Genomic DNA, 72,089 nt, shown 5'->3' with positions numbered 1-72,089 from the left:
GGATGCGTATTGATCATATCTTTAAATTTTGACATTTTCCATGTTTCTTCCAAGTAAAATTAGAAGTTAGAAGTGTTTGAAGTTTACATTGTCCTTATGGGTAAAACTCATGTCCATCTGACGACAGCTGGCCCTTATATAATAGCCTGGATTATGGAATCTCTGGAGTCAATTTACACTCTATACGTTCAAAACCTGGATTTTCTTACAATCGATAAGGATTTTTTCCCAAGTAGCAAGTATAATTGATTGTCAGCCACACTAGTTTTGGTGGAGTAAAAAAAGGGTATGGACGGGGTTACACATATGAAACGATAATTTGCCTTATATTATATTTTTTCTATCTCGATAAACTTGACACAGACCGTCATGCACATAAATAATAATTACTGTATATCACCATCAGACACCTGCATACACACAGACTGAAAGTCGCCACGTTAAGTCTGTATATGGTAAGCTGACAGTGATTTAAAACTTATTTATGCGTATGATGGTTTGTTTTATGTGTGTTTAAACTAAGAAAAATAGGAACTGAGAACAATTTCTCATTTCATATTTTTATCCTTTTTGATACTCTTACATTTTGACCTCCACACAAACTAGCGCGGCTATCGATTGACTTCTATCTTGAGGGAAATCGATTTTTAAAAACTAGGTTGTGTACTTATAAAATGCAAATTTGTGTAATGATTTATTATTATTTTACTATACAAGATAAATAATAACATTCTAGGAAGAAACTATTGAAATTTATTATTGTATAAATGTAATTGATTTAATCATGATGGCATTACCATCAAAAGTCTGTCAAAGAAGGAGCAGCATACTCATTGTTTGACACAGCAAATAGCTTGTGCTCCGACAAAGATGGGTTAAAAGAAGAAATACAAAATGTTACAATTGGATCTTTAAAAAAACTGGATACCCTCAGTCTGTCATAAATAAGTGCAAAAGAAACAATAGAAAAATCCAAGAGTCGAAGAATAAAATAAAGACAAATTTACGTACATGTCGATCCTTATGTACCGGGGTTATCGGAGAAAATTAGAAGAGTAGCAGAAAGTATAATATTAGAGCCGCTTTTTAGAACACAATACACTCTTACACAAAGTCTTGTAAAACCCAAACCAAAAAATTGCACACATGACTAAAAAACTGTATTTAAAGTATAATATGTTCTTGTAATTGGAAATACATAAGCGAGACAAAAAGACCACAAAATGTAAGAATTAAAGAACATAAAGAAAATACGAAAAAAACACAAGTGGAAAGTCTAAAACCGCTCATCATTGCTGGTCTGAAAATCATCAAATGAAATTGAGATGAAGCCAACTTAATACAACGCGAGAAGATTTTTTTAACGACAACTTATTGAGACACAATATAAATAAAATTAGCAGACCAACCGTTAAGTCAAACTTCCGTTGAGTTTAGTCCGCTTTGGGTACCAATACCGTTGTTTCAGATGACACGACGTGGTGCCAAAGAAAGAGCCGACATCGATTCTCATGTTAGTATCCCACTTTTATCTGCGCTGGTGTGATTTGTGACTGTGCTTCCCTTACTCGTGGCTTGTGCTCGGGACTTACATTCTCTGCAGTGATAACGCCTGGACTAGACTCCAAGCAGCTTTTGGATATGTCTGAACCCTTTTCTATCCCTTCATTTTTACTATATGTTCTTTATTTTTGTATGTACCTCTCCCCCTTGACCAACAGGATAGATTTCCAATCTTCGAAACATCGTGTTGTACATTTTGTAACATATAACAATGGCAAATGTCCGAAATCCTGATAGCCTGTCAATAAATCGTAGTTCAAATAAATCTTGACATGGTGATCAAGCCGTAACGTCAATGGTTAGTTCCTCTAATTATGGTTATAATACGATATAGGAATAAAATATCTGATTGAAATTCATGTAATATCAGTTTTTATAAAGTGTGGCGCAAATCAGTAAATTGGTAATGAAATAAGGGATAGCAAAGTACACTTAAAGATTAACAATGTTTCTGGTGCTTTCCAATATACAAAAGGGGTAAAAAAGTTCTTTGATACAAATTTAATAAACTAATCGGGATCAAAAAGTTCTGTCTTGATCCTATGTACTCAATACTTTGAATAATTTTTGTCCGATAGGTTTTAATCATTAAATTAATGTAATTACTATAAATTGAAAGCATTATGATTCTGAGAGTGTGGATGTCAGTAATAGTACAAATAACAACTATCAATGTGATTTCATATATACATTATATATTGTATGTTTATAAATCTAGGGTACTAGTACAATTATTTACATTCTTAAATTTTTAATCCATAGCGTACATCGTATAAATTTAGATAAATCACTGTGTTGCTAAACACTAATCTTAAGAATGGATGGACAAGTTAGGCTAATTATATTCTTTAATATATGTTGAAATCCGATGAATTTTTTGAGGGAAAGATTAGAAAAGTATAACAATTTAAAACTCTTAAAATAATAATAATATTTTATGAAACACTAGCTGTTACCCAAGGCTTCGCACGCAAATCTTAAGAACCGAAGTCCTTATATTACTTAGTAAAATCAAATTATGCGCAATTGGCTGCGGGTAACAGCTAGTTCATCAATAAATTTGTATTATTTTATAACGAAAACTCTTCATTTTCAATAAAATATCAATTACAAACAAATACCCAGATACCCACGGCTTCGCACACGATCCTACAGAAAAATTGGGACATAGGAGGCATATTTCTTTTGAACGTCGTTATTACTCTGCTGAGATAAATGATAGTCACTGAAAGATACTCCAAGCTCATGATCTATTTAAGATTTAAATTTTAAAACAGTCTCAATATGCACCTGTGAAATAACTGGAATTTTTCTCCAATATTCTATGATTTGTGTATACAATTGAACTATATTAGACCATCGTGGACAGGAGTCAAAAAGTCGGAATTCATTAGCGCACATACAATGTAATAAATGAAGGCGCTCAATGTAATTTAGAAACGAAAATAGGCATATTTTAGGTACATATTATTACAGTCTAATGATTATGAGCTTCAGATGTTAAGCGAAATTGCCTATGGTTTTTATTTTAGGCTTTGCGCGTGTATCACTTCTGGATCAAATTAGTTATATCTCCGATGCCATGATTGAGCTTGCTTTGTTGTCTCAATTGAGAGAATATGTACACACGGAGTTTTGAGAACCATACTTCTGTAAAAAAAAAAAAAAAAAAAAACAACTAAGGTTGGTTTTATAACATTCTTTATATTTGTAGCCAACGTAAGATAGTAATTTTGATATCTGCATTGCTCTTCTGATCAAGCACGAGCATGGTTTATATTAGATAAATATTGCAGTTAAAGGTGAATTTTTACGTGAAATTTGAATTGTATTATCTTGATTAACAGTAAAGTCTATCTATGATTAACAGTGATTGCAGAAACAGTTGAAACAAAATTTGCTGTTTCTCTTAAGCTTACTCAATGCTTTCAAACTATAAGCGTAAAGAAATTTAAAATAATAATCAAATGATATAAACATGTATTTCTTTTGTCGCATTATATATGTTTACAAAGAACAGCTGATTAAATTTGAAAAGGCTCTTTCACTTAATAACATATGTTTGCTGCAATGCATTTCTTACGGATATTTCTGTAACTTTTAGAGACCAGTGGGGCGGAATCCTGAATCGGGAACGGGATAAAAAGTATCCTATGTTCTTCTCCCAGTTCTTAGCTACCTCCCTACCAATTTTCAGCCAAATCGGATCAGCCGTTCTTGACTTATAAATAGTGTAACTAACACGACTTTCTTTTATATATATATAGATAATCCAAATTTCACTAACATTAAACAGCTGTTGAACTAACAATCAGCTGTTAAAAATAAATAAAACAGTATTGAATTATTTTTAACAGTAGCTGAGTTGATATTTTAATTAAAGCTGTTATCACACAGAGACTGTCACTAAAGTTTCTTCCTGTCTGCTGTCTGTGGTCTGTACACATGTGTTTCTGCGATACACATGTGTTTCTGCGATACATTTGTGTTTTAATAGTTCGCGTTTCTTCTAACTTAGCCCTGTATGTCATGTATATGTTTTTTGTTTTTTAAATACAACTTTTTTCGTAATCTTTCATCTTTGATCTAGACTGGCCTAGAGGTATTCGTCCTCTATGGCGTTCATCAGCACATTGTGGTGATATTACTGCTTAATCTAACTTGCATAATAATATAATTTTAACTTTATTGCTTATAGTCTAGGAGATGTAATCCAAATAAAATTGATATATACATTTCGTACTATGATGTAGTATTATCCTCAATGCGACACATTATGAAAGTGAAATTAAGAACATAAACAAACCTGTTTGATCTAGAAATCATAACTTCTCGTAAGATTTCACTATATTCATAATAAAAATGTTATACACTAGCCAACGATCACCAAAACTACAATTAATACCCGTTAGATTCGTTTAAATCAACAAGGAAGTTACACAATAAATCTTAAATCCCTACATTATGTTTCATTTCAATTTTAAAATTAATAACTTATTTAATTACTCAATTCAATGGAAGACGCACAGATTAACTTACAGTTCAAATTATTTTAAACTTTTTCCTCGCAGATCGTGACGATTAAATTCAACTGTACTGTTAGTTGTATATAAATACAAAATACAATACAAAATCACGTGTAGGCCTATTCGAAACCTATTTCGGTGAAAAACGTATATTTCCGGCAAATGTAATATACTTGTGGTCTAATTATATCAGATGCTACAGTTGAGTTTGGCTATTTGGTTTAAAAATATATAAAAATATTATATATATATATATATATATATATATATATATATATATATATATATATATCTAATATATATACAACCGCATGTGTAACTGACTGACTCACTCACGTATACTAATTCTAACCTACTTCCAGATGAGTTAGAGACTTGAAATTTGGTACACAGATAGCTTTCCACGTGTAACCACCAGGAAAATCCCGAAAAGTGAGAATTTTTCATTTTCAACCCCTCAAAAAAATTCCCAAAAAATCGCGCATTCTTCACCCCTGCAGGCATTTTTTGTAAGCCCGATAGCGGGCGAACCGTTGGAGCTAGCTCGGATCTGACGGAAAATTCATGGTCAGGAATGAAGTGAACTACAAAAAAGGTCTAATGACTTTTTGCTCTATCTTCCATGGTTAAGCGACAAAACGCTCGAACATTTGAAATTCCAGAGATTTTTTCGATAAAAATAATGTTTCAAGCCCGATAGCGGCCGAACCGTTGGTCGTAGCTCAAATCTGATTGACCCATCAAATTAGCAAATTGCGCGATCTACAGAAAAGGTCCAGTAATCTTTTGCCCTATCTCGATTGGTTTGGCCGAAAAAACGTGATTATGTACAATTTTGTTGTAACTTTTACGCGAAACTTTTGTTTTTGGGGTCGATAGCGGCGAAACCATTGGTCGGAGGTCAAAATAAGACTAACGTTTTATTTAGGAAATAAGATGACCTACAAAAAAGGTCAATTTTTAAATCCCTTGTCATTTACTTAATGTCCGGACTTAACCAGTCACCGAATTCCGCTTATCCCCGAATTTGCAAGCGTTTACTTTGGGGGCCTGGGGGCGTAGCCCCCAGCGAGCCGAAGGCGAGTATATATATATATAAAGTGTGTGTTTATATATATTTTAATAAATGACAATAGCCAAACTTAATTTCAATAAACATTGAATCACAAAAAGTACATGCTCTACAGGGACTCGATCACGAAACTCTTACTTTCCGGATGAGTACTTGCCCTTGCTTATTATGATTCAATTAATTTGTAGTTGCCCATTCCTTTAGCAAATGTGTGTAAATAACCAAACTAACACATTATCGGAAGATGAAATACAAGTCAAATGACTTTTATACACATTCATTAAATTGTTATAAATAGCAAAACCTGAATTTAATTTCAATAAACATTTGAATCACAAAGCGCACTTTCTCCGCCGGGACCCGAACCCGGATCTCTTACTTACCGGGTCAGTGGGCTACTACACCACAGAGCCCTTACTTTTCATGATTCAATTATTTTGTATTTGCCCGTTTCTTTAACATATGTGTTTAAGTAACCAAACTAACACATGATTGAAAGACCAAATACGAGTCAAATGACTTTTGTTTACATTGATTAAAATCCAGCTACTCAGCTGAGCTTATAGCCATATTGCAAGCAACCTTCACACTCGCCACCATCAGACAAAAAGACATCATAATATTCTCCGATTCACAAGCAGCCATAACAGCACTGAGTACGTATACAACTACTCCAAAGGGGAAGGTATTCCGGTGAGTATCATCCATAATGTAATAGACAGTGGCAAGAACGTCACTTTTCACTGGGTTCCAGCACACGTAGGTATTTATCATAACGAATATATAGATAACCTAGCAAAACAAGCCATAGCAGACGGCACAAAATTGTTCAATATTTACATCCCAACATCTGACTTCAAAGCCTATCAACAAAGGCAGTATGCAGTAGCATATAAGCAGGTATGCCAACGTACACCAAAAGCAGCATGGTACAAAGAAATAGAAAGTACGACAGGCCATAGCCCTTGGTTCATCATGACAAACTTCAAAAGGTGGGAGATAGTCAATGTAATTAGAATGAGATTTGGACATGCTCGGGTCAATACAAAGTTGTTTGACATCAAACAATATTTCACACCACTTTGTTTAAGTTGTACCCTCGCTGAACGAGAATCCCTTGACCACGTTATTCTACGATGCCCAGCCTACGAGTTTGCGAGAGACCTGCGCTTTAAGATATTAAATAATCTACTTAGATCACATAATATGAATTTGATTGATATATTAAAACTTCATAACATAGAAATATACAAGGAACTCAACCAATTTTTAAAACAAATAAAAAAACACATATAGCTTCAAAGACTGTACACCAACATATATGTCTCCCTGGATATATGTCTCCCTGGAAAAATAAATATTCAATGAAAATCCATAGTAACACAAAATAACATATGTATGGCAGAAGTTTAACCCCCAGAGAACCACAAGGCGTCATGGGAATTCACCCGAGCCTGTTTAATTAAACGAAGAGAGAAAAAAAAGTTTTATAAATGGCACCAGCCTAAATTTCAATAAACATTGAATCACAAAAAGTTCTTGCTCTACAGAGACTTGAACCCGAAACTCTCACTTGCCGGGTGAGTGCGTATTATTCATGGACCAAAGGCAAACCAAAATATCATATTAAAACTTTCGAAACCTCAATAATTACCCAAAAAGAAGCAGTTTTATATTTTTTTTCACGTAACTATTTTAAATTTTAGAACGGTTTTAGATGTACCAGAGAAGACAAACCACTTCCAAGTGTTGTTCCGGATATATTACACAATACAAAAAGAATGTTCACATCCATTAATAGAGTCATTCCAAGATCAATATAGTTATAAATAATTCATTGGTAAAAAAGTCAACTATTTGACCGATCATTATGAAAATTTGTATGTATACATATTCTTTCACGGTGAAGGTTTGTATGCTATGTCCATCGATATAACTCGCCACGAAGCGGCGCTGCAAAAGATCTCAGTTTTAAAAGCGCCTGCACATTATAAACTGCAATTACGAGACAGTTATTACGTATAGCCAAACACAATTTGAAGACGCTAAGTTATGATGTATATTTGTATTTACAATACATTTCTGGTTGAACTTAAAGCTTGAGTGTTAGACCACTTTATAATAAAGTACGTGTACAATGGCTATAAACATACACTTTTGACAGATTTTCTTGATTGTGGCAATAACACAAACCCTACGTCTGCATTGAAAATATAATTCACTTGAACCAGAATACGGACAAAGCTTACGAAAAACGTGCGAACAGCTCTATCAGAAAAAGGGATAGACCGATAGAGTTGTTCTAAATAATATTTATTTTTCAAATGACCCTGCTGAAATTAAAACTGTTGTAGCAGCTTACAGACTGGGTTAGAAATGTAACTAACATACGAAGGTTCAAAGCCAACCATTATCCATATTTTTAATAGACGTAGAAAAATTATAATTAGGTGAATTATAAAAACTGCGCTGTGTATAGGGAAATAAAAATAAATCTTCACCAGTTAGACCATGCTCATTTGTTGTCCCATCTACTAATTATTATATTGAACCCGAACAAATCGGGCAAACAACTAGAATTATTATGTCTTCTGATTCAACATTAAACGACCCCTATTTTTATGGTGATGTTGCAGCTAAATAAGGTTTCCTCCAAGTGAAAATATCACTATGACAGAAATAATTGATGAGTGTTTCGTAAATTTGAGAAATATATACCGCAATAAGCTCAGTAAATAGGTACATTGATTAACCTATTAACAGCTGGCATATCCAAGTTGAATTGACTGATTTCTCTAGAATATTGATATTTGGAACGCCATTGGCTTGTCTAAACATAGAAGATACACAGTTCTTTTTAAATTAAAAATCATAAAATATACTTAATACTTGTATATATATATATATATATATATATATATATATATATATATATATATATATATATATATATATATATATATATATCAATTAATAATATCCAAGGAGAATTACCATTTTTGACAAGAAGACAAGCCATCTAACTACTTCTGCACATTATTGTCCGCTTATGCGTAATATTAGTTTCAAAAGTTTGATCAGTTCTTCAACAATTTAGGTCCTCTATTCTTATTAGTTAATGCCAAACATTTAACATTTAATGTGTGTTTATAGGTTAATTTAAACTAAATTTAATCAGGTGTTATTTTGGTAGCCCTCAAACAGAATAGTACAAAACATTTAGGGTTCAAGCTATACGTGTCACATGGCACACATACATCTGGTACAAAAAGGCTACAACTCAACTCAAATCGTCTACAATTTTGTTTGGCTATTTGAAATAAAATTCCACCTGACAATGGGAAATAAATTGTTTTTATACCAAATTATTTTTAAACCTGTTTGGACTGATGAAATCTGTTAGGCTAGTTGCGCACCGATTTTGAACGACCGATTTTTTACCGGCTGTCCAAATTCCAATAGTGAACGGAAAGAGGGAATGGAACCTGGCACACACGCCGACAGCTGATCGGGGCCGGTAAAATGCCGGTGAGCAGCCGGCCACTGCCACTGCGTACCGCCGTTGCCGGTGACAACAGTGGCGCACGTGACTAAACACATGCTGGCACACGCACCGATTGTTTACCGATCGTCCTCACAGCTCTCGCTCCGCCATCTTCACGAACAAATCCGTTTCGTTTGGTTAAAAATCACCAAATTTCAGCTTAATGTTCCAGGTTAATGTCCAAATGCACCGGTATATTATTTTTTTGTTTTAAAAATATTCATAAATCACCATACTACTACTAAACTATTTTTTCAGGTATCTAGCGAGCGGGTGTACATTTACCGACCTGCATTATTCCTTCAGAGTTGGGATTTCCACTGCAAGGAAAATAATAAAAGAAGTATGCTAAGCCATCTGGTTAGTTATGAAGAAAGCGTGTATACCCGAATTTACTAAACATTATCTTGAAACCATCGCTTCGAGTTTTTACCGACCGTCAAAAATCGGTATGTGTGCAACTATCCTCATTCAGTTCATTATTGGAATTTGGACGGCCGGTAGAAAAATCGGTCGTCCAAAATCGGTGTGTGTGCAACTAGCCTTATGGAGAACTGCTCCAAATCAAACCTTGACATCATCCATTGCTTAGAATCCAAAGTCCTAATAATTAATATATTACAAGCTTCTTGGTATATTATAAAGGAAATGATTCATATATACACTGAAATTCCTTTCATTAAGAACAAAATTTCCGGAATGAGTGAGAAATATTTGTCTTCAAATTCATGAGTCACTTAGCTGTGAATTTGCTGAATAATAATAGTACTTATACATACATATAGACTGATAAGAGCGGAATCCTACATTTATGTTACCGCTTTCAATAGGCTGTCTAGATTCGTTCACTTTTTTCGTCATCAATTAATTATAATATTTTCTTAAGTAATTTGAACAGTTTTAAGATGTACTTTAAGAACCTATAAGATTAGGTGCTATGAAGCCGCATATTTTCATAGTGTGTTTAATTTAAATTTACTTTTGATGAGTTTTTATGTTAGTTTTAACCACTGGGTTTTCTAACCATTATTTTACAATATATCGGTGCGGCTAGCGAAACACATTGTGTACTGTCTGATAACAGCAAAAGAAACTATAATAAATATATAACTATTAGCTCAACATCTTAATGAGATTATTAGATCATCTTGTAACTAGATTCTCAGAATACACATATTTAAAAATATGTGCTTGTATATACTGAATGCGTGTAGGCCTATGCCCTACTGTACGTGGTATTACTCGTATACATTAAGTAATATGTAAAACATATGTTTAATGCCTATGTAATACTATTATTGTTGTGAAAAGTTATTTATTATTGTGCAAAATATTCAGTAAAGACAAAACATTGTGTATCTTTGGCAAAGTAAAAGTATAATTTTAAAGGTAACAATATATATGCTATACTTTATTTAATTGTTTATCATTATATTCTTATTTCAGCTCTCATCATGTTTGTCATCAAAAAAGCTTAGTCATGGAGACTAAGACTTCATGCTAAAGCAGATATATGGTGCAGAGATGGTGGTCTCTTCTAGCGTTCGGCATTTCCTTATATAATATTTTACAGTGTAAATTCTATTTCCAGATCATAGAACATTCTGATTCCCGTATGGCTAAGTTAATGAGGTGACAAAATGGCGGAGTATAGGACGAACGAGGAACTTATACAGGATGACAAGTGACTGAGGAGATGATGTAATAATGAATCCTAGAAGAGAGGCTCTAGTAGGGGGTTTCAAAAGGGCTAAGAGATGATGGCATAATCACTCCAAAGTCCATTTCTATTAAAGTAATACCATTAATTTAGTTGTAAAAAATGACCAGAGAGGACCCACCCTTAAACTCAATCACTTGACCACAGCGACTGATATGATTCACGACTGATCAGCGACTGATAAATGAAGGGCCTGATCAGCCTATTAGAGATAATCATGACTGAGCTGATATTACTCTGAATTTTGATATCATCTTAAAATAGTCGGAATTAAAACATATTAAGCTTACAATGCTGTTTATACATAACAAAAAAACTAGAGAGCTCAATTGAGAATCCTGAGGGACTAGACAACACGTACATTTGAATTTAAAGTATAGATGGGAAGCAAGACGGTTATTTGATGCTTGGGGCTTATGAAAAATGAATTCATCTTACCTATATAAAAACAAAATAGGCTTAAGAACAAAGTCAACAGTTGGAAAAAGTAAGCAATGGGTAGGTGATCATGACTGCCATATTTTAGTGTTATGATTCTGACATTTTTTTATTTCAGTTGAGGGTGAAGGAGATCGTCTGCTGTGATTGTGATAGTGATGGTTAAGGTTATGTTGTGAAGTATCAATTTATTTCGTCTACATTTTTATCGTCTAAAATGTGGATTAGTTATCAAAGAAGTATAATTAAATAGCTTAGCTAGATGTAGAGTTGCCAAACATATTGTGACATTACTGTACTAGGATTTCAAGTGGTCAACCTCTTAACCTTGAGCCCCTATGTCTTATAACAGCATCTCAAAATTATGTTGTCAGATAGTCGATATTTTTACCTGTATCAATATTAAAAGTGGTGTGCATAAAATTTTAAATTAATCCTTGTAACAATGTTGAAACTCAGTAGTAACCTAAAAGTAGTTGTGTTCAGATATTTTCATACGCTTAAAAAAAATAAAGTGACAGTTACAAGACAATTACATGATTTTACCCATAAAAAGCTATTGGGCAAGTATTTGTTCTTAACAAATACAATCAGTAGTGGTATTTTGATGGCAGTGGGTGATGGTGTTCAACAACAAATCGAGTTCTACAGAAATGTCCATAAAAGTGAAAAATATGACTGGATAAGAACAAGTAAGGTTAACTTGTATTTTATTTTTAACTATTAATTATGGTAAATATGTGTAAACTATATGTAACTATGTGCCCTTATGTATATATTGTAATTTATGTAAATTAACCTACATAAATTACCCCCTTTATAATTCCCACCCTGTAATGTTCAATCTTGCCTATATGTTTATCATAGCTGTAACACACACACACACACACACACACACACACACACACACACACACACACACACACACACACACACACACACACACACACACACAAATACACTTGAATTTTATAAACTAATGGAAAGCTGCTTTTTATTTTGTATCATAATTTTGCTAAGGAAATATCCTGATTTTATAAACAAAACATGACTTGTTTTGTATATTCTATACGTAAATGTTCAAGCATCACCGTGAGTTAGCTGCATGTATTTAGTGGACAACAGCTGGTCAGCTGCAAAAGAATTATTGATTAGGTAAAACGTGTTATTGTTGTACAATTCATGTACGAAAAAACATAGATAGATAAAATAATTACTAGGGGCCTATAGTGCTATAAATACTACTTTGCTTTTTATCTTTCAACATCTCTTTCATTGAATACAGTAATCCCTCAATAATCCGACACAATTCAAACCAGACATGTGTCAGATTAGTAAAAAGCCAGATTACTGGAATGTACTGTTACTCAAAATGTCAATTCTTCCCATAAAAATGTACAATAGTCTTAAAATTAAAAAAGTTAGCACATGACATAAATGTCATTCTTTCTCTTGAAACTTATCGGCCTGGATGGAACACTAACTTCAGCCTAATGCACAAGTGTTTATTTTTTTGGTACTTTGGGATTATACCGACCACACTAGTATGAAGAACACAAAAATAGAAATTTATAGAAACAAACATGATAGAACGAAAAAACAACTCTTCAATTACAAAATTACAAACTTAAAAGCATTTCCAGGTATTGTGATCGGTATTGTTGTCGCTATTATCTTATCTTTCTCGAGAATCCTGATTACGGCAGGCCGCGCGGCATCACGTGATTTGCACGGTACATAATTGCCTTTCCATTACAATTCAATTTATATTTCTGATTAGCCCCTCTAGAATTTGATATTTTACTGATAGGTACTATCTCGAGGGATGTTTTTCTTTCGTCGACATCAGCGCGGGGCAAAGGTGCCCGCCCGCGCTGATGGCCGGAGGCACTCGCATTTTGGGTGGCGGAATGTGATCAAGAATAAAAACAAGTTTTTAGTGTTTTTTTAATAAAGAGTTTAGTTTGAGAAATGTTTGTTTTTGTTGAATTTTTGTGTTTGGAGAAATGTAGAGGTAAAACACGGAAGTACAACCACAGCGATGCACCAGCTGAACGGGCGGCGAGACTGCAATCACGTTATCTACTAGACGCTCGACTTTGACCTCTGTCTGAGGATGGGGAGGGGTTTGCGATAAGACAATTCCTGTTTTATATTGACGAAATATTGTTCTACGCTAATCTAGTAGCCTAATCAGTAGAAACGAAATGTGAAATAACGATTCATGTCTGGGTGTGGTCGGTATAATCCCAAAGTACCATTTTTTTTTTAGGCAAAAGCTTCCAAAAAATTCACTTTTGTCATCATTATACACCTGGTCTGGACCAAGTTTCAAATCACTAACAACTTTTGGAAAGTTTTGTTCATAAGGCTCATCTGCTGATTCATAAAAAAATAATAATAAAATGCTAATTCCAATATCAGATAGTTTTTCAAAGTTACAGTACAGTACAACCTCCAACAGATTATGAACGACACATTGAACAAAAAAATAAAATCCACAAAATATCTCACAATCTTCCTCTATTATATGTACACTGACAAACAGCGAGGAGGGTTTAGAAAAGCTGTTGTTAATGTCTTGCCACACAACGTTTATGTATTTTGTTGCAATCATATTCAGCAGGACGTAAAACATTGGTTTAAGAAACATGTTTCAGAAGTAGCTTCAGATATAAATATTTACATAAACAACGTATGAGACTTATTGGATTCTGATTTAATTGAAGAGTTATCAATTGAAATACAACAAAACTGCTGTTTATTGGTCTGACGTACTTCGACAATCACTTCTCAGACTGTGTTTGCAGATCGAGTAAATGGTAGCTGACAAAATTTAATTTGTACAAAGTTAGAAGTGCTGTTACTATTAATGCCCCCTATTATTTCCCTTGACAAATAACCATATGCCTTTTAAAATTGAGATTTAAGGAGGGTAGACCCCAGTCACAGAAATTCCATAAAAATAATGTGGTATTGCAAAAATGCTTGTTTTGAAAGATTGGGTAAGCCTCCTGACCAACAAGAGTTTACTGTATTAGGTGACAAAAAGTTTCTTCGTTCAAGTTTTATTAAGATATCTCAATGTTTAGTACCCGGTCTAACAAAATCAACAAAATAGTCAGACCCGTAATGATACTTCTCGCTTTACCTCTTAAAAATTCAATTTACATAATTTTTACTTCTTTCATTACATTTTTAATTTATAAATGTCCGTTATTAATTTTAGCAAGAACAACTCGAGTCTGCACACAGGCATTATAGCCCATGCCAGTCCCAAGGACAGTGCTTTTCTTTATAGTGCTTCTCCTTTTTTTTCAATTGTAAAAAGTTAAGTCCATGTTTTAGAGTTAGTGGAGTTGACACAAACATGGTTGTTGTGATTACTGTCATATGCATGTCACAGCGTTCTGGTGTGATTTGTTGATTTTAACCCAGGTTATAGTTATGTATTAATTTAGTTATTCACTTGAGGATAAAATTAGATTGCTGATCTTGATACATAATGTTACTGATTTCTGAATAGTGATCGTAGTGATCACTGAATGATGGCAAATGTCTGGAACAAATTCTGATATATGTAGCTATAGTATAATTGTATAGCTCAATGCAATAATAAAATATGCTATTTTGAATATTAAAGCTTATACATTTTAATATTTAAACTTGCCAACTGTGGACTGTATGATTCATTTTGTTGTAGTGAACATGGCGATCGTTGGTTTGGCATTGGGTTCAGCTCAACACTTTTTCTACAGATACATAGATCAAATTTTACCCAAACGCACATTTCAGTCAGTCTGCCGAAAGATATTTTTGGATCAAATAATTGCTTCTCCTTGTGCAATATTCATATTTTTCTACGGCCTTGGATTGCTAGAGGATGGTAACTTTGCAGGTGCACATTCAGAAATGAAGCACAAATTCTTTACAATTTACGTGGTAAGTTAGGTTCTTTAGTTGCCTTTATTTCATATAAGGTAGTTTACATCCTTCAGAGACTAGAATTAAATTTAAAGTTAAAATAAATGAGTAAAATATTAAAATCTTTATAACAATAATAATGGCAATACTATGGCTTAAAATCATGTACTATTTTTACAAAAGAATTGTATACATTTTATGTACTTTATTATTATCTGGAGGACTGTATATCGCTATCTACTATTTGTTATCAAGCGAAATAGTAGTTTTAGATTTTTGCAGAAGCTTCAGATTTGAAAGGTAAACAGAAGTAAAGGAGGCATAGAAGAGTTTTAAGTTTAAGTGCAGGGTATCTGACCCATCCTTTGGTAGAAAAGAATCTGCTTATGAGGATTCGATGAACCATTCTTTCATGTAGGTGCAAAGCATGCTTATTTCATAAGTCTGCAGCTGGAACCTTAATGTTATTTATTTATTACATGAACAATAAGAATAGTAATTTGTCAAGTTACAATAAGTAGAATTAAGGAGATGTGTTCATTAATTCCAGGAACTCTTCTTTCTTGTACACATGATTTTTCAACAGGAATTCTTTAAGCAAGCTCTTCAGTCTGTTGCCAGTCAGGTTCCGGAGGTGGTCTGGAAGGAGGTTTTTCAGTTTTTGGCCTACGTATAACGGTTTTTTCTCGAAGAGGGCTGTTCTATGTTGGGGTAGGACGAATCTAGAGGCATGGCGTGTGGGGTAGCTGTGAAGGTCCATGTGAGTCTGCAGGTTTAGTGTGTCTGCATATAAAATGGCTTCATAGATGTAGAGCGCAGGTACTGTTAGTATGCCTTGGGTCTGATAGGCTTGACGACAGCTATGCTGGGACTCCAGGTTCGCAATTGTCCTAATTGCTTTCTTTTGTAGTACAAGTACTCTCTTCAGATTTCCCGAGGAGCTTCCCCAGATTGTAAGACCATATCTAATATGAGATTCTACTATAGCGTAGTATGCAATTTTTGCTGCTTCATGAGTGGCAACCCATTTAATGTGTTTAACAACATAGACACCAGTGCTGATTTTATTGCAGATGTTATTTACATGGTTTGCCCATGTGAGTCCATTATCTAGAGTTATTCCTAGAAACTTAATCTTATCAGCCACTATTATATTGGGGATACTAATGGGTAGAATTTTTTTTCTGCTAAAATGTACTTGTGTTGTCTTGTCAGGGTTTATTGCTAAATCATTTTGTTTACTGTAGGCTATGGCTTTTTGAAGAGATGCAACAGAGTTGTCGCACAATTCTTGAGCTGTGTCATTTCTTAAAAGGAGGGTTGTATCGTCTGCATACATTATGCAGCTGGTACTGTAGTTGTGAATTAGAGCTGGGAAGTCGTTAGTCAACAAAATGAATAGAATGGGTCCCAGCACGGATCCCTGAGGAACTCCTCTTGTAATTGGTTTAGGATCTGATCTGAACATGGTAGTAGGGCCAGCTGTAGTATGTTGGATGTCTACAACTTGGGATCTCTCTTTAAGGTAGCTGGAAAACCATTTGTTTTCTAAGCCTCTTACTCCTAAAGTTATGTTTTTTAGAGATCAGCTCATGTCCCAAACAGTCGAAAGCCTTGCTGTAGTCTAAAAATAAGGCTGTTACAAATTGTCCTTCGTCTATGCTGTCGATTATAGACTCAACAAGGCTTATGATGGCAGAAATAGTTCATTTTCCTTTTTGGAATCCATGCTGACAGTCAGTAATTAAGGCTTGATTTTTGAGATGGGTCATTAACTTGTTTAGTACTATTTTTTCTACAATTTTTGAAAAAGTTGAAATTAATGATATGGGCCTGTAATTTTTTGGGTCGGTTTTTTGGTCCTTTTTTATGCTTTGGATATACCCTGGAGACTTTCAGTTTGGTTGGAAACTGCCCTAATGAGAAAGATTTATTTATTATGGATGTGAGAGGGGTAGTTAATTCTTCTGCACAGTGTTTTACGGTTTTTGATGAGAATTCGTCTATGCCACTGGATGGTTTGTTTTTTAAGTTATGTATGACTTGATTTACTTCTTTGCATGTTGTGGGAGTCAGATGAAATGATTGTGTTAAAGGAGTGTTTAAAGGGTTTTGATCCTCTTCCAGTCTGCAGCCTCCCAATTGTTGATTGTTCTGTTGAACTGTTACTTCTGCTATCTGAGTAAAGTAAGTGTTGAATTGGTCAGCTACCTGAATAGGATTGTCAACAACTGTATTGTTGATGTTGAGCTTAGGGCAGTTTTGACTAGGTTGTTTGGCATTTCTTTCTGTCTTTATAAGATCCCATACAGTTACTTAAGGTCAGTTTGATTGGATGTGTTATCACAGATCTATTCTACTCAGTCTATGAAATCACCTAAGTCTCGAATCTCCCTGTAGCTTCACCTTCAGTTCCTTCACCCTGTAGGAGCTACATAAGAGCTAATATATAGATATAATAAGCCAAATCAGTATCATTTAATAAAATAGTCTAGCTACAGTTTCTGTAATTTACGTGTAATTAATTGTGTGTGATTCCATTTTTGGTAGAATATATTTGCAACAAAAAAGTCTCATTTTGACTTCTGAAATGGTCCTAGAGGTCTGAGGTGTGCAGATGGTTCAGGTCAGTTGAGCAGTGTCAAGAAGGTTATGGTAACTACAAATCTACTCTCAAGATGTCTCATATGGTGATCCTAAAATATAATTAAAAAACAAATGTATTGAAGAAATGTAATTCACAATATTGACACTCAAAATAGTTTCCAATCACCTAAATTGTATTTGACAGAAATAACAATCATGGATTTTTTCTGGGATAATGTCTATATGTAACATTTCTAATACAACTCCCCTCTAAAAATACTGGATTTAACTAGTTCAGACAGGCTGTATTGGTTGGCAGTTTTTCTACTAAACTAACACTATTTATTACCTTTGTTTAGGAATAAAATAGGAAATACATTAAAACATGTTAAGTGTGTAACCTTTTATTAAATTTAGATTTTGTTTATTAGAATAATATGCATCCTATTTTGGCTACTTATTCAATTGTTCCCCAGATGGACTGGATGGTCTGGCCTCCCACGCAGTATCTCAACTTTGCCTACTTGTCTGCTAAGTACCGAGTTGTTTACATAAATTTTGTCACCATGCTGTACGATGTTTTCCTCTCTTACGTGAAATACACTGTAAGTCATGTTGTACTTCTAATGTCGATTGGACTAATGCAATTTTCTAATTTATTAACCTGCAATTGAGTTTGAATAATTTAATTTGTATTTTATGTAAATATTTATTTGTTTTGAACTACATGTTTAATACCAGATTTAAACAGTCCTTCCGGCTCAGTCGGAAGAAGTAGGTAGATTTTGTGACTGTAGTACAACATAATAAAAAGAAATGACATTTGTACCGTGTGAACTTGTTTTAGCATTTTTAACACCAGTTCTTAATATTAGAAAAGTTCTTATGAATTTACATGTAATCAGTATCTCAAAAACTCTTTGAGATTCCAAAAAGTTGTTTATTACAAAATTTGTAATAAATCTTATAAGCATTCCAGAACACTTCTGGTTTCTTCTCTAGGTCCATGAATAATGGAGTTGTAAATTTTTTAAAGTTTAAACTTATGAAACATATTGAAATGAAACAGCGTATCAAGCTGGTCAATGGACCTAGCCGAGATAATTATATGAATAAAGTTTTGGACCAAGTTTCAAATTGTTCAAGCTTTTTTGGGACAGTTATCGATTCCTCAAGCTGTGTTATATAGCACATATGTATATATACACACACACAAAACATTTGAACGGGAGGGTGGCTTGTGGCATGTTCTATGAAGTTATGTAAAAGTTTTTGTAAATACTACTGTGAGGACAGTTGCAATCGGCTGATTTTATATTTGGCCAAATTGATATACCTAATAAAAAAATTTAAAAGATTATTAAAACATTTGGGAGTATTGTTCTATTAATTTTTTATGACACTTAGCACTATAATTACTAAATGTGTATTGCATTTTATATAGGTAGTACAATATTAAACTTTATCAATACTATTATAGTGAAAAATTTCTAAATTTTCTAAGTAGTCCAGTAAATTGTAAAATTTAGAATACTAAAATTGTATGATTTTTATAATACATCAGTCAGTTTTTACTAACCATGTTTTAAAAACTACAGTAATAAAAAAACTAATAATAAATCATTATTTGTGATACTAAGTTAGGAAATTCTAGTATATTCAGCATAAATATTCATGTTTGCTCATTAATGTTTCAATACATCCACTTTACTGAGGAAAGTATAATTTTATTGCAATAACAGAACTTGAGTCAATTTAATATTATGTAAATAGAGGTAGTGATTGAGGTAACATGTGTGACGTGTAGAAGGAGTTCCACTTGTCACAGCTGGTCTCCTTCCCCGACTGGATGGTGAAATGTGCCACACGTCCTCTGGCGCTCACAGAAGCAGCGTTTCATGCCCACCATCCCTGAACCGTGGAGTGAGTCATTGTCACTTCCAACGCTTTTTGAACACAGTACTCTGCGTTTGGGTTATTTTATTCGTAGATTTTTCATTCGTTTACAGGACTATATTTGATTCAGCTTATAGTAAATGTTCAGTTTGAGAGACGTCGTCGGCTTCTTTGTAGTGAAATAGTCTTGCTTTTTAAGATTACTGGGGATTTTGTTGGTTATGTAGTAGTGTATGATTGTTGTAGGGGAACTAAGTGTTTTGGGTTAGTAATTTAGTTTTTTAGCCATTAGATGATACTTTTTGTTAATTGATTAATATTGTTGTAACACGTTCGCTACCAGAGATTACAGTTGTATTGTGTGGTGACATGCCCAATTTTAAACAATGTGCTGTCTGGTAGTTCAATATTTGATAGGTTTATAAAACAATCATTAAAAAAGTGATATACTGGTTTCAATATAATAAATCTCATGAGTTAAGAAGAAATTAATTATGTTGGAAACTTCCTGAAAACGAAATATATTATATTGGAGGAAAGTAATAGACTTCCTACAGCCAATATTCATTACAAAGAGGTTCTTAAAGCTGGACAGCAATTCTTATGTATATTTCGAGCTTAACGTCTATTTTAGAAATGATTGTACCTTTTCTGATTATCTTTATTTTTAGTAATTTTGTATAATGTGGAAGGAGTAATGACAAATTCCTCAGCAATGTCTTCATTTCTTCTCCTTAGAATTAATCGTCTTTAACAACTCGTAGTACCTCACATATAATTCCAGAATAAGAGATTCCTTTAAATCTTTGTTTATCATTGCCTGCTTGACTTTCACTTGTAACACCCCTTAATAACACTAACTCATGAGCGATCTCATGGCTTGAGGAGGAAGGCGAGCAGAAGCAACTGTCATTATTTTCATGTTGTGATTTGTCTCGGAGTGACTGTGGTCTAGTTTTCGAACAATTGAGTCATAACAAGGTTGGAAGCAGGGAAAATTTGTTACTTGAGGTTGCTTTTATATAATAGTTTAAACCAGAGAACCGAGCTTTGCTTGGTATTTTTTCTGGTAAATCGTGTTTTGGGATTCATTTTGTCGCCCACTTGTCCACCAACGATAAAACTATAAATGCCATGGCTATTTATTGTTCTATCATCTTCTGCATTAAAGGATACTAGAGCAAAAGATGCGTTTATGTTTCTTATTTTTTTTTCTGAAACTCTTCTGAATATGGGTGACAGTTTAAAAAAAGACGTACTAATTCATTGAAAATGTTGGTTGCTCCATTAAAATTCGTCCATGCAAACAACAGTCCCCAAAATAATTTATATTTATGCGATTAGAAATCCGTTCCTCAGGGAAATGCAATGCATCGCAATGGATACACATAATTTCAAATGGTCCTAAGGTGTGATATTGTACTGCTGCAGTAATGACATATTTATATGTAGGTAAATAATTATTAAGTTCTACAGTCCTACGACGTCTTCTGTCTCGACATCTTTGTTCTTCTAAGCAGTATTCTCATTGCTTGTCATTTTCGGTAGTTACTTGTTGTGCTGCCGCCAATCTTGTAGACAACACTCTTAGTTTTTCATTATTTTCAGTAGCTACACGTTGTGCTGCATGCTCTTGTGAAATATCTAAATCATGAGACCTTTCTGCTCGTATAGTGTTAGTTAAGGTTTGCAGGCATTTGACTTTAGCAGTACGTGTGGGACGAAGTATATGAGATAGATTGAATTTTTAAAGGTGTGAAATTATTCATCAACTTATATTACATTCAAAATTTCCTTTCGGTTTAAACCTTTGATAATTTTTATAACAATTATAATTTTTACTTTTTGACATTTCTGATGAAACATTAGCTGTGAGGTATTTGTCAATGTTTATTATTCAATTACAGTTATTTTTTCTTGTTCATATGTTCATTGTTTATTAGTGTCTTTTTTGAGATTTTTTAGGTATTTCTAAGTGAACACATGAGTTAAAAAGACACATATTTTATCAATTATTTAACGTCAAACCAAATAGCAATTGGCTTACTACTCTTGTTATTATATGCCAGATGTCATTTACTAGATGCAATTTACTATAGAATGTAAACCAAGAAATAAAAAAAAAATATTGACTTTGTAGCAGTTTTTCATTGCTTGAGAACACGGATAAAACAATGTTTTCTAAAAGTGAAACCTAGCTAGATCGGTTCAGATTTTATATACATATACATATATATATATATAAACACACACACACACACATATATCACATATAATCTGAATATGGGGCATCTGGTGCCCTTCTTGGTCTCTGTGTCACAAGTTTCCTGGTGACTCCATATAAGTACCGGATTATAATGTGGCTCATATATATATATATATATATATATATATATGTATACACATATAGAATATACCCAAGAACTGCTCGTTTAAAGGTATTAGATTTGTACACTGAATATTTATAATACATAGGTTTTGTATACAGTATATTGGGGAGTCTGTTATATCAGAATGCGTAATATGGGGACTCCACTATACAATCTTCCTAGTTATGATCAGTATAATGAGTATTAGAAGGAGGAAGTTTTTGGCTGTCAGTAGATGCCTTTTACATTTTTAGGCTTAGGCTCTTTGAATGACATTCTAGAGTGGCTGTAATGAAAGCCAATTTATATACCAATAATTAAGTCCTGATGTATTCTGTAAATACTAATTACATCTTAATAGCATCAGAATGAAGAGTATTAAAGAGTTTTACTCTCCTTGCTCGTAATGCCTCCAATTATGCTTAGTTGTTTAAGATGTTTCAGGCCTTGGCCAGTAGTCGATCCTACTGCCCACCTTAGGTACTTCCTGCTTATTAAAAAAAGGGATATAGATAGAACACTGGGGACATAGACTTGGGTTTTTCCAAAGCACTTGTCGGGATAAAGATACTATATTTTTGGTGCTCTGGTTGAATGTTTCATTGTCGTTTTTATCATAGAATGGCGTATACCATTAACGGTTCTGGTTCTGTTGGGCATCTGGTGCCCTTCTTGGTCTCTGTGTCACAAGTTTCCTGGTGACTCCATATAAGTACCGGATTATAATGTGGCTCAAGTTTAAGCTAGGGTTGAACACATTCCCAAATAAAAGCTTGTTCAACTAATTGTTTGAGAAAATGAAGATGTGTTTTCTAATGTAGTGTCTTTTAATTCTCATTTACCGTACAGATGAATTGTAGTTTCAGTCAGGTATATACATGTAAAGGTCGGGACACACATATCCGCACCGTGCCCGACACGTAAATCGGCCAAGTGTTGGTGCGGGCTCGGCTCGGTTACCGTGAGGCCACACCTGTCCGTACATAGTCCGAGCGCAACAATCTTACTGTTTAGACAAGAGCATGTTTCTATAGGATTTCTAAGTGACAGATACTTAAAAAATATTCAGAAGATTAAGTATTGCTTGAGATGAAGAATGTTAATTTTTTGTTGTAATTTTTATTAATCGCTGTGGTGAATGAAATATTGCAATGCTACCGTAAAGCTTAGTAAAATCAGCTAATGTGTAAAATTTGTAAATCAAATTATCTTGGTTATATTTTTTATCCCTATTATTTTTGTTCAATGTGTTTTCATTGTAGTTAATTTCGGTCAAATACACCATATACATTATATTTGGTATTTTTTGTATAAAACCCAAGAGCTTATAGTGTGAGGCAAGAGTTTATATAATAATTTGTAAAAAAATAGTATATATTTGTAAAATATATACTAGAGAACATGTTTCTTCTTGCATGAACATCTTATTGCAAATAAAATATTTTTATTTTAACTTTATTGTAGTGAACATGTCATAAAAACATTCTAAATATGATCCATACAAAATACCGGAATAAATTTATCTAGTAACTTCATACATCCAAGATAATTAGAATTTTGCGCAAATAACTACACCCTTGTTATTTCTTAATTAATGAAAACATTTTATAGATTTTACATAACTTGAATTTATTCGTTTAAAATCACTACAACAATAGTACTACCTACATAGTTTTTTAATTTGTTGTAATTTGAACATAATAATAAAATATGACTAGTTTACTCTAAATGTAAAAAATAATAATACTGTTATCAATAAATATGATTTTGTACGCTAACGCAGGGTGTATAGTTAGTAGGCTATACTAAATAATTCAATAAAATAGAATGTTTAGACTACTTAAATAGTTTTAAAAAGAAGAATGCAAAAATAACCAACATAGAATTATATTTCAAAACTATATTCAAATTTATGCTTTTTCAACTCTTCATTTTCCGTAATCTTCTTCCACACATTCTCAGTATACTCTGGATTCCGATATTTTTTACTTGATTGATCATAACTTTAAATAACAGGATAAATAACAGATAAATAAATAACAGGATAAATAATAGATAAATAACAGGAAACTTCCTTACTTCTTCGATAAGTGTTCTATATCCATGACTGATGCCGCTCGTAGACTGCACTGTGCCCGTCAAAATTAAAACTCCACATATCGGTGTCGGTGCGGACATGATTGTGTGGACTTGCAGGTTGAATACTGCGCTGCAATTCTTTCACCGTATGACGGCCAACAATTGGCCGCCTCACGTGTCGGGCACAGTGCGGGCATGTGTGTCCCGGCCTTAAATAAAAAACCAATTTTTTATTCCAGTTACAATAGCAGTAGTGATACTAGTAACTATTTTAAATGTAATGTATATGTGAATAATAGTTCATTCTGAATAATGCTTAATATTTGCTTAATTACACTTAAATTGTTTTCAAAAAAACATTCAATCAACAATCATACTGTAATCGGATTTGCAATACCTTGAAAATCCTTAAAAAGTGCAAGTAGCTTACTAGAAAAATGTTATGATATCATAATAGATAAAAAAGTTACTACCTATTAGTTTAGGCACAATGTAAAACTTACCTTACTTACCTACTGACCTTATGAAAAATAATTTTATTTGGTTTTCTATGTATAAATTTCTTTTAAATAAAAATAAGACTGCAAAACAGTTATTTTTAATTGAAGATCATTACTAGATTACATTGTTTCTGCCCAGTATATAAGTTTTTTAGGAATAATTATGTACCAGCAACTGTCTTAGGCTCCCCACATAAACCAACTGTCAAAAAAACGTTCTAGAATTGTATTTCTGTTAAGATGACTAGTTGATTGTGTGCTGTCCATTTATATCAGAATTATATATTTTGCGCTATGGTCCATATTGAGCTATGGTATAATTTTCTGAGGAAGTTCAGAAAAAGTGGCTGAGTTTCTATTGATAAAAAAGTAACAGGATCAATAAAGAATTGTGCATCAATGAAGCTGAATACAATTCACATTGTAAACTTTTATTTATTAAATCTTAAATTTTAACAGTTATTAATTGATATATTTTTAATTTATTGTTATTTATTTATAGGACAAAAGAATCTTATCACTGTGGAACTGTAATACATTCATTGAATTCTCGCAATTTTAATTTACTGGACATTTCTTTCACTAGACTAGAGAAAGTAAAATCTAGCCACATTATAATGGGCTGAAGTCTCTGCAATAGATTGCCTGTGGGAATAAAAGAACTCAACTTTAAGAGCTTTAAGAGTAAAATTTATAAGTGGTTGGTTTTAAAACATTTTTACAGTATACACACATTTTTAAATGTACCTGTGTCAGACATGTTTCTTTGTTATTTTTAAGCATTCTTGTTGTGTATTGTATTGGATTATTTATTTTAGTACTTAGTATTTTGTTATCTATCACCTATTTAATCTCTATTATAAATTCGGTTATGAACTTGATTTAAATAAGTTTTAACCTTTCATGTTATTTTATTCCTTTGTGTATCTTATTATTTATTATAAGTTGTTGTATTTTTGTTGTTTAGCTGTTTTTATATGTGTAATGCTTAAGTCATTATAAATTGTTATTGTTGATAAAGGTATTTCATATGCTTTTATTAAGTATGTTCTTTAATTTTACGTTTAAAAATTAAGTTAAAAATTAGATATGAAATACACAGCATAATATAATTGTATATCTCTTGCATCGTTTTTGATCAATGGTATAAAATGCTTAAGATAAATTATATAAGTATCTAAGTTTAAGTATATAAATGCTTAAATGATATAAGATATTTAACTAAACACATCAAGCTGTGGTAGAGGGCGGTCTGTTTCTCTTCTACTTTTCTCATTGTTGACTAGTTAAAATATGAACTGCAATTGAAAATCTCGTTTCTTATGAAGTGGTTCATTGATTAAGTTTTTGTTGGCAAAAACTAATTGACATTCATCACCTACTTTGTGACATTCATCAGAATGGGAATGGAATAATGAGTAGAATCATAGAGAAGCAGTGGTGTATTGATTTTTATAATGACAATGTTCATACCAACTATTGCAATAACTACCCTAGACTAGTTACTGGGAAATGTTGATGAAAATCAATAACATTTCTATAAATTATCACTACCTCTTTCAAGCAATGAAGACCTGGCTCTGTTACTTCTGGACAGCCTTCATAATATTTTGAAGATTACATTTCTTGATAAAAAATTTTGTTTTCCCCTAGAAAACTAAAGTATTGTATATCTTATGACTCGAGTTTAGAAGTTTTCTCAGAACACCCCTTTGTTCAGAGCAAGTGGACTCATTCGGCCAGCTGCATACCTAAGTAGATCAAAGAGGAGGGAGCTTGCCGCCAGTTGCTTTTCACCTATCAAAATGCTTGTACTAGTCAGTGACTCATAAGAAGTACAGTACATTGGCTTTTACGCTCAGAACCTTTTAAAAACAGTCATACGTGTTATTTTTTGTTTTCCTTTGTTTGATTCTTGTAAAAGTAGTGATCTCACTATTTATATATGAAATAGAACAAAGTAAATTTATTGAGACTGAACAAATTTGTAAATATTTGAATGATGCTGAATTATTGAGTATAAGTGATATTTTGGACAGTGACAAAGATGAAAGTTGATTAAGGGGAATATCAAATTGACAGCAATGACACACTGATCTATCCTACTCCCCTGCAAAGCAAACCCTACTACAAGATTACTCCAGTTCAGATGAAAAACTATCCCCACCCCTCGAATAGGAAGAAGACAACTGCATTATAGTCGTTGAAAACTCATCTTCTATACCACAACCAGAAATGTTGGCTTCTCTATCTTTACACTCTGTATATGGATAATCTACAACTACATCAACACAACCAGGTATGAGTGCCTCCCTATCTTGCCAGTCAGGGCCTTACCCAGATAATACAGCTCCACAGCTCAGACATCTGATTCTTACATAGTTGTATATGATAAAGTGAGCGTTAGGGGTAAAAATGGACGCCACTGGACTGGTGACTGGCAGAAATGTTTCTGTTGCACAGAATATAATTCACATGTGGCCAGACCCTACTGCCATTGCCACTGATAATATTACACCAATTGAGACATTTAACATTTTGTTTACTCAAGAGATGAAAGATACCATTATTTCATAAAAAAATTGTCTTGGTTCCAACAGAAACATAACCATTGAAAACTAATTCACATCAGTAACTGTGGCCACTTCCCTATTGGAACCACCATATTAAAATGACCATAATGTGGACTCTTAAACTAAAAGAAAAGAACAGAAATCCATCCAGAGTTGTGCACGAAAATAAAAAAAATTATGGTTGCCTGTAAAGTCGGTTTTACGGGCGAAGATTTTACGTGACGTCTTTTTCTCGGTAGAATATTTATTGATATGAATATTATTAAATTGCACAATAGGAACAAGGAATTGAATGAAAATAAGAATTGCACAAATTTTAACTATAGAAATATATTTTGTTTACTAAAACATTGTACATAATTTGAAATTAATTAAAATTTGTTATTGTAAATGGTAAAGTTGAATAAAACTTTATTCTACTAAAATTGGAATTTGAAATTCTTGCTAAACACAGTTAAATTCTAACTTCGCGCGTGGTGATTGGTCGGTTTAGTTCGTTTGTTTGGTCGCACTGTTATGACAGGTTAGAGGTTATAATTTGTTATTTTAAATGTTTGACTAGCAATACGCGCTGTTTCTTCTCAATCGACTGAATTACGATTGATTGCAGAGTGATTTAAACTAATAATTTACTTAACACTATCAACATTTGTCAATAGTATGACATAACCTATAAACTCAGTTTCTCAACTTTTGTGTCAATCTAACAATTAATCAATCAATCATAGTTTACGATAATGAAATATCAGTGTACAATTATTTACCTTTATTGTTGTAGTTGTTGTAAATGACGAATCTAAGCACTCCACATTTTCAGGAATAAACATAGTTATCTGCTTTATCCCGTGCGGCGGACCCACAGTTATCTGCTTTATCCCGTGCGGATCCCGTGCGGCGGACCCACTGGACGGGCATCGTAACGTTACCGGGCGTTACACTTTTTCATGAGTGACTCCGAGCCGCAACCTAATTTAAGACGTTGTCACGTCAAAAGTTGGGACCAGTATGTTTTGATTGAATGGAATGAAAACAATGGTTTCACACAAAGCAAAGGAATCAAATAATGTTTTGCTTTTATTGAATTCTCACAAAATTTTATCTACTGACAAAGACTCAATTAATAAGCCTCAGATCATTGCATATGATTCTACCAAAGGTCTAGTTGATACCTTGGAACAAATGTTTCATCAATTGACGTGCAGCTGAAAGACATGCAGTGGCCATTGTGTATTTTTCGGCATGATAAATATCATGCTAGTAAATTTTTTAACAATTTTTAGAATATGTCCATCAGCAAAACAAAGGATGGAGTAACTGTCTTTCTGCCGATGTGCCAGGCCTATCTGCGACGAGGATAGCGGAAGATGCTGTATGCATCGTAGAGATGAACACAAAACTCAATTATCAAAAGGTGTACTAAGGTAGCTTTTATATCCAATCAAGTGTCATTATTTTTAATAAAATAAATTTGTACAATTTTAAAATCCTGTCATAGTTTTTATGATATTTGAGCTTTTACGTAACTTTTTGAATACGTTAGCTTTAATGTAACCTTTTGAATATGAGCACTCTAGGTTTAAAGATTGTATGATGTTAAAACAAACAAACAGCTGTAGTTTGAGTTATAGTAGCGAAAATTCCAATAAGAAATGCATTGCAGCAAACTCATTGTTAACTGATAGAATCTGTTTAATATAACAAATATTTGTATACTATTATCTAAAAATCTAAATGTGTTAGTCTATTTATTTATTTAATATAATAAATATATTTATATTATTATCTAAAAATCTAATTGTGTTAGTCTGTGTATTTTTTGTGTGTATGTGTTAATCAATAATGTAAAAACTACTGGACCAATTGTACTGAAATTTAACATGGACATTCTTAGAGTCCCTGGTTAACATAGTCCTATTTTGAAAACACCCCACTGGTCTTAAAAACTCCCTTAACACTCCATTATTCATTATTTATGGACTTGGCTTAATCAGCAGATATTAAATGTGTTTTTAATCACCTGCCAAAGTCAAAAATAATAAGTATATAATATTTTGTACATATTAACCAGGTGATAGTAAATATTTGTTGTTATTCATCTGTCAAAGTCCATTACACTTTACAAGTGTCATGTTACCCAGAAGCATATTTATCTGGGTTGGTTTTATTGGGATTTTAATTAAGCACAGTAAAATTACATAATTTATTTATTACATCTTAAATGTATTGAGTGAAAAGCTAAGGACTTTTGACTTTATTCTTCCTTTAGTTTTTCTTTAGGAATTCTCCACACTAGACTAACATGTAATCTTTGGAGATATTCAGTAAAATATCATTAAATACTGTAGAGAAGTTTGAGAAATTTCAGAGGTGCAGAGGAGCCCCATCTTTAAGTTTAAATCTGAAATAGATCAAGTGATTGGAATATATTTCAGTGACAATCACGTATCTCAGGATTGTTTGGAATGCCATACAAAGAAATATGCTCATGGTGGTATCCCTGTTATTCAAAATGAAATTGTGTATGAAGCTGTGGGTAAATGTTAATAATGGATAAAATCAAAGGTGCTACAAATTCATTTAAAAAACAATAATATTTTATATGCTTTAATATACATAAAAATTAAATGTTGTTCATTGTTAAGCACATTACCTTATGACAGCTACACCGATCTGCTGTTTTGTTTTAAAATGTTCGTAAAGTACCAATTAGGTTTTTATGGAAAGAAAAATTAGAAAAGTTGGAAATTAGATTTAATTTCGTTGTAAAAATTTGAAATTAATGTGATCTTTTGTATTTTTGTGCTTCTGTCACAAAAAAACCACTATGTTCAATTTTGTATAAATGCTGAAATAATATGTTCCTTAAAAATGCCACCTTCTGTTTCAAAATTATCATAAACCTGCTTCATATTACATCAAAAGTGTTCTCAATAAGAAACTAACATACTCCGACTTTAGATTCCTCTCTGGTGTAATATAGTTCAAGAGCTAATAAAATCTGTTGAGTTATCGAATAAAAAAATTATGGAATGCTGCATGGAGAATCAAAGTGTACACTACATAATATCCTTACTTGCAATGTTCACCACTTATCTCATGAGTGCCATACCACTTAGAAAATATATGCCTATTGGTGCCCTGGTATTGAGCAAGATATTGCGTCTTTCTATACACATCATAGATTACCTGCCTCTTAAAATAAATCTTTAATAATATCCTCACAATTGTTTGTTGATGTAATGATCAGTATAGCATTAGGAAGTGAATACAATATAAAATTCCATATTAAGTCACAATAAACTAGTATAATTCGAACAAATACAAAAGACTGAACTAGAAAAAAGAGTGAAAATTATAACTTTACATTGAAACAGCTAATTATTTTAGGTTTCTGTATAGAGCCAAATTCAAACAACTTTAATAAAGGTCTAACAATTTCACTTTGGGAAAAGCTAAATCTCTATAGATTCTTTGAACAGCCAAATTCAGCTTCAATAAGAACAGGACCATAACCTATATTTGGAAATGTTTGATAAGGTTAAATAAAATATTTCTTCAATGAATCTTTTCTGTGGCTATAATAGGCATCAATAAAAAAAATATGAAATTGGTAAACTAGAAATAGTGTAGTGTAGTGTAGGCACATGTACCAAATGACAAATTTCTTCCTAGTTATTGAGGGTACAGATTAAATCAATACTTTTTGAAACATGCATTCAATAGGCCAATAACTTTTGTTACTGCTATTTAAATAATGCTTTTGTTCGGTTTGGGTTATCTTCTTGTTCTAGATGAAGCTGTTTTCCACAATTTACACCTACAATTTGTTTGATTTTATTATTCTAGCACCATATTATATGCTAAATAATAATTTTAATTGTAAACACAATTTTGTATGTTTTTTATAGTGCATGTCATGCTTTGAAGTTTGATATAATTTTAGACACTTGTGAGATATAAAAATTGGTAATGACATTTTTAAAACTATTGTATATTTGGTCAGAATTTAGCTTTCTTTTGTATAGTATGTAATTTTGATCTAATATACAATTTTCTTCAAAATGACATGTAAAATATTACACAATTTCTGAAGATGGGCAACATTTAAACAAATGTTGCCTATATTCTTATTATATTGTCACTGTTAGTCAAATGCACTCCCGCCACAAAAAATAAATTTTTTCAATACATATGTAGCCAAATAAAAAAAACCTAAATCGATTGATTTAATATTATTTATTATTTATACATTCTTCTGAAAAATATATGTACGATACATATAGTTGTGAAAACAGTTTTGAAGTACACATGTGATACACCTGAAAGGTTTTTTTTTTTAATTTTGAAAGCCACTTAAAGTGTTTTAAGTAATTTTGAATTTGAACACAGTTCAGCTAATTTTCATCTAACATCACTCTCATTCTTGAATATATCATGTTAATATTTTAGTAGCTTATTGTTTATAATAAACAATATCAAAAGTATTAGACCCATAGTAATTGGTGTGTGATATTAGTATTTTAATCTACTTATAAAACCTTTGCACTGTCTGTGTACTCTGTTTTGATAAAATTGGTTAATCTCTTCAAATCTTTATATTTATTTGTTTTGGTGTTATTATGAATCAATTAATAGAGGAATTTTACTGAGTGCCATTAATTTGCAAAATACAAGCTTATGTTATTAGCCTATAGATAAGTCTAGATGATCAGCTGTTATTTGACTGATATTAGTTCTTATCTTAAGCCAGAGTTAATCATTACTTTAGAAATGACAGTTCATTGCATGATATGTTTAGATGTTTACATTATTGTAACGTGAAGTAGTAGTTCAAACTTTCTATTTTATGGACTTTAATTTTAAATTAGATAAAACATGCCTACTTGTTACTTTTTTGTTTTAATTTTGAGTAACTGTTTTCCTCTTAACAAATATACAAGCGAAGATGCTAGAGTGGTTTTTTCCACTTTGCATCAGTTATTAAAATTAGGAGACTTTTATTTTATTGGAAATGAGTTGACGCAATTAACACTGAAATATCTAGATTATTTAGTGTTTTGTTGGTGTACACTTCATTGTTAGATCACCCCATTACATGTGATTACTTTCTCAACTTAACAAATTTATTGTGACCATATTGCTTTCAAATCGGGTGTACCTTATATAGTGAATAGCCTTAACAATTCTAACAATATTGAAATTTGTATATCGCATTACCCATGTTTACACTCCATATTAAAATTATGGGTGCACAGACAGAATAATTTAATATTTAAATGAAATCAATATTCATACAATTTAGATGTTAAAATAGGAGTTACCAATGGATCTGTTGTAGTTGCTATTCTTTTCTTAGTTTTCATCAGTCACATAAAAACTGCAATAATAAAGCAGGTCTATTTCTTTTCGTCTCTCTTGGTAACCGCCTCAAACACATTTGACTTCGAAGTTTATACCTCCATTGGAAGCAAATTACCTACTTCAGCGATGATTGTTACAAATGGTTTGGTTGTTCGACTGAAAATACACACCTTGTAAACTTTAAACCCTAACATAATCTGTTTGACAATATGCAAGTTTTGTTGGGTGAATCTGCGGTTCAGAATCATATAGGTTTTTAGGTTGATCATTGATTTTAATCTGAAATTTTATATCCATGTTAGGAAAATAATTGTTGAACTTAGTTTTTACTTATTTACACTTTGATTTATAGTATTATACTATACAAAACCACGTATTATGGACGGTTTTATCTACAACTTGTGTACATAAAACAACATTCCTATTTGAAACAATGGGGATTTCAGGACAAAAGTACATGTTGCAAAAGAAAGCACTGAACCATATTTGTTTCAAAGAGAAATTCAGATAAAACTGTGTTCTTTACTTCTGTTCAGTTTGGACACAAGCAAACATTTCAGCTCCCAGTGGCATGCAGTGGGTAAAATATCACATGTAACTTCTTGCTTGATGAATAATTGACTCTGTTATACGATTGCAATATCACCAGATTTCCCTGGAGATCACCGGATTTTTAAGGTGAAAATTTGGCTCGGGGCTATTTTTGATAAAACTATAAATCTCTTTTTTAAATTTATTAATTTTTGAATGTGTTATATAATAAAAATGTAGTTTTGAAATCATATTGGATGATGAAAAGTATTAAATATTTGCAACAGTTACATAATGTAATAATTGCAAAAGCTTAACTTACTCTCGGTGATATCCAAGTGAGGTTAACACGGTCATTCCCGAGCAGCACATATATGTGTCAGGCAAAGCAAATTGAATGACCACACTAATTGGTATATATTTAACTGGTGTACCATCCACCCAAGTATGACTATCCACAAATCAAAATTAAAAATTGTGAGAATTAGAATTTTTATCTTTATTCAAATGCAAGTGATTTATTTTAAAACTTTGAGAAGTTTTGGTGGCATGTGCCACTCAGTATATAGGAATTTAAAATGTTGTTTTGATTGTATAAACCAGATGGCATGTATATCTTGTGCCGTATATAAATCTGAAGTTTTCTTCAAAATTAAAAGTTAGCCTATATGAATAAAAAAGTTTTGTTTTATTTGCTACAAAAATTAATTTTGGCAAAATGTCAACCAACAAGTTTAGGCTTTGTTACCTAACTGTTTTCTTATGTTTCAAAACACCATAGATAAATAACTTACAAAAAGAAACACCTTGCCATAGTAGGTTAGTTTTAATTGTAAAACAACAATCCTAATGGTTAGCTGCGCTTAAACCTAAAGCAACAGGTGTACCAACTCTTAACATTATACTTACTTTACATCAACATAGTCAGAAACTAAGTAACACAGGCATGCTACACATCTCTACACTCTACAGACAGCAGAAGTGGTTTGAGAGCTTTACCACACCGTTATGAAATAAATTAATGAAGAGTTAGGTGAAGTTAGCAGCACATTTTTGTGCCATTAGTCTATTTCAATACACTGACTGGTAAGTATGTGTGCTAATTGGTCTATGGTAATAAACCACACAGCACAAGTATTTGCTGGCTAGTCTATATTTAAAGTTTTTGAGAGCGAACTTGATAAAATAATTTTAATTGCAGATTGTAGGTTTTAAAATTTAAGTTAATTTTTTATTAATAATTAACTCTAATTTTTTGTTTCAGGATTCATAGAGTTGATGGGCTAAGCTTTGTGAAGTCTCAATCAAGTCTTTCATTATTCGGCTATGACCCTTTAGCTTTTACACATAATACAGGTTTTATTTTAATTTTTCGAATTTAATAAATGATAATTATTAGCTTTGTACTTTGTTGCATAGTAGTTTCTAGACAACTCAGTTGTTTGCTGTGTCCAATTAGTATTAGAATAGATTTTATTGTGTTCTAATACCATTAGTAAATATAATTAATGGCAGTGCCAAATATTTTTTTAAAAACTTTTCTTCAATTATAATGTGGAGTTGGTTACCAATAAAAAGTTTTAGTTTAATATTATTATCAATTACAAGTTCAGAGCTTGTAACAAATCAGTTGTTTTTCGATATTTTGAAAAAAATTATTGTTATATAAATGGAAAGGGTTGTAGTTACAACCATCTTTTAATCTCAGTTGAAATAACATCCAATAGTTTTTACTTATATATGTAAATAAAAGTAGAGTTTGGGACATGAGTCTCTAAACAATTGTTATCTAGTTTTATTTATTAATTTTAATGTTTTTTCACTACCTAAATAAAGAACTTCTCTATTTTAACAAAGCACATTAATTTGTAGTATTTCTACCAAATATATTTAATTTAAACATTAATTTAACTGAAAAAATTGGACTAATCATTTTTCTATTAGTGTCTTGTAGTATACATGATCTGATTGCCTAATGGTTGATTTTAGTTAATTGTGTTAAGACAGTTTTTCTTAACATTCAGTCTATATGAGCTATTTATTTATTATGAGCTATTACTACTACAATATGGAATACATTATCACTAAGTTTTATATCAAAGACATAAAAAGATTAGTTTTAATCAATTCAAGTTTAGAGTGATACAAAGCACTTACAAATTGGAATACGGTACATAATTTAAAAATACCATCCATTTTTAAATTTCAAAAGAAAATGCTACTTAACGCTCCTTTCAACTTTATTGTGTTAGTTTTAGATCTTGATGTGATTATGGCTACAATATAATTTATTTACAGTAATAAAAGTTTTAGATTGTGTTTGGGAGGCAGAATTCAAAGAATTTTGCCATGTCTACTGTTCCGAATTTAAGAACAATATGTTCTTAACTTGTACTTAAAAACGCATGGATTGTCATAATTTGTTCTCAGTAATTGCAGCATAAGAAGTGTAGTGGTATAATATTTATCTGTACCAACACAATCAATACTAAAAAGCTACCACTTGACCTGTTTAGCAGTGCGTAATATCTTAAATATAAGTACATTACACTAAGGACATGATTTTGTGAACTTGATGGGATCAAGCCTGTTTTGTCAATGTAGGACAAGGCGGACCACCATTAAAACTTACTTCATGTTGGTATTTACATCTAAAAACTAATGAAATTACATATTGTGTATACAGTTACAGAGAGGGACACATACGTGTGGTTACAGAAAGGGTCAGCGATCGCTACTTATATCTTTATAATGTAACCAATTTCTAACAAAAAGCAAGCTGATATTACCGAGACATTACTAAGACTAACTTTTTTATGTAGGAAAGTTGACAAAACAACACAATTTTTTTTAACTTAACAATATTTAAATTAATAATCGTACAAGATTTAAACAGAACAAGTTTAAATAAATTTTTCCTTAAAAAGTCCTGTAAACACAATCTTTTAAATTCGTGGAGGGAAACATTGTCTGGCCTAATGACGTTCACAGTTGTAAACAAAGGTTCACAAAAGACATTCTCTAGTTATTCAGTATGATTATCATGTTATAGTAATGTATAAAACAATTCATACTCTAAATTTAGTTGAGTTACTTCGGTATAAAATAGATTTGTACTAATAACAGATGAATTACAGAACAAATGGAATGTTATAATGTACTTCAGTAAATGTGCAACTTTGGAGAACTGCATTCTGTACTGTGTAACTTCATGTTTACAAAAAAATTGATGAGACAAGAACAACAGAATACAAACAATAACATTTATACTAGGAAGAAAATCTATATACAGTTTTTAATGCCATGTATAAATCAGCCATTTGGTTTGTACTCATAGTGCATACAATTTTGTTCTAAAATGTATTTAAGACTGCAAGAGCTGTAAGTAAACCATAACAAAAATAAACAGGTGATTCCATACATAATAAATCCTGTTTTTTTAAACATGTTTAGGATTTTGGTATTGATTAAATAATTTTATTTGCTGTACCATTTCAAAAGTCATACCTTAAAAAGTGTATACCTTATTGGATGTGCTACAGGGTGGAATGTGACTCACTTTTGCAAAGTAGGTTTATCAACTGATTATTGTTGAACTAAGATTGCATTATTGTTTACCGATAAGATAAGTTAGATTCGGAGTTAGTAATAGTTCACCACTAACTTCAACTTGATGTAACTAGAGGTCAGTAGTAAATTTGTGTAATCCCGGACCGCAATTATGTTGACTCTATTATGTATATATTCTCTAGATTCAGTTTTATAACACATTATCTTCATAAACTTATCTTCAGTACACAACAAATAATTAAACTCATTTAATGTGTTAGACGGTGTGTTGACAATAAGATGTTTAATAATTTGTAATTGTTAAGTCAAATGAATATATAGGTATGTGCCTGATGATATAATCTCATTATAATGTACCGTATATACAATCTCAATATGTTAAGTTTGTTGATTAATTGTTGATTGTTGATTAAATAATCATGAAGGATTACTTTAAATATGTTTAGTTATTACATTATTCAAATTTGTAATTAAAAATTTATACAGTAATATTGGAACTATGATTGAACTGTGTTTTACAAAGAAAGTCCAATTTATTTTTGTCATTACATTTTGAATATTAAACAGTTATTTTATAGTGTTTTTTTATATAAAGTTTTACAAACCAATTTTACAGTTAACAATAAATAACTTTATGCCTTGAATATAGCAAGTAATTTTTAAATAAATAATCAAACTTAGATCGAACTAGTTATATTACTGTTTAAACTAGTCATTGAAATGCATCTTTCAATTTGCAAGTTAGTTGTATTGCTGAAGAATAGTGGCATTTATTACATTAACCCAAGGTGTTATTTGTTTGTTATGCTTGTTTGTGTTGTCACTTTTTGTAGTTATTTAACTAGTTGATATTTTACTTGTTTATTATCTATGTCTATTAATATTTCTAGATACCACACAGAAAATGTCAGTATTGTATTTTGTTATTCATATTTGTTTCTATAAGATACCTGATTATCCAGTTCCTGAATAAAACAGTTTTATGACAATCTAAAATTTGATATTACTTCTTTTATAAATAGGTACCTCATAAAAATGTTTGTGTTGGTTAGGTACTATTTTAGATTTTCTTTTTATTGTTTCCAAAGTTTATTGAAAAAACTCAAATATTATTCAGTATTGGTATTTTAACAGCATAGAAATCTATACATTTATAAACAAAGCAACATTTTACTTTTATTTATTAATATAAATTTTACATAAGCGCTCTGTCAGATTAAATTCATTATCAGCAGAGTCCACATGTAACCAATAAAAAATACATAATAACTTTTTCATTACAGAAATATTCTGTTAATCTGACATCCTTATAGTTCGGCACGCTTGGTAATCTGGCATGCCTTTTGGAAAAAGTAACATTTTCCTGAACAAAGCAAAAAATCAAATAATTTATAGGCAATAATGTTTTTTCCGTTCGTGGTGGATACAGCATTTTTGCAGGCATGGAGAAGAGGCTAGGTGTCATATTCAGCCGGCTTTGGATGATATCAATTAGACTCGAGTCACTTGAGTAATCATGGCCGTCAGCTGACAACCTGTGTAATCAGTTGCCGTTGTGTTGTCTTGTTATACGTTCGGACTTAGTTGTATTTCTATCAGTCTGCTATTTAGTTTTAGTGTACAGTAATAAACTTTTGCAATAGAGTTATAATGCTCTATAAAGCTTGTGAGTGATTGGATTATGATTAACAAGTGACATGGGTCATAAAGTTAATTTGTCTTATGAAAGAAAATACTTGAATCTTACCTTGACTCATAAGCTTGACATAGTGAAGAAACTTGAGAAACCGGGATATATACCATATGATGAACCATGGTAACGCCCCATCAACCTTGACACGTGTTCTGCTCAATTGTTGTAGACTTGTGTTGTTGCACTATAAATAGACCATTTAAAAAAATAGTTCTCATAGATCCACACATAACAAGAACTACCCACAGGTTATATTTCAAAAATAAAAATGTGTTTTACGGTGATTGTTTATTTAAGATGTCTACATTATTTCTCTGATATACATCCAATAATCCGGCATATTTGATCATTCTGCATACCTCATAATAACTAAATTTTACCCTTTGAACAGTAATGACCCAACAAATACCTTGACGTGCTTGATGCCACCCGCAATAATGATATTACTGTTGAGTTTTTGTTTTTATCTTAAAGCAGTGTGAATTTATATGTTGTGATCTACTTTTATTTGTTATTGATCCACCCTGCCATCCCTCGGAGATCTTTAGAGGCAAACTGTTGTAGTTATATAATCACATCCACAAAGTGTCAGAAGCGTGTTTGTGAGTATTATATGAGGGCAGTTTTTTGTTCAACCTCCTACCTCACGCTATGATGACCAGACAAGTGAGAGGTCCTTGGTGTGTGCAGTAGTTGATCCCGCACCTTCCCCAACACAATGTTTGTTACTGCCGAGTTCAAGTAACCAGTTTGCGTAAAGCTGCAGTCATATAAACATGGCCACCTCTGTTGATTCTCCTGCCAAATGTGAATTGGCTACTTGAACTCGGCAGTAATAAATGTCACAGTGGGGAAGTTGAGCGATCAACTACTGCGCACACCGTGGCCCTGCCACTTGTCTGGTTTCATGATTAGCTTTGTGTCTTTTTTCAAGTCCTGGGACTTGAAAAAAAAGTCCTGGGACAGTTAAATATTTTTGAAACGATTTGAAGATAGAGCTTCAAAACTTGGTACACACTTACTGGACAAAAAAATCTAATTTAACACATATCCAGTGACCTGCGGCTTCCTCAGGAGTACGGCCCACAAGGAGTGAGAAGACAATTTTAAATGTAAGCATCATCAATACACACCAAATTAAAGGTCTTTATTAGTAGAGTACAATGCCGCATACCTGATCTTAAACGGACAACTGAGCCAGAAATGGAAAACGTTCAAAGTTGGCTTGAATTTTCATTAAGCAATTTAACTAGTAAACTACTGATGCTTGAATAATTGACATTTCATCTGTAGATTATGCCATTGTAATGGGATTCAGTATTCATTGATTGCTTTAGTTTTGTCTGTGAATAAATTAATCAATTCACCATAACCTTGATTACTTTTACCTAATAATTGTAAATTTAAGCCATCTTTGAATGGCTGTCATTTCCATCTCGATTGTCCATTTCAGGTCAAGTTTGCAGTATTTTACTCTATTAATAAGACCTTTAATCTGATGTATATTCAATGTATGCTTACGTTAAAAATGATCTTCTGACTACTTGTAAGCTGTACCCCTGAGGAAGTAGTGGGTCACTGGATATGTGTTAAATTAGTTGTTTTTTGTCCAGTAAGTCTGTACCAAGTTCTATCTCCAATCGTTCTGTTTCTGTCTTAAATCGTTTCAAAAATACTTATCCATACCAGGATTTTTTTAGATACCTTGTATATTTTCTTGATTGGGAAATAAGACAAAGTCAACTAAGGTACAAAAAAATACTAAAACCTGATTAATTGACAATGGCCATAAATATATACTTTTCTTGATTGTGGGAACAAGGCAAACTCAACATTGGCGACAAAAATATAATTCTCTTGAAACAGAAGTGCTCATACATGTGCAATACCTAAGAAACTGTATGCAAAGCCACGGGTAACTGCAAGTGGAATCACAAAGCAATGCACCATAAACTAAATAAAATTTTTTAATGGCATAAATTTTGTCAAAGGAGGTAGCATCCATTTTTCACTCCAATGTATTATATCATAAATGCTTTCACGAAGAAAGCAAAGACCTTTTACTTTGCTGCCCACTAAGTCATCGGAAGAACTTCGGCCGAACGCTCACTGGCATTGTTTATGGAGTTTCTTCACATTGGTCTTAAATAGTTGCAGTGCTATTTCACAAGGAAAAACAGCTTTCACTGAACTTCATTAACTCACAATAACTTTAGTGTCTAATAGTTACAGGCTTAAAGTGGCCTGTGTCATGAATTATTTAAGTTTTCCAGTCTAATCAACATCAACACATTGCTAACCCATTAATATTTTGACCTCACAATGGAGAGCGCAGCCAATGTTAAACGAAAAAAATTGGAGGGCCTAAAATATAAAATGTTTAACTATGTTTTTAATTCAAAATAATTATACATGTTTTTGTAATAAATTAACCATGGTCTGTTTTTAAATGTGTAGTAACTTTAGTTTCCTTTGTTGTGATTCTATTTTCATAAAGAAATGCTCAATATACACATAGATAATGGTATTCTTGATAACAAAAACAAGAAAGAAATAAACCGATATAACAGAGTATCAAAGGACCTGACAGGACATAACAGAAGTGTTTACCAAACTGACTATATCCTTTTCCTGGAATATTGGAACTTTGCTGCCTTTTGACATTTTAAGCCCAAAAAATAAATATAATTCTTACTTGGATCAATAAATCTCTACAACCTTTCTATCAAGATATTGCATAGACGGGCAGACAACAACACGATTTTAATAAAGAGTACGAGTTTAATAAGTGTCGGCATATAGAAACAATGGGAGACAAAATTGTTTTTTAGTATTTTTATTTGGCATAACTACCATAAGACAAAAATACCACACATGCCACTTTACACACAATCATGTTCAAGAACAAAGATAGAAAAGAACTGTGCTTTATTTTAATGCACTTAATAAATGTACATTAACTGGGCCCAAGCAGGAGATACCAACATATGCCCATACTATAACAGTAATGGTCCTACACAGCCATCACAAAATGTTGATCATTACGATAAAAGTTTTATATTTGTTTGGTTTCCTTGATAAAATTATGAAAGATGAGAACCAGTTGTCACTTTATAACACATTTTAGTTTTTCATGAAATTATACAAACATTTCTTCTAAGAATAGAATAATTTGTTAGGCACATTAATTTTGATGAAGATAAAATATGGTGATAGCGTGATAAGGATTAAAAATACCAAATAATAAACTGATACAACAGAGTATTAAAGAACCCAACAGAATATCATGAAAGAGAAAGCACATATACACAGTACAGACAGGCAGTAGCCATTTCTTTTCAACCCTGAAATTAGTAGAGCTCTTATTTGGTGAAGAGGAATCTATGTCCCAAGTGTCAAGTCTGTCAGACCTTTCTATCAAGAGTTATAATACAGAAAGACAGACTACCTTTTGACCTGATAATTAATAGGCTCTTTCCTTGAGCCAAGATGAACCTATGTTTCAAGTCTCTAGAGGCTTTCTATCGAGATATCGGGGAGACAGACAGACTGCCATTTTATTTTTTACATGTTTAATTTTCAAATTAAAAAACTGTAGACTAAATCTCTTTTCTGGAATATTTAAATTTGAAACAGAAATTTTAGTAATAAGTAATGAGCAGAAACAAATGAAATATAAGTTTGTTTCTTGTTTAAAGTTATGAAACAAGCAACAATTACCAAATTAGTTTGTATTAGAATATTGCAGTTTGCCACGAAACGTGTGGTGTCATCAATAACGATAGATCAATGAGCGTTATGCCTTCTCCATTAACAATGCAAGACCCTAATAACCCTTTGTAATCATTCCTGTAATGCTCTTCAGTTATGGAGGACAAGCCTGTTCAGGTTCATTCAAGAAGGCCACAGAAGCTAAAGATTTCTCATGATCCATTTGTAAGTTCTCATGTATACAAAATATTCAAATTGTTCTTATCAGTCAGAGTAAAATTTAAACTTTTATTGATTAATGACACTTTTAATATTAGTTAGTCTCATGATTGAACATGTGTTTATATTATAAAGTTTAATTTAGAAGGTTATATGTCATTTAACGTTGTTTATATTGTAGAATTTTAACATACTGTAATGCTATAATTTCAAATTGTTTTATAAAATTATATGATTAACAAAAATCATAAATGTTTATACATTTGCTAGTCATAAAAAATATCTAACCAAACCAAATCTAATCTAACCAAATATAGAAAGACCTATGATTAAAATAACGTTCATATCATTCTTTAAAGCTTTAAATTCAACATTTGTAGTTAAGGTTAAGCAAAATTAGAAATAATGCTTCTTTAGGTTTATTGTTTCTATCCTATTATTTGTTGCTATGAAGTTTGACTAATTGTGCATGGATTACTGATGGTGCTTGGTGTGCCTTAATTTAATTTCAAGGAACTGATGGATATAATAAAAGAAATTCATGGATCCATAAGGGTTTTATAAAAATTGCACAAGGATATTATTGATATAAAGGGTGTTCACAAAAGGGTGTCTCAAACTTTTGTGGATGATAGTATTCACCATTTTAAGCAAAGAATATCCTATAAATATAGGTAGAAAAATATGCTGTTTAGCTGCTAGCGCAATTTTGTTTTTTATATTGAAACATCAATATCTCTAGAACTAAGCTAAGGAAACCAAATTTGACACATAGTTTTGAATAGATAAGAGGAAAATTTAAAAAATAACTCTGTCATTTTCTTTAACATTAACAAAATGGCATCTGTTAGGTACAAACTATTTTTCAATTTTTACAACAATTCAAACAATATTTTTTCTAACAAAATCCGTCAACACATAAGCGAGCACGACCACTTTAAATATACACTTGCTCAAGCCAGAAGCAAACAAACAACTGATACCTGTCAACTGTGACATGTTTGGCAACCCCAAACATGTGAATAGTTCTAGAGATATTGATGTTTCAATAAAAAAAAAAAAAAAATGGCGGACAGCAGCTAAACGACACACTTTTATTTATAGGACATTTTTTGCTTGAAATGATGAACACTATCACCCACGGAAGTTTGTGACACCTTTTTTGAACACCCTGTATAAACTATTTGCTCGAAAGTCAATTCACAATATGAAGAATGTACTTCTTTTTCATCTTTCTTCCTAATACTTGTGGGTGGACTGAAGGTTCCCTTCGCATTCACTCTTTAAAGTCAAAGATTGTGGCTGGAGTTGATAATGTATGATCTAAGAATATCAATTAAATATTGTTCCGATTTACTGGTTAATCCTATCAAGAAAAACCCATCTTACTTTGTGAAGATTGTTTTGTATAAAATGAAATATTATAATCCGATTAGATACTAATAAATATTTTTTTAATTTTTTAATTTCCTGATTTTCTTAAGTTTTTAGTCATAAGGGTAATCTACAAAAAAAAAAAGAAGGAAAGGTGCCATTTATGAGACTATAGACCAATATCAATAATTTCTTCATTCATGAAGGTTTTCAAAAAATCTGTGTGGAATTTCTTTCATAACTCAGTACAATTATATAATTACATGAGTTTTTTTTTTTTTTTTTTTTTTTTTTTTTTTTTTTTTTTTTTTTTTTTTTTTTTTTTTTAGAGTAAATCTACAATTGATGCTATGTTAACCACTTGAATTGTAGAGGATCTAGGTAAAAAAACTGCATTAGGTGTCTTTTTTGACCTTTGAAAGGTTTTTCACAAGGTGAACCACCATGTTCTAAGTAAACTCAAGAAAATCACTGTAAAGGGTGTAGGTTTGAAGTGGTTTACATCATAATCAACAGAATGAAGAAATAGTTGAATTTCTTTTTTCCGATGGTTGATCTGAAATATTATACCTCTACAAATAGGCTTGTTGTTTCAGGTGTGCTTCAGGGTTCTATCTCAGTCCCTTTATTATTTAGAAATAATGTATGCTTTTTGTAGGTGACACACTCTTATTACATCATACCATTATCCACGTTATAGAAATTACTTCCTTTGTTCAATAAAATAGTATTGTACAAAGTGTAATCTTAAAACTAATAATCTTCTTTTGTGTTTATTCCTAAGTTATCTATCGGCCACAATTACTAAGTTTTCTGCGGATAAATAATGATAATAACAAGAAATAAATAACAAATTTTATGGGTTACTTGGACTAAAATTTAAAATTTCTTTCTCATATGAATACAAGATTAAAATTCAGACCTTTTCATGAAATTGCACTCTTAGTGCCAGTAACAACTTTTAACCTGAGCCTTGTCCAATATTATGAGAATGATAGAGTTAGTGTTATGTTGTGTTAATTTAAATAAGAATGTTAAGTTTGATTTTTTTAGTTATGGAAAAATATGAAATAAGAACAGTGATAAAGTATTTTATTATCAAAAGAGTTATCTCCACCGAAATCAAGCTGGAGTTTGATGCTATATTAGGTGAATTTGTTCTTTCCTTTAAAGCTTATTTGTTATTGAGATAAAAGTTTCATGAGTCATTGCAGGAATTGGAAAAATTCGGTCTTGTGATCCTCATTTCAAACTGTTAAAACTGTTTACCTTCCCATCAAATTTCATTTTAGATTAAATAAATTTTACATAGAGAATAATTCACATATTGTTGTGGACTTATTACCATTATGTGTTAAAAATAGAAACAAGTTGAATTATAATATACCATCTTATAAAACTTTCATTTTTCTATAAAATATACTTTCTTTAATTTTGTCTACATAATGAAGCTTTTGCAATGCCTTGCCCAGTGCCTTAAACTATGAATTTGGCACGAAGTATGTTTAGTTTTAGTTAATCTTTTTTATGATCTTTATTCATATATATATATATAGTAAAGATATATATATATATATATATATATATATATATAGTAAAGATATATATATATATATATATATATATATATTGTTGATAGTAAAAAAGTAAATAGATAAACAGATGCATACTATAAATTTAATTTAAAATGCAATCAGTATTAAATATTAAATATAGTTATAATGTTGGTTTTTGTTATTATGATGTACTATCAAACATTATTGATGACTAAATATTGATGTTTAATTCTAATTAATTAATTTGTAATAATGTAATTGAATATTAAACATTTGGAGGGAAGAACTTGTGGATGGATGCCTTTGTGTGTTCAACTTCTGATGTTGCTTGTGTTTTATAGGTTGGAAAACAAATGATATACTTACTATGCATGAACCATCTTTAGAACTGTTAAATAGCATCACTACACCAAACTAGTTATGTATGAACTGTATACAGTATATTACAACTGTACTGAGTTTGACATTATACTCTTCAAAAGTTTATCATTTGATATTGAATACATAATTATTATATCAATTTACAAAAAATAAAAACATTGTGTTTGAAATAGGTAGTATCTTATTACTTACCTTTTAATGACTGTCTAAGAATAAAAGTTCTCAAAAATGTGTGTACTCTAAATTAGGTGCTACATGCATACAGTATTTTGCTAGAATAATAATAACATTCTTATTCTACTAATTAATAACATATTACTGCAGTTAGCACCCTTTCCTTATTCCATCATGCACAAATGGCTAAAAAGAAAAACTCAATGAAAATATACTAATTAAAAGTACATAACATAGGCACTGCATGAATATTTATACTTTGTAAATCATATATAAAATACGGCCCAAAGAGCACAATCAAAATTCTACATGTACCATACAAATTAAATAAAATTCACTTCTTTTTCCCTTCTGTTTAAAAGAACAAACCAATACATGAGTTCTCTTTGGATCAAATACATTAGTATTGGATGATTTGGTGTAGTAACAATTAACAGGGAAAATTTTATGGTGAACCACTATACTTATGAGCAAGGCAACCTATTCACCTGTACGTTCCGTAAATACTAATAAAATATTTGTGCGCAACAAACTAGGATTTGCACAGAAGTTTTTATCTCTGTTTGGATTAAATTCAAATTCACTTTTTCATTTATAACTTTGTTATTATAGCCGCACTTTACAAATTCTTGCTGTTCAAATAATACTAATTTTAACTTGACAATGTGCACCAGAAATGCTAAAACAAGCAACTTGTTGTAACATATCTTCTATGTATTTTGTATTATGTATTATTTTGTTGTATTCATATAACACAGTTTGACTTAAAAGACAATATCTCTTGCCATTGCTTTGTTCAGAGAACGTTAGCATGGGCCAAGCACCCAATTGCCAAGACTCGCCTGATCTCAGCATGGCAAGTTTTGAAGTTACATCTGGTAGCCTACTGCAACATCACCTCTCTACATGGATTCCGTTACCTGGTGGACCCTGTGTGCGGCTCACTGGCTAGGTAATGTTAACAAAATTCACTTCTGATTGTTTAAAATTTATTATTAATTATAATTGATCTGAAAGAATAACAGGATTTTGGATATTTGTTATCGTTACACATTACAAGCTCTGAGTATTCTATTCTGCACATATCCAGAATCCTGTTAACCAGTCATCATTGTATCTTAATAATTTAATAAATAAATTGTTAATATATTTACTTATAACTAATAAACAAATTTATCCCAAAAAGTTTATTACACATTAAACGCAAATAATCTTGAATGACTGAAGTAAAGAGCCTTCCAACAACAAAAATGGCAACATGGTGGCAAACATTACGGTTCTTTATTTGGCCAACTTTCTACTAAGACAGTGAAATATCAGTCTGTAGACTCTGATGTGGAGCTGGAGGACAAAGTTCACTAACCTGTAGTTATTCACACATTAAATTACCTAGGATTCCACTTCACAATCTTCAGTTGAAAGGTGGTGATCCAATAATGTTTCTGCTTAATCTCTCGATCTTTGAATAGCTTTTACTTTGTAATAGCAAATGACTGCTGGTTAAAGATATATATCGAAACATTATTGAAGCAAACATCTTTACATATCATGGTACATGACAAAACAGTTTTTCTATCTAGAATTCCTTTGATTTTACCCAAATATGACTTGTGTTTAAACAGATTGTTCCAATAAGAATTTAACAATGACAATAACCAAAGCACAAGGTCAGTCTTTGGAAGTGGGAGGGTGGATTTGATTAATAACGGTTTCTCCTATGGCCAACTGTATTTTGCCTCCTGTTCATAAGTAAGCTCTCTTGACAACTGTGTAATATTGCAGTCGGAGGTTCTATAAAACTGTGTTTTTTCCAGCAGTCCAAATTGGAAGTCTCATGTTCTTGGAGGTATAAGTAAAAGTATTGTTTTATCTTCTCAAACTAGACAAAAGTTAACGTAACACATGAAATACAGCAAAACACAGGTACTTTTCAGTTAGTATATATAAATCATTACATATAATTATATATATATATATATATATATATATATATATATATATATATATATATATATAATATATATATATATTATATATATATATATAATTATATATATATATATATATATATATATATATTTATGTGTATAAAATACCATGAATCATACATGGGTCGCATTTGTAATCACAACATACATGGCTTCATCCCAGAGGAACATTTTCGAGACTGTATTAATTAACCACTTTCTGATTTCATCGTTCATACTGGAGATTAAGAGAGGATCATTTTGTGCGGTTCTCCACTTTAAAACTATGGAGTGTCTTGTTATTGACCAGATAGACTGTGTTGTTCTGCCTGCCACCTGCTTGGCAGACCTGGTCTCTCATGGAGTTCAGGATTGGGATTATATGAGCTGTGTTATTTTCCCCAAATATGTTCTTACAAGTAGACATAAGTAAAGAATCAATGCTAAATGCCATACTCATAATGATAGTTATTTTTTTAATAAGACACTAACCACCCAGTCCTGTAATTCCTATCCTTCATTTTTCAATGGCTTTAAGAATACATTAATTAGGCTTTTAAAATGTATATTATTTTATAAAAAATATAGGAAAGGAATGCTACACATGCAATCTATTTCCGTAGGTTGCTGTGGGTGTGTGTAATCGTTTTGGGGGCCTTTGCTACCAAAGAGATGATTGGCGAGCAGCTATTATTGTACCAACGGGAGCCAATCGTCTTTTCATATCAGGCCAAACGAACACACATCCAAGATATCCCATTCCCGGCTGTCTCAATCTGCAGTCAGAGTCAGATGTTGCCGTCCATCTTCAACTATTCGGCTCTTCTCCTCAAGCCTCAAGACCTGCTCACTGTCAAGGAGCAAGTATTTCCTCCTTAACAGATGGAAAAAACATTAGATATAAAGAAAATAAAGGAGCCAACACATACCTTAGCTATGTAGTTCATTTTTATGAAACTCATTTAGTCTGAGAAATCTGACGATGGGGAAGGAAGATTTTACCAATCTCTCTTTAAATTGACCTCTGATGACCGGTTGGTGCAATCAACAAAATTGATGACGTGCATATACTTTTCTATAATATATTAATTCAATATCATCATTTAGAAAGCCAACATTTGGATGTGAGGATCATTTGGTAGTTGGTTCTATGAAGTCCTGACTTCTTCACAAGGTGGATGTAGGGTCAAGTGGGCTGTTAAAGGTGAAAATGCACACAATAAAAACAAATTGCTATGTATAAATGTGACAAGGCAGGTTTTCACATTTAAAACTTATCTTTACAGATGATTAGGAACAAATTTACTTTTCAAATCACTGGCTTAATTTTTAAATAAAAAAGTGATAAATCATGTATAATATGCCCAAATAGAGTCATGCTGAGTGAGAGCCCAAGTCAGAGTTTGCAAATCAACTGCTGGGAAGGCTGAAAATGATGTTAATACCACTAATTTAATGTTAGAAGGATGGTCCGTGTTTGTGATTGGTAAAACGCAGTTTGGCTGAAAACTTTTAGATTATTGAGGTCGCAATATTTATATTACCTTATTGCATATACATTTATTTATATTAAATATATTTTTAATCCATTTAAAGCAGCTAACATTTAAGTTATCATTTGTGTTTTCAAATTTAATGTAAAATCAGATTATAGAACTTTATTTATGTATTAAAATGTTAGGAAACACCAGTTGGACTATGCTAACTACATTTGCTCAATGGAGAAGATTGGCTCAGGGTTTCAAAGACACTTGGATACCTCTGTTTTGGATGAAATTTTTCAGGTAAAAAGGTTATGTTGATACTTTCTTTTTTTGAATTAGGCCAGACTAGATTATTGTCTTATTCTTTAAATTACCTTGTAAGCGTTTCATACTATAATCAATAATCAGGAGAAGTGTGTTGACAGACAAAAAAGTATATTAAACTTTAACCTTGGGTGATCTTGTATGATGATTGACCACAGTAAATAAAGAGTTATTTAGTTATCTCAGCAAACTCAAATGATCTTTATTTAAAACAGTATATACTGTACAATAACACCAGTTTTCTATAAAAAGCTATACTACTCGTATTTTATTTTATAACCACTTCTAATTTTAATAGTTATGTTCTTATAGGTAAATATTTATATATTTGTTGTCAACCTTTGTTGTTTTGACAGAACTCCACAATACTGAAAGGGTTTTTTTAACAAGAGAAGTTTCCTTAATTCTTTCCCAAAAGCATTAATGTAGTTAACATTAATGTATGTTCTATGTAGTTTTTTATGTATGAAAATTTTGTACCTCCTCCCACAAAATGCAGTATTTTGGAGATAAGCCAAAATGTTTATATAGGAACCTCTAGCAAGTGACCCTTCATTTTAAAGGTATTATAAAAAGAAGAAGAATGGCACAAACTAGAAGTCTCTAATGTTACTCTATCCAATGTGGTGGCTTATTAAAGTTTGAATTGTTTTATAAAACCCCAAAAATTAAGTTGATTACCAGTTAGTATGTGGGACTCATTAAATTCAGTTACTGTGTCTACTGGTAACTAATAAGAGATAACATGCCAAAATCAGCCATTGGTATTCCCAAGCCACCCTACTGGGCTGTGGTTGGACAAAACAGTGAATGTTTTATCTGCCTTACAATAACTTTAAATGTAACTTAAATTGTGGGGGTAAATCCTGATGTTGGAGTACATTTTCCAATCCTGTAAATGTTCAAGGAGTTTGAAAAATCGTTCCTCCTTACATACTAATTACATAATGTTGCAACATTTTTTATACCTTTGTTTTTCAGTAAATTAATTAAAATTAAATTGATAAAATGGTTGTTTGAATTTTAAATTGATCCCGATGTTCCCAGTTTTAAGTTTCAATTTTACTACTTTAAGTATAAAATAAATTGTTATAATTACTTTTTGAATAATTCTGCATTAATTGTTATTGATAGAACATTGATAATGTAACTTAATTTTGTTTTAATCAACTACCTTACTCAGCACTATGTTTTGAATGCAATTCACGAGAAAACTTATTAAGACTGCTGCTTGCTGTGTTTTCACTCTAGAAGTACTGAGGGATAATCTATAGTTTCATGAGTTATAAGAAAGTATATGAGAAATTAGTAATCACCATTCAATGAATAAATCTAAATTCGTGTTCGAAATGAAAATGAGTTCCACACCGCAGTAAATTTAGTATTCTTTGATGTTTATGGTAAAAAATATCCAAACCATGAATAATTAAGCAAAAATTAGGAAAACAAATGTAGTTTTTAGAATGTTTGGTACGTTTACTGAATTTGCTTTATCATCCAACAATAACAATAAACATGCATGTTTCCACAGTATATTTGTGAATAAAATTGGTATGCACATAACTTCAAGACACCTAAGAGATTACAAACATGAATATGTTGTATGAAGAACTTAAGATAATTTATCTAACATCACAGATTTCTGGTTCACACCATGTCAAAACATTGTTTACACAGTTACATCCTAGAAATTAAATACAATTTTAAGATTGTAACTTCAGAAGTAATGTTTCTATGCACTGTGAACTGGAAAACTTAAATATTAGTTGTGACACCAGCTGCATAAACCTGAGAACTAAAATAAGACGATTTCATCTCCATTCATAGAGTCATGTAGCAAGAGAATGTTCTCTTTAAAGAATTCTAATTCATTAGTTTTATACTCAGATAAATACAAGTTATAACAGTTCATGTTTACTTCCTAGAGGAGAAACAAGTTGTGCGATGAGGAATTTGAGGAGATACAGTGGCAGAAAGTACGATTAGTACCAGCATGTGATTTCTTGCAGCCAGTGCTTTCTAGATATGGCCATTGCTACACGTTCAACACTGCATCTTTATTCCAATACATGAGGCCACAGTACTCAGCAGTGTAAGTTTTACTGTTGTATTGGATAAGACTAGAAAATATTACATTTGCATTTTTTAATTTTATTGGTTTTTTTTGTTTAATTCAAATACACTGAGAACCAGTGAGCTTTGTGCTTTGCCATTTTTTATAAATATAGGTTAGCAGTATGGTTGGCAGAGTAATGATAAATTATGAAGTTTACTATTTACCTGTATACTCATTTTTGTAGCATAGAAAATTAATATACTTGTATATAGCTTAACGTAATGCATATAAAATAATATCATGGTTTGAGAGCACTGATGGAAATCTTCATTATTTATGTTTTATAAGAACCAATTCTAAAAATATTTTACCCCCTCAGAAAAAACATCTACTTGGTAGAGAATCACTATATTTTGTAAACGTGGTAGAGATTAAGACATGTCTCATTTTTAAGTGTGACGCATCTAACTGGTTCGCAATATTATTTTTTGTTATTTAACTATTACATCTTGTTTTTTCTTTTTGAATTATCAGTTATGAAAATATAGTAAGTAAACTGCAAATAACTAAAAACCAATTACATCATAAATAAATAAGAGTTTTAAAATGGTTAAGACATTGTTCTTGTAGGAATAAAGTCAAAACCATTTCAGTACAGTTGGTTCTTAAAAAACCAAATAGGCAAATCGAACTTCTTGACCTTTTTAGAATTTTTAATAATTAATTGCAATATTAAAGGATTAGAGTAGTAATGATGTATTCTTTGAGGATGTAGTGTAAACCAAAATAAATTTCTAACTAGATTGCTAAATTCCATTTACAATTCTGAACCTCATTTAGTTTGAACACTAAGTTCCACTTTTTCCCTGGAGGATCTGTTTCATCCAGCAAATTAATATAGACATCAGACAGTTTGAGAAGACTCGAATACTTACCACCTTTATAATGCTTAAAATTCCTGTAGTAATTTTCAGATGGTTAGGTTTTATTAATTATAATACTGGTTTTGTAATCTACAAGGCATAATAAAATCCTAAAATGAGTTTTGTGGCCATATACGAATGCAATTAATGTTTAAACAAAGAACAAAGTAGTAACCAAATATAATTTGTATTGATTTATATATACAGAGTGTCCCAAAACTCTTTTGACAAAGGTATACCACGTTATTGCTCAGGTCAAGACAAACATATTTCACCATATGAACATAGGTCTTCAATGCTTAGTTTTCCATCCGTCTGTGTCTCTTTTATTAAAAAAAATTAATATCTCAAAACTAAATTAATTAAATTATACCAAATTTGGCTCAAATGCTTATGATAACAAGGCCAGTTACTGAAAAAATATCATGAAATTATCTTTAGTATTTTCAAAATGGCGGCCATTACAACTTTTAAACTTAGAATATCTTAAAAACCAGCAGTTTTTCTCAAGAACTACAAGAATAATAGTTTTTAAGAGGATGTTATCACAAATCTAATGACACCAAAATTATTTTAAACGAATAATAAATCATTTATTTAGAACAGATTTTTGTGTGACAAGACATAGACCACATTGAGAGCTATATATCAATTTATGATCTAACAATAAGCAAAAATATAAACTTATAAGGAGAAATAAAAATCAAATGATGAAAGTATTATATGCCCATACCAGACTGGTCATGTGTACACAACAAACAAACTCATTTCATTGTGAGTCTTAAGTTTGTGTCCTAATAGTGTATGAAACTATTATTTATAAATACTTTACTGAAGAAAACATGGATTCAAGTTAAAGTTTAAAATGTATCCAGGGGGCAGGCAGACATGGGACCTGGTACCTACTTAAAGAACTAAGAAAACTGGGAGTCAGTATAAACTTTGCCCCTAAGAAACTAGGGAGCTTGAGAATCATGAAGCTATGATACAGTTCACTAGCATTGATTTGACCCAATGTAATCTACAGACAGATTCTGAAATGAGTTTTGTGGCCATAATATATGGATGGTCATTTAAAAACCAAATTATAACAACATATCAATCAGTAATTGTATTATTAGGTAGGTAATTATGTGATTGACAGTGATGGACATAAGAATTCTCTGTTAAAATAGTTTAGACTTTCCAAAAGCTGTGTTATTTATATTTTCAGATGCCTATTGGAAAATGTGGTGAATAAAATTTTAGTTTATAGTGGTGTGTTGCACTTTACTTTTTTCCATCTATATATATAAAAATGAATGTTTGTATGTTTGTCCTTTATGGAATCGTGAACTATTGGACCGATCATGATGAAAATTTGTACGTATATGTATTTTTTCCACGGAGAAGGTTTATAAGCTATGCCCATCCCTTTCCCGATTCAGGATTCCGCCCCACTGGTTACAGAAATACCCATAAGAAATGCATTGCAGCAAACATATGTTAACGTCTTTTCAAATTTTTAATCAGCTGTTCTTTGTAAACATATATTACACTTATAGTTTTAAAGCATAGAGTAAGCTTAAGAGAAATGACAAATTTTGTTTAAACTGTTTTTGCAATCACTGTTAAACATAGACTTTACTATCCAGATAATACAATTCAAATTTGACGTAAAAATTCACCTTTAACTGCAATATTTATTTAATATAAACCATGCTCATGCTTGATCAGAAGAGTAATGCAGATATCATAATTACTATCTTACGTTGGCTACAAATATAAAGAATGTTATAAAATCAACCTTAGTTGTTTTTTTTGACAGAAGTATGGTTCTCAAAACTCCGTGTGTACATATTCTCTCGATCGAGACAACAAAGCAAGCTCAATCGTGGCATCGGAGATATAACTAATTTAATCTAAAATTTATTATAGTAAAAAAAAAAAATTTACTAAGTAATATAAGGACTTCGGTTCTTAAGATTTGCGTGCGAAGCCGTGGGTAACAGCTAGATAGAGGCAGGAATATGGTACATACCTTCATAATACGCCCAAGAGGCTCACGATGGAACGACTATCAATTATCTCAGCAATGTTTAGAATGTGATAGAAAAAGAATAAGTGAATATAGTGTACTGTTTTCAACGGGAAATTGCGTGCGAAGCCGCGGGCAACTTTTGCAAAAAATTATTGAAATGCGCAGCAAAGCGCGCCGGGCCCGCTAGTTTTTTATAAACGTATCTTCATGATTTTGGATCATCTTTAGTGAGCCACTGATAGTATCAATATTTAGTGAGCAATGTTCTACTTCATGTTAAACAATTCACCTTGCTTTCATTCTAAATCAACTGAATGAATCATACTTTATTTCAAGACAATTCATCTTCTTCACAACCACATTGCCATGGAACAAGTTTTTATTTTTACCTTTAGAAGTTTTACTTCACTGATACCGAGATAACATGTTTCAGATTTGTATCTGCATACTCAAATCTTGAGAGCACAAACATAACAAGAAATGCTGAAGAAGAGTTATTGTGGCAGAGAAGACATATGATGCCTTGGAAAACCAAGGATTCTTCCTTATATGGGGGTGTTATCATGACACTGAACTTCAGATCTCATGACTTTGATGATACTTGTAGTCTTGGAGATAGATCCTTTTCTGTAAGGATTCCTTTTTTGGAACCCCTTAGTACAAATATCTTTAAATCATGATTCTTATATTCTTATATATTATGCTGAACTAGAATAACATATTAAAGCACCATATAAGCATTTTCAAATATTAATTTAATAATAGTTAAGCTAATTTTAACAGCAATAATGATACTACATAATATAATAGTTTATATTCTATTGTTAACATGTAATTATTTTATCATTTTAGTCCAATTTTAAAGTGATGGCATTTATAAAATGTTAATGATAACTAAAATAACATGGTAGGAGTACATCACACCACGTGTCGCACAACAGACTTCACTGAAGTTGTATACAAAATTTCAAGTATACGGCTCTTACATTCTTGAAATGTCCTGCAGACATACAAAGAGAAAAGGAATTTTGCCCCCGGCAGAAAAAAGAGAAATCCTGCCAACTGAGTTGTAGGTAGGCTGAATTCCATGGATGGACATGCATCATCATAGGACTCTTTATTGTCTATGTACGAGAAATGAAGTTTCATGCAAACTAACATAAAATGTTTACTAACACATCCAAATCCCATAGAGTGTCATGCACCATTATCAATTATTTAAATATTACATGTTTATTTTTTTAAATGCAAATGTTATTTTCCTACTTGATGTTGTACAAAATTTTCATCCTAAATGTATTCATTAATAGTTTAAAATAACAGTGTTTTATTCTGTATATAAAAATAAGACTATCAGAAATAAATACATTTTTCTTCCTATTACACTTTATGTTAGGTTAGCTTTCTTTTGGTCAATGTTAAAATGTATTACTACTACTATCCTACTATTTATTATTAATATTTATAAATATAACCAAAAGCACTTGTTCTTTTTTCATATAAAAATATCATATCTTCATTCAACATTTGATATGTATGGGAAAATATTATACCTACTACTTACCTATACTTAAATTCTATACTGTTAAGAAAATGTTAAGATATTGGAGTAACAAGGTTGAATTATGATTCTATTTTATATCAAAGGATAACTGTTGGAGTGGTTGAGACTCTCTTAGTATTAAAGGTTTTTACAAGCCTAAGAATGGGGGAGTACCTCCTCTACCTGCTTTGACTGTAATGCATGGAATCAATAAGCTAGAACAGAGCTAACCTCCACTTCTTCTAAGGTGACATGGCTGAGATATAGTCTCTGCTATTCCTCCTCATAGTAAATTGAGCTGGTTCCGCACCTTCCTTACCGGGCGAGAGCAGCGAGTGCGTGTTGGTCAAACTGTCAGCGCACCACTGCCCGTCAAAACAGGGGTGCCGCAAGGCAACGTTATCTCTGCCACTTTATTCTTGATTTTTATTAACGATGTATTAGATAAAAACTTTAATGGGAAGATCAGCGCATTCGCTGATGACATAGCTTTTTTTCTACTGTCAAACAAATACACAATTGTTACGGAACCAAATTAATGAAGATCTTACAATTTTGAGACGTTGGTGTAAATAAAATAAAATGTTAGTAAACGTTAAAAAAACAAAGTACGTAAATTTTGATTTTAAAGATTTGAACTTTTATTCTGATTTCAAATTTCATGAATTAAGCTGTACGGATAACATAGGAGATTTATGTAACTGTAAATGTATTACAAAGGAAGACAACTTTAAATATCTTAGAATAATTTTTGATTCGAAATTAACACGGGAAAAACATATAACAGTCTTGCAAAATAAACTTAAATCCACTATAAGAAAATTTTATTTTTTGCGAAATTTCTGTGATAACAGATTGTTACGAATTCTGTATTTTGCTCTGGTAGAGTCAAGGCTTCAATGTGGAGTTGTTTGCTGGGGAGGGACGTATAAATATTTAATAGAGAGGTTAAGAGTCATTTTATGAGAATAATTACGCACAAAAGAATACGAGAGAGCTCTTTTCCTATTTTTATTCAATTAAAAATTCTATCACTGTATAACGACTTGGATTGTAGATATTAATATTCCAGAGTATTAATATTTAAATTATCAATAATACATCCAAGACGATATAAAATATTTTTGATTAGTAAGCTCCTAGTGAATATTAAGTACAATGTATTACTAAATTTGTTAACTATTAAATATTATCTGGTTTATCTAAAATAAAAATCACAGTTCTAAATAATAACAATGGATTTATTTTAAGCTGGCAAATTAATAAGTTAAACGTTTCAGAATTTTTACCACTCTATTTTCCACAAAGAATTGACAAACCTTTTAGTAAATTTAAAAATTCCTTTGGCAAGAAATAAAAATATTAATCAAATATATCAATCTAAAAATCAGAGCTCTCTTCTAAAATAAAATAATACAGTTTTAAAATAAAAATATAATACCACTTGGAAATGAGTAAAATAAAAATGTTCACTTCTAAGTTCCATCAAAATTCAAAAAAATAAAAATTTAAACTTCTCTATACACTAGTTGAATCTTAACTTTCAAGTCTCTGCAATTCAGATTACAACTCTCTCAAACAATTACTAATGTTCAATTAATTTCCAATTAATAATTCACAATAAAACAGTTCCACTTAAATATTAATAAATTACTACTTTTCCTAATCTCAATTAAAGTTATTAACAAAGTTCAATTTTAATTCACTTCTCTTGCAAGCATGAACCAAATGTAACTTGTATGATTCTATTATGCTCTATTGTTCCTCGAGAATAAGTTATTCAGATTGCTCTGTTTCTATAAATTTAATTTTTTCCTCAAAATCCCTCGCGGAAAAAATTTGTATGAAACACGGCGCACTGTAATCAACTTAATCACGAAAATAACCAAAAGAAGGGCGAAAATTATGAGCGGGCGCTTAAATACTTCCCTTTCCAACCAACTTTTCAGGACATCCGCGATGTTCTCTCATTGGTCCAGCTGTATCAATCAAAGAGAACAATACTCGCAACAAGACAAGTTCTAATCAATTCAAGGCAGTCAACTTGCCTTCCTAACAATTTAAAACTACCAGTACTAACTTGCCAAAGGATTACATGTTCGTTTTTACCCTGAATTTTCACAATCTAATCTAAAATTAAATCCCAATATTTCGATCCCAAAATTTTTATTTAATTTAAGTTTTAATTAAAAAAATAAATCAATGTAGCTTTAAAAACGCTACACACTGCAACATTTGTTTATTTTTAAAACCCTTAGGCTGTTTTCTACTAGGAGTGGTAATTTAGGAACAACAGGCCTAAATTATCCTACCAGAAGCATAGACCGGCGAATGTTCAGAACACCTAAAGTCATCAAGTCAATACTAAAGCATTCTTTTTTTTACAATGGCCCAAATATTTGTAATAAATTGCCTTATAACATTAAAATATCTGTGAATGTTAGAGAATTTTGTAGTAAATTAAGAACGTTGTTGTTATTACAAGAGAACTGTAACTGATTTTACAATTAATAATTTACCCCTAATTATTATTAATTTGAGTTATTATATAAATCATGTGTACAAATAAATTAGTATTTAATTAACATCAAGAAATATGTAAATAGCAAAGAATCATGTATTTTACTTGTATATATTTAGCATAATTTCTAGTTTCTAGTTGAGAAGGGAGGGTTATTGAGATATGTGTTTTAGCTCGTAAGATAAAGATTGTAATAAGGAAAGGTTTTTTTAGTTTTGTTGGTGACTCGTGCAGTTATGCATTATTAATCTTGTAGTGTAGGCGCCACGGGGAGCAGCCCGGCCGATATCTTTTAGAATCTATAGACTGGACTCTGATAAGAAACCTGTTTCATTTTGTTGTCCACTGACCACACTACTTGCAAAAGTGGTCAGTCAATTTCGAATTATTATTATTATGTATTGGTGTACATTTGATGTCGGAATAAATTCATTATTCATTTCAAATGTAACCTCGATAGGAACAGCGGAAGAAATGCAGCGCTGCATTCAACCTGCAAGTCCACACTGAAGAGCGTCATTAATCAAGGGTATAGAAATCTTTATTGAAGGAGTGATGAAGCATCATGTTATTTATGATCAATAAAGTGCAAAGGTGCTTTTGAGAGTATATGCAATATTAGAAGTTCCCTCAGCTTCTTGTCCTAGAATACACAAAAATGTTACTCTTCTATTTTCAGCAGTTATAATATTTTCACAGATGTCAAGCCAAATATTATACCAAGCATAAGATCAATAAAATGGGTAATTTTAAAAATAAAATAGATTTTCACAGTGTATTATGGTGAAGACAGGATATTTTAGCTTTCCTGCAGACTCTAATATAGTATATAACATATTTAAAACCAAGCAACTTATCACTCAAAGAAATATTTACTACTATAATTAATAATCAAGTTTTAGTAAATCACTATCATTTTCTCTGAATAACTATAGGTGCTAATTCACTCACCTACGGAATTGCCTGATGCGAGTGCATCTGAGCACGTGATCCAGGCCAGGATGGCAGGGCTGATTGCAGTGACCCCTAAGATAACAGTGTCATCACAAAGTGTGCTGAAACTTCCGTCCTCTCGTCGCGGCTGTTACCTTCCCCATGAGCGCCGACTACAGTACTTCAGCTCCTATAGTCAGCGGAACTGTGAGATCGAGTGTCTGGCCAACTGGACCATGCAGCAGTGTGGCTGCTCTGTTCCTTACCACCCACGTCAGTATGGTATCTTTTCTTGGTTAGCTTTGTAATAAAAATGCTTTTCCGTTTAACATTGTTGTATATTTTCATATAATGAATTATCTTTTATTCTTAAGACAAGATAAGGTTAATTTTCAGTGGAATCAGTACTATTGTACGAGCACACAACCTTTTGTGTGACCACTTCGGAGAAATATGCCATGTGGATAGCTTAATTATTGTCAGACGAGATATATATGTGGGAATAGTAACGTAAAGTTGGCAATAAAAGGATAATAACAAGATCAGGAATGAATATCTTATACAACCTCAAATTTCAGAACCTGTTTTTTTTTACCCAAATAAATATTAAACCATTAGTGATACTTGCAAGAACTTTTATGTAAATTATTTATTACAAACATGAAATTGTGTTTTTCAGGAGAAATGGATACACCAGTATGTGGAATGAGAATGCAGCCATGTGTTTCTTTGATGGGACGTAAGTAGTTAGAGTATGCATAGTGGTCAAGAATGGCAAAAATAGCCAGATGTCTATAATTTGACTTTAATTTCTTGAAGTAATTTGATAACTACATGTGAAGATTTTTAGATATGAGCAATGAAAATACAATTAACAGAGGGAGGGAGATAGAGAGGGGGGGGAGAGAGAGAGACTCTTTTTTTACTTGCCTAGGCTTAGACACACGTCTATAACTCGATATACTAATAATGTAAGAAAATAATTTTACTATATGTACAAATGGGCTACATTGTCCTAAATCTATGAGTCATTTCAAATGAATGGTCCCACAATTATTGGTTAAATACTCCCAAAAAGTACCACGCAGTCTATTCTGTTAGATCTCTCCGACCTATCTATCGGTTTTGACCGTCGCGGACAGGTTAGTTTTACCATTCTGATGAGTCATTGCAATAATAGTTGTGGTCAGCACGAGAGGAACCGCTGGTTCGAATATTTAGCCCATCTACTCGGTCGAGCGCCCGATGGTGCGATGCTTCCACCCGTAGGATTGTGGCTGAAGGTCTCTAAGGGCGAATCTCGCCTAGTAGGTACCGACGTCCACTTGGAATCCTGAGAGCGAAGGCTCAAAACAATGTGACTTTACTGGGCGGCGCAGTTTGCACGGAGGCGCGCCGCGTCGCACGAGGCCAAGAGCCGGTAGTCGCATAAAATAAGTGGACTGCTAGGACGATTATGAACATGTCCGTACCGGTACCCAATTTAAAGGTCAGTACACACATACCCGGACCACGGCCAAGACTTAAATCGGCCGACTGTAGGCCGTCAAACAGCGGAAGAAATGCAGCGCTGCATTCAACCTGCAAGTCCACACTGAAGAGCGTCATTAATCAAGGGTATAGAAATCTTTATTGAAGGAGTGATGAAGCATCATGTTATTTATGATCAATAAAGTGAAAATATGGGAATCCAGAGTAGTCATAGAGTTTTGTAGTTACGGGTTCGCGCACAAAATTATATTTATTGATGAAAATACTATGAGTATTAGAAAATATTTTTAGAGTAAACTAGTAATGTTTTCTTATTGTCCTAAAATTAAAACAAAATACATTAGTTGGCATTTATTTTTAAGTATGACACGTTATAACACTATGTTGCATATTTAGTGATCTTTAAACAACTAAATTGGAATAATGTAAAATCTAACATTTTTGGTTTATTAAAAAATAACAAGCATATACTTATTTTGCACAAAATTCTATTCATTTTAGATATATTTAAATTACTTACGGTACTGAAATGTATTCTGGTATTTTGTAGAAGTAAGGTTCAAAACGTTTCTATTATAGTTCATGTTTTTTCATTCTTCTCACTAAAATAAAGCCTTCAAATTAAAATTGTTTTATTTAGTCTTGTGGTTTGAAATTATGAAAAAACAATATAATCTAGTTTTTATTTTAAGAATAATTACTATAATGGAAATACCACATATACTGTATACAGTGTATTTTATCGAAGTTGACTGCAATAAAACCACGTAGAAAGAAAATAAAAAGCATAACAAGACAGTGTTAAAATTGCAAATTTTACATACTAACATGAATTGAACCAAGCTTTGCTGTAACTTTGCAATCTTCTCTTCACCATAACGATCAATAAATAAATATATTAACATAAAATAAACGTGATCTATCTAGTAATGAACTACACGAATGAAGTAGATTGTCTTTGGTATTTCTCAGATTCCTATCAATAAATAAATATCTATCTATATGATTCTTCTGGAGAACTAAATAAATGTTTAAGCTGTTCTCGCACCTATTCTCGCTGTTCCTCTGTAGACCTTCCACGAACCCTATCAATCAATCTCTGTAGGATTATTGGTCTTTGGCACTGGATTGATTTTCAGAGCTCTCACGCAAAGCCCAATTTTAGTATTTCCGAATAAAGTTGTGTAAGATGCATGCAGCTACTGTAGCCATTGCTTTGTTCTCGGATTTGTATCAATGTGTAAAACTTCTTCCCTTCCATGTGTTGGTAATTGGTTCACTTCCGCCTTTTAACAAGTCGCCGTTTTTGTCTTTCTTCGTCTTCTTTCTCTAGAGCCATAGCAATATTCCTAAATCTAAACTTTTTAACTTGCTGAATATTTTAAAAGTGTCTGTCACTTTTAAATTCAAAAGAAAATTTTTTGACTTTAAACAGTGAGATTGTTGCACTCGGGGTGCGTACGAACAGTGTGTGGCGTAACCGAGCTGAGACCGCACCGACTCTCTACCGATACGTGTCCCGCCTTAACTCGGGTTGATCCTTCGGGGAGTTCGTTGTCGGGATTCGGAATCGTCTGTAGATGACTTTAATATCTATTGTTCTTGAAAAATGACATGCAAAAAGTATCTACGTCTACTGGTGAATATTTCCTCTCTCGTAGGAACGAAACAATCTAAAGTAAATCTTTCTCTATTCATGATGGATACTGTTTAAAAAAATAAGGACAAACGGGACTTAACTTATGTCATATTCAGTACCAACTTTCAATGCAAGAATAGGAATGTTGATCTCCAATGAATAAAGTACTTTTATCTCTTCAGACGTAATTTCAGTTCTACACCTGAGGCAAGATAAACATTGTTGACAAATAAACTTTCCTCCTTTCAATTTTTTTACTATCAGTGTTATTTATTTTTAAACGGGACTAACAGTTTATAAATGAGAATGAATGTTGTTTGTGACCCCCTTCCTTGTTTTTATTTAGTCTGTTGTAAAATATTTTTCTCATATTTCGTTTGATGTGTAGCTGGTGTGGCTTCAATTAAACTTGTATTTTTTTCTTCTTAAAGACTTTTTCTGAAAAGTCACTCTTTATTTTGAAGTATGAGTGACTTAGCTCGTATTATAGCTTACATCCAGTCTGGATTGTCTTTCGTAACATATAAAAGAATATGTGTGTGTGTGTGTGTGTGTGTGTGTGTCTGGTATAGCAGTTCTGGTATAGCAGTCTGGGGAGGTACCACACTAGGCAACCTGCAACGGGTCCTAATACACCAAAAGAGAGCAATTCGGATCCTTGCAAGCCTACGCACAAGAGAATCATGCAGTCAAGCCTTTCAAGAACTGAAAATTCTCACTGTGGTCAACTTATACATCCTAGAAGTTGTGACCTACGTACACCTGAAATCACCCGATGAAGTGATGACTGGAGCACAGCAACATGACTACAACACTCGGCATGCTGCAAACTACCATCTTCCAGCTCACCGCCTAGTGTCCACGGAGAAGAAGCCAACGTATGTCGGAGCAAAGCTGTGGAACGCCCTCCCACTAGAACTGAAGAGGAGAGACTGGCTGCAGTTTGGACACAAACTAAAACTCTGGCTTCAAGACCATCCATTTTACACAATAAATGAATTTTTAAACATAACTTTCTAACCTGATGTAACAAAATAAAATCTGACGATTGTACTGTTCTCTAAGAATATGTTCAATAAAGAATATATATGTGTGTTTTTTTTTTGTAGGACAGAGTGGAGGGGGATGATGTTCTACAGTGAGTTGAAAGTGATCATTTCTTGCATTAATTACATCAGTTCATAACTATATCACTTTCAAAGTATGACAAGCCGCTTGAAATAATTATACTATTATTGTTCTCAGTATGGGTTTTTATTCAATGGATGAATTCCTATTTGTGACAAAGATTTATTTAACTACATTTTTGTTGCTACTAAGAAAATCCAGATTAAACCCCCCCCCCCCATATTATAGACTATTTCTTTGTTAATACACGCTATACGAAGTTATCTTGTATTGAAAACTGTTTACACAAAAAGTAATAATGTGGCATAAGAGCAAATTCTTCTATGTTACTTCTAAACTGTATTAACTAGCAAACTTACTTGGATGAAGAGAACTGCAAATGATATAACAAGTAGCATTAGAAAAAAACATCCATGTTATAATTAGGGTGTGTGAGTAATCATTTGGTATATTGTAGTGGAATAACATAAATAATATGGTTGATTTACACATTGTCGCTAGCTGTAAAATACTGTAACACATAGCTAAATTGATGTAAAAAACATAAAACTTAAGCGAGAGCAGCTTACTTGACTAAGCTAATAAATAATTGATTTGCGATTTTATCTATATAAATGAAAATAAAATATTATTCGTTGGTAAGAAAAGCTTGACCGATGTGGCTGTTTTTATTTTAAATTCTCACAATAATCTAAATTAATCTTTTTATACAAAAATTTAAAATATGTAAAGATCTCCAAGTTTTCAATGAAACTGGAAATACCAAGTATTTTGAAAGATAAAAGTGTACTGTAGACAGCAACAACAATGTATAGTGTATTATGGATATTATTTAAACATTGAGATAAAATTCAATTGAATGAAAAAAATTGTGAATATATGCACGTAAGGTATCCATAACTGGATTCTTGGACATTGTGGCACGGAATGTTTACAGAAATAAAAAAAATAAAAGAGCAGTGAGCCCGTGACCATTGAAAATAAGTTCAAGGGGATGCTAAATCAGGACATGGACATGGTCAAGGTGCTGAATAAGGACCCTCCACGTCCACCCTATTATAAGGGGGTGAATATTCAGGGCATGAATGTTGATGCGCTGACTAGCACCCCTTTTTTTAATGTCAAATTGATGTCACGAGCGAGGGGGTGCTATGTCCACGGGGTCCTAAATCAGGCGCACTGCATGGACTACTACTTGTGGGGAAAGTTATAAGACTTGGATTATGCATCAAAGCCCAACTCGAGAGGTTCCAGTGTGGAACTTTGGAAAACAACAGATTAGTTCGTACATCTGTAAATATGGTTAGTAGAATAACATCACTTTTGGATCAAAATACTTTGAACCTAGATAATTGTAGGAATAATAATTAATTATAGCATCCAACGGAGAAAATTTTAAAGATAAACGAAATAAAAAAAAATAAATTTATTAAGAACCTATGGCAAATACAGGAGGTCAAAACACTGTTATGCAACAAAACATCATTAAAATTGGTATTTGCACCGTTTCTCAACCATCCAAGATAAAGCCAATATTTAAATACAACACATTTTCGTTTTTAAGAACGTAATTAATTAGCTATTATGAAAGTCATACCTTGCTATTTTTATTTTTTTTGTTTTATGAGTTTGAAATAACCTAAATTTGAACTATTTTAAAAATTGGAAATGTGCTGAAAAGTGACAACTGCAACATATTTTTAGAAAGAGTACCTCTTTCGTAACCTTAATAATAAATCTGGGATTGCTAACATTTTTAGTGGGAAAACATTTTGGACCACCCTTTATACGTGAAGCAAGAAAATTAAAACTTTTTCAAAATTATCTGTACGTATAGACCTTTAAAATGAGGTGCGGCGTGACCTACGTTTACATTTGAAAATCTGTCAAAAATCATCCCTACTCCACCAAAAGTGCCATTTTGGGGAATTACAAATTATTTTCTCAAATTTTTGGAGTTAAAATATGGGATTTAAAAAAAAAAAAAATGAAGAAGGTGGGTTTCTCGGTTCAGCTGCTATACGTTGCAGATGGGTGGTCTGCCTCATTCTGTATCCTTTGTAAATATGATTCAACAATTGATTTTTGTTAAACAGTATTACTTGATAAATGCAGATAGTTTAAAACTTTTATCATAGAGTAATTTCAAGGCTTTGACTATAGGGTGATGAATATTCTTTGCAGACAGTATCAAACAATATTTTGGCATATAACAGGAATAAAGAACTACTTGTATTTAATAAAAATGCAGATTCGTGTTAGTATTTCAGGACGATACATTAGATGGTGTAGATAAAATAGATAAGCATGAATAATGAATTTGAATACATTTTTTTAGAAAGTATTGAAGGAAAGTGCCACTGCCTACCCAACTGTAACAATGCAAGATATACTACAGTGATGACCACTTTCCATCGTAGGCACTTGTCTCTTGACAGGTAAGTAATAGCGACAGGTTCTGGATAGTGATTTGGGATCATAATATTTAAAATTTAACTGACAAAATAATCACTATTTCAGATCCGATATGGCCCAAGTGATTGTAGCTTTCACGAAAAAAGGATTCATCGCAAGGGAAGTGCAAATAATAGCGGAAAAGGTAGAGGTTGTTGGTATGTTGTAGATTTCATTAAACTATAACATAAGATTAGAATAGAGTTCAAGCAATTGCTTAGTCAAATTTGGATGAACAAAATAGAGAATGAGAGATTATGTGGAATATTCAAGAATTTTGTTAAAGGAAAAAAAAGTTTGAAAGTCATGATAGTATAAATAGCAATTCACCAAATAGTTTATTATACCCAATTTACTGTTAACTCCCTTATATAGAGTGCCAATTAACTCATAGGATGGCTTAATATTATTTCAACCATTACAATCAGAGCTACATTGTAATGGTTTATAATGTAGTTTTACATTTTGTTAATGCAAATGAAAAACTATTTTAACACATAATATTCAGTAGATCACATCGCTGTTAGGGGTCCAGCCCGCAAGGAGTCAGAGGAAAAGTTTTAATGGGAGCATAGGTCGAGTAACATATCAAATTATGAGTATTTATCAGTGGAATACAATGCTACACACATGATCTCAAAATGTTGGCCCTAATCAAAATGGTGGCTTTTTGAAGTTTCAAAACATTGTTAGAAAGCTATAGGTTTTTGTATTATTACCATATTATCTATGAAGAGCAAATACAATGGTGACAGGGAAAAATCTATAAACACCAAATTTAAGGGTATTATCAGTAAAACATAATTTATGTTTACTGTATTTACTTTTTCTTAAGACATCTGATGTAAAGTCAAGTTCGAATAAGGAATAATTAATGTCATACTGCATAGATAAAGAAGGTGATTACAAAGTTCTCCACCAGCTGGGAAACCCGGCTCATTACTTTCTCTATAAAAAAAATCATTGATTATTTACAAACAGTCCCTTTCCTGCCATGTTTAATATTGATCCTTTCGTATTTAAAAAAAATAGATCTATAATCACCATTCTGCGGTTTAAAATCAAAATCAAAATCTTTTTTATTGCAGCGACATTGTATATACATTGTATGGCAAACGTCAATACGGGGTTTCTAAAATTCCAAGCATTCATACACACAATACACATTCACACTTACAATTTTACAATCACGCCTCTTTCATTCTTCGCCAATGCAGCCCACTTAGCACAGCAGAGTCAGTCTTCTAATTGGGCGGTCTCCCAGTCAAATGCCAAAAACTCACCCGCATTATAGAATGCCTGAGACACCAAGAAGCGTTTGAGGCGAGTCTTTAACGCCTTAGGCGTTGGGGCATGTTTAATTGAATTGGGCAGTCTGTTGAGGAACTGCACACCCGCTTGCGAGGGTAGGCATTCATAAACTACCGTTCTGTGTCTCCCAGTCCGGTAGTTTGCTCTGCCACGCGTCTCATACATGTGTACGTCTTGGCCTCTGGTTAAGGCACATTTACTCACACAAAACAAAGTTGTTTCCAAAATGTAGAGGCACGGCAGAGTCAACAGCTGCAATTTCCTGAAAGCTTCCCTGCACGACTCTCTAAATTTGATTTTGGCGATTACTCTAATTGCTTTTTTTTGAAGTCTGAATGCTCTTTGAAACTGAGTGTTTGCGCAAGCTCCCCAAAGGACCACTCCGTAGGCAAGATGGGGGTAAATCAAGCCGTAATACGCCGTAATCAGTACCTGACTCGGACAGTATTTGGCTAAAGATCTCAAAACAAAAATGCCTGACCAGATTTTTGCGCAAACATGGTCAATGTGCTCATTCCAAGTGAGCCCTCGATCGAGGTGCATTCCTAGGAATTTTGAAGAGCAGACTTCTTCCAGTGTGGAGTCATCTAACAAAATGGCCGGCTCACACTGGTTGCCTGCAGTGCGCAAGGCAAAATTTAAAACGTTGGTTTTTGAAGAGTTTGTTGTTAGATTGAGGCTGTGGAAGTATTGGACACAGTTGTTGATGTCAACAAAAGCCTGTTGTTCCAAAACTTCGCTTGACATTGCATTGAAAAAAAGAGTCGTATCATCGGCAAACTGCACCAATTTTCCATGCAGAAGCGATGATTTTATATCGTTCACGTAAAGCAGGAAAAGCACAGGACTGAGGATAGACCCTTGAGGGACTCCATATCTCAGGTCTATTGGTTTGGATGATTTATTTGATATTTGGACAACTTGGGATCTCTGACTTAGGAACGAGCTAAGCCATTTAAGAGGCACGCCTCGAATGCCGTGGGACTCAAGTTTGTCGAGCAGTGTACCGTGATCTACGCAGTCGAATGCTTTGGACAGGTCTAAAAACACACTCATTGTGTGGTTTCGACATTCAATTCCCTCTACAATCATATCGACAAGACTCACAACTGCGTCTGTTGTCGATTTGCCCTTTCTGAAACCAAATTGTTCACTTGAGAGCTGATTGTATTTGTCCAAAAAGTGAAGCATTCTTATAAGAAATAGCTTTTCAAAAATTTTGCTTATCACTGGCAAAATTGAGACAGGCCGATAGTTATTAATTGAAGCTGGGTCGTCTTTCTTAAAAATAGGAATAACTTTAGCAATTTTCAACCATAAAAGAATGGTTCTCCTCTCACATTATTCCAGAAGGTACTTACCCTACACAAAACATAAAGTAGAAAAAATGTCATAAAAACACATTTTTGCCGCACCAACTAACAGTCTACTATTTCACTGTACCAAGTTGAAACGCTCACTGTGCAAATTCCATAATTTAGTTGTTATTGTACAATATTGTTCAACTATTATTCATTATTTAATCCTAATACTGTAAATAGTATTAAATATGTCATAAAATATACATACTTGTTGTAATAAAATATTCACTATTAATACTATAGTGTGCGTGTGCGTGTGTGTGTGTGTGTGTGTGTGTGTGTGTGTGTGTAGGTCATTAAGCATGATTGCTTACAAAATGATGTATTACAGGACCGATTTCAATGATATGTAAAAAATGATAAGAAAAACACCACAATAATATACTCTTAGCATAACAACAGTAATAGTTCTAAATATTAAAAATGGAAAACATTACCTGTCAGCTAATGATAGTAAAGGAGAGTGAGACAATCTGAAAGCTTATGTGCTACAGTGGCTCTGTAGTGGACAGGGAAATCCATTAGGCTTGCTTACAGGAGAGCGTTTACAAAAATGGATTTATTGTTTTCATATAAGTAATAATTTAACACCATGATTTACATTTGCTAAAATTTTATCTGGTTTTGATATATCTTAATTTTTTCCAGTTTATGTTTACTATTTTTTTTATTTATCTGACAGGCTTTTGTAAGCTTCTTGGTGCATGAAAGTTTACAAGCAAAACGGGAGGATAGTCAGAAGTTATTTTATTTGAAATTTATGATGCAAATAATTTTGAATTCTGTACTAAAAACATTGATTTTTATGGCTGATTGGAAGAGGCTAGAGGAAGCTGCACCCTATTTTATCCAGAGGCTATGCTGTAAAGCTACAAGACTGGCAATTATTTGTAATTTTTCAGGGAAAATAGGAGGGTTGCTGAGTCTATTCTTAGGAGCAAGCGTCATCAGTCTTTTAGAAATTATATACTTTGCCTCTTTGAGACCTCTGGTTGTCTTCTGGAACTATTGGAGACGTACCAAAGTAATCTCTGAACCTCAGCGAACTACGGTATCAGCATTGCAGAGCAGTGATAAGTTAGTATTGAATTATTATTAAAAATCTGTTGTCTATTTAGAAATATATGTAAAGTAACCTCACCGAAGAAGATTGTTTTATGAACAGCCACATTGAAGGTAAGAATAAAAAAAAGTTATTTGTGAAATTATTCAATGTTATGTATATTTCTGTAAAGCAGTCTCACATTATAAAACTCTTTCTGATAATATATTTAAAGTTTTAATACAAATGTACTCACGTTAATTTTATGATTATGACTGTATTTTATTATCTTATAAATTCATAGTTTTCACCAATATTGTGAACACGTTAAAATACATAGGTCAAAATCTGTACAAGATGAATTACAATGTAATTAAATGAGAAACTATAAATGAATACCAGTGTAATTACTTTTACAAATCCTTCAGTCTAAGGAACCATTTATTCTGCCAGTGGTTTTGTCAGGTTATAATAAGATGGTGTTTAGCACTAACGTAACTTATATTAAGAAATAACTAGCATGGCTACTCCAGGATAAGTAGACACAATGACCTCATTTTTGTAAATAGTTGGTGTATATGGTCATTTACTGTGACATTATTATTATTATTAGTCCTATGGCATTTACTATTGGTTGTTTGAAAGCCACCTTTAGACCCCCTTAGCCACTGGGTCTAACAAGAGAGAACTTTTCAGCCTCAACTTGACTTTATAACCTTGACCTTCTCTAATTTTTATAGGACGGGATTCATTGTTACCCCTTTGAATTACAGATGGGAAGGTGTACATCCTCCAGCAGTCCTACCTTTAAGAGCTGTAAGGTAACTATTTGATACTTAAAGGCAGTGGTGGCAACTGGGGACTCACCGTGAAGACATTTAAGACTCTTCCTTTGAAAAAAATCAGTCTCTAAAAGTAAATCTTGTAACTTTTATATAAGTAAGCCTATTATAAGTAAGAGCGGATCGTACGGTCACCGAGAAGGGCTGTGTTTCGCCAAGACTCACCGTCCGGTTGGTGTTAACCAGCAATCTCGACACCCGGGATCTGCGTTCAAAGGGATTGACAATCTCTTCAGCATTCCCGACTTCACTGAGAGAAGGGGGAGTTGGGAGCTCCTCCCGTGAAGAATTGTTTGGGGCCAGGGAAACCCGGGATGGTTCCACCTTTTAAACTTTTTTTTATTAAGTAAGCGTCCATAATGTCTGGCTTAGCTCCTAAGACTAGGTGATTCTCCCTCCCTCTCCCTACTGTACCCAAATGTGAAAGTCACACCGGTCACCCACAGATGTGACTTAATCTGCGTCAAACTACCTCCAAAACACAGGCAGTCCTGATGAGCAATGACCTCGGCAGAGCCTCCCCTCAAGGTCACGGTATGGCCCTTTTCCCTTTGCCGGTTGCCCAACTGGCACTACTATGACCAAGGGGATTTTTACCGGCTGATAGGGCAGAATCAGAATCAGAAAAATCTTTATTCGATTGTTACACATGGTGTACATGAATGGCGTCACATGATTAAGAAAGTAAATGGTTAAGTTTACTAAATATGATTTACATTAGTACCTAACTAAATATAATACAATGTAATTTTAATGATTGTAAAAACTATTGTGAATTGTATAAAATTCAGAAAAGGAGTACAACGGCATTTCAGTCAGATAGCTTTTAAGTTTATTTTAAAATAATTTATTATTTTCTATTAATTTTATATTGCTTGGCAGCAAATTAAAAAATTTAGCTCCTATGTATATTGGTTTTTTACAGAAAAAGTGTAAGTTATGTTGAGCTACTGCCATATTATTTCTATTTCTTGTATTATAATTATGGGTCTCACCACTCTTGCCCAAGCTATGAGTACGGTTCATCACTGACATTATAGTTTCATATATATATGCACTGTAAACCGTCATGATACCCAGCCAGGTCATTGCTGGCTAAACCAACCCAGGCCCCTGTACTATCCAGCAGCCTGGGAAATGCAAGGAAAACCCAGTTTTTAAGCTGTACCCTCTGTCCAACAAGGACATCC

At 32.2% G+C, this 72,089-nt stretch overlaps 2 protein-coding genes across 4 annotated transcripts; both read left to right on the top strand.

Annotated features, from left to right (window-relative positions):
* Positions 1-10,505: 10,505 nt before the first annotated feature.
* On the top strand, positions 10,506-37,748 carry LOC124368062 (mpv17-like protein 2). Of its 3 annotated transcripts, none has more exons than XM_046825355.1 (5): positions 10,506-10,594; positions 15,067-15,305; positions 18,350-18,478; positions 19,681-19,796; positions 34,447-37,748. In XM_046825355.1, the coding sequence occupies exons 2-4, from the start codon at positions 15,072-15,074 to the stop codon at positions 19,786-19,788; spliced, it is 471 nt and encodes a 156-aa protein (XP_046681311.1). In that variant the 5' UTR covers positions 10,506-10,594; positions 15,067-15,071; the 3' UTR covers positions 19,789-19,796; positions 34,447-37,748. The 3 variants fall into 3 exon arrangements, with proteins under 3 accessions (XP_046681311.1, XP_046681295.1, XP_046681303.1); XM_046825339.1 differs by lacking the exon at positions 10,506-10,594 and adding an exon at positions 11,462-12,055; XM_046825347.1 differs by lacking the exons at positions 10,506-10,594; positions 19,681-19,796 and adding an exon at positions 11,465-12,055.
* Positions 37,749-42,181: 4,433 nt separating this feature from the next.
* LOC124368053 (pickpocket protein 28-like) lies at positions 42,182-70,453 on the top strand. Its single transcript, XM_046825330.1, has 11 exons — positions 42,182-42,381; positions 46,661-46,812; positions 48,451-48,687; positions 49,509-49,611; positions 51,561-51,727; positions 55,068-55,263; positions 59,634-59,904; positions 60,311-60,370; positions 66,228-66,327; positions 66,410-66,501; positions 69,918-70,453. The coding sequence occupies exons 1-11, from the start codon at positions 42,313-42,315 to the stop codon at positions 70,112-70,114; spliced, it is 1,644 nt and encodes a 547-aa protein (XP_046681286.1). The 5' UTR covers positions 42,182-42,312; the 3' UTR covers positions 70,115-70,453.
* The last annotated feature ends 1,636 nt before the right edge of the window (positions 70,454-72,089 follow it).

The sequence above is a fragment of the Homalodisca vitripennis genome, chromosome 1 (genome assembly GCF_021130785.1).
Source record: "Homalodisca vitripennis isolate AUS2020 chromosome 1, UT_GWSS_2.1, whole genome shotgun sequence".
NCBI lineage: Eukaryota > Metazoa > Arthropoda > Insecta > Hemiptera > Cicadellidae > Homalodisca > Homalodisca vitripennis.
Note: the sequence above shows the minus strand (reverse complement) of the source record. Positions and strands in the feature narration are given on the sequence as shown.

Excerpts from the sequence above, each read along its gene's own strand:
- LOC124368053 (XM_046825330.1), top strand. The coding sequence starts at position 42,313 with ATGGAGGACAAGCCTGTTCAGGTTCATTCAAGAAGGCCACAGAAGCTA. Across the intron at positions 66,328-66,409 it reads AGGCACTTGTCTCTTGACAG|ATCCGATATGGCCCAAGTGA; the intron begins GTAAGTAATAGC and ends TCACTATTTCAG. Across the intron at positions 66,502-69,917 it reads GGAAAAGGTAGAGGTTGTTG|GGAAAATAGGAGGGTTGCTG; the intron begins GTATGTTGTAGA and ends GTAATTTTTCAG.
- LOC124368062 (XM_046825339.1), top strand. The coding sequence starts at position 11,809 with ATGTTGAAACTCAGTAGTAACCTAAAAGTAGTTGTGTTCAGATATTTT. Across the intron at positions 15,306-18,349 it reads AATTCTTTACAATTTACGTG|ATGGACTGGATGGTCTGGCC; the intron begins GTAAGTTAGGTT and ends ATTGTTCCCCAG. Across the intron at positions 18,479-19,680 it reads TCTCTTACGTGAAATACACT|AAGGAGTTCCACTTGTCACA; the intron begins GTAAGTCATGTT and ends TGTGACGTGTAG.